At 33.9% G+C, this 72,089-nt stretch overlaps 4 protein-coding genes across 4 annotated transcripts; 2 read left to right on the top strand and 2 right to left on the bottom strand.

The window, feature by feature from the left end:
* Nucleotides 1-25,695: 25,695 nt before the first annotated feature.
* On the bottom strand, nucleotides 25,696-26,266 carry LOC139854601 (uncharacterized). Its single transcript, XM_071843898.1, has 2 exons — nucleotides 26,167-26,266; nucleotides 25,696-26,075 (listed from the first exon to the last, which is right to left on the bottom strand). The coding sequence occupies exons 1-2, from the start codon at nucleotides 26,264-26,266 to the stop codon at nucleotides 25,696-25,698; spliced, it is 480 nt and encodes a 159-aa protein (XP_071699999.1).
* Nucleotides 26,267-36,358: 10,092 nt separating this feature from the next.
* On the top strand, nucleotides 36,359-39,795 carry LOC139853049 (protein PHR1-LIKE 3-like). Its single transcript, XM_071842416.1, has 6 exons — nucleotides 36,359-36,586; nucleotides 37,815-37,891; nucleotides 38,229-38,283; nucleotides 38,559-38,637; nucleotides 38,733-38,802; nucleotides 39,219-39,795. Exons 1-6 carry the CDS (start codon nucleotides 36,388-36,390, stop codon nucleotides 39,573-39,575), a joined length of 837 nt encoding a protein of 278 aa, XP_071698517.1. The 5' UTR covers nucleotides 36,359-36,387; the 3' UTR covers nucleotides 39,576-39,795.
* A 997-nt stretch (nucleotides 39,796-40,792) lies between these two features.
* LOC139854600 (ethylene-responsive transcription factor ERF062-like) lies at nucleotides 40,793-41,641 on the bottom strand. Its single transcript, XM_071843897.1, has one exon. It carries the CDS (start codon nucleotides 41,639-41,641, stop codon nucleotides 40,793-40,795), a length of 849 nt encoding a protein of 282 aa, XP_071699998.1.
* Nucleotides 41,642-44,106: 2,465 nt separating this feature from the next.
* Nucleotides 44,107-45,282, top strand: LOC139854599 (uncharacterized). Its single transcript, XM_071843896.1, has 2 exons — nucleotides 44,107-44,224; nucleotides 44,765-45,282. Exons 1-2 carry the CDS (start codon nucleotides 44,107-44,109, stop codon nucleotides 45,280-45,282), a joined length of 636 nt encoding a protein of 211 aa, XP_071699997.1.
* Nucleotides 45,283-72,089: the final 26,807 nt, after the last annotated feature.

Below are 72,089 nucleotides of genomic sequence, written 5' to 3'. Positions count from 1 at the left end.
CTAAAAACACTGCTGCGTGATAATCCAATCTCATAGTTACTAGCTTGGGTCATCTCGGTTTCTATCACCACCATCTTCTAACACGAAGATCATCTTCTTACACCAGAAGACCAATTGAAGCATGCGACTCTTCAATTATAGGATTCTTCATGAGACTACATCGCCTCACCGATCACTCTAGACATTTCCAATCCGGAACACACATGTCAATAATCACCCTCGTACAGGATTTCACCGTCTATCTATGATTTTCCTTTCCATCAACTAGAAAATCCAACAGACGTCCTCATACACTCTTCATCAAGGCTTTAGTGAGAACGCAGTCACGACCTTGAAATCTACTAACTTTTCAACTTTTCGCTTTCTCTCTGGTACACTGACCTCCTCATAGCTATGAATTTACAAACCCATCTTCTCATCCCAAGCACGCTCCCACTGTACGAGTAAGAAATAAAACCGCGGCTACTCAAGAAGAACTTGGTTTGTACCACCAGTCAGTCACAAATTTCTTTGTCATCGGAGAGTAAAACAAGTACTCGTAGCCATAGTGTTACCCGAAATTATCACACTAAATATTGGAGACAACTTCGTATAATCATCTCCACAACTCCACTAGTAGACTAACTCCCACTAGCTCGATAACTTCCGTCGGTTACCAAACTCACACCAAGTTCCCGACACCCTCAACGATCCTAGAAAGCTCAAGTTCCGGGACTTACAAGATTATCCGCCCCTCTTCCATCACCTAAAGACTTCTAATTGATCACCTTCAAGAAAACCGCTCCTTTTGTTGAAACATCAACTAAACCCGAGCAACCGTCGAACGTGTTCTATCCGACACCCTTCGACAACCAATTACCCTTAGTGACTAGGAACTCTAATCCGCCCGCATATTCCATAAACCCTGGAATATTGACCAAACTCCATTGGTCATCCCGTTTCCAAACCCCGCAAGCACCAAACTTCCTCGATAAATCTCACTATCGACTTTCAACCCGATGCATCTTGTTCGTTACAACAACTGCTCTAAACCGAGAGAAAAAAATCAACCTCATGAGCTTCCATAGAAACCCACATCTCTGAAAACATAGCTTGTATCGCTTGAAGTTTCAAGAGACAGAATCATCTCGCACTCGCGTCTTCAAGTCCAAAAAATTCATCATGAATGTAGCGACCCGAAAAAATCATCATTGACGGCACCGTCTACTTAGGTCCCGTTACGTGGTCATAAGTCTTTAAAATAACGTTTGACCAAAATATGTCGCATTCATTTCAAATGTAAGGATGTTTCAAAGTTTACAAAGTAGTTCAATGACTAAATAAGTCACAACGTTTTAAGTACAAATGAAACCTATGCGACACAATTTAAGTAATGTTAAAAGACGCTCCATGTATGCATGTATACTCGACATCTAAACAAGTATCAAAAAGAGTGCGGAAGCATGTATCACATAGCGTTCAAGGACCTGAGAAAACATATAGAAAACTGTCAACGAAAACGTTGGTGAAATCATAGGTGTAATAGTAACGTTGTTTTTGAACCACAAGATTTAATATTTCCATAAGGTTGATTATCTAAATCGTTTGCATTCCAAAAGTTGTTGCACGTTCGCGAGCACCCAATTATCAAAACTTAACTGTTTTGTACCCTGTTACGTAGTGTTAGAACATACACTATACTCGAAAATATATTTCATCCGCTAACGGTAGCAAACCGTCCGAATGAGGGCTCGTCAAGCCCATGTGATCACATAACATAAGTTCACATTTACACCCTGCAAGTGTAACTAATGATAATTGAATTGAGGCTTTTTGTTCTAACTCACTGTAGAATGTTTGTTTTTGTACTTGTGTTCAAAGCATAAAAGTATGATACGTATATGTTTCTCATCCCATGATTTAAAGGTATAAAAGTTGTTGAAAAGATGGGACTATGATCTCACCTTGAGTGCATTAGTAAATAAGGTACTTCACAAAGTAACGTGTGCAAGAACGAATGCTAGTCTTGACCTAAATAAGTAGGTCGTATCAATAGCGGTAAACACGGTTGGTCAAAGTTGTTCAATTAGTCTTATGGCTCATTACGACTCGATTATATAGCATGTGAATCAAGTTATCAAGTTTCATGTAAGAATCAAGTATACAAGAAGATTAGAATGGTTTAAACAAGTATTGGTTAAGCTTGAACAAAAGTCAACTTTGGTCAAGTCAAAGTCAACGAAAAAGTCAACACGTTCGGGTCGGGTCCCGAACTATTTTTCTAAGTTTCATAATCATATATGAGTATGTTAGAACAAGTTTCATGTTAATCAGAGATGCGTAGCATAGTTAGAATTAAACGAAAATGTGCACTTTTGGACAGCCGGGGCCCGGAGCGCCGCTCAGGGTATCTGTTCAGCAAATCTGGGCAGTTTGAACACTTAGTGCACGAATCCAACTTCAAACAACCATAACTAATGAACCGTAAACAATCAAAACACGTTTCTTATATCGTTGGAAAGGTATTTTGACGAGGAATACAACTAAACACATATCATCAAACAAAAACATCATTTACAATAATCAAATTCTCGTCGAATGATCATTTAACGCTCATCATAAATGCCTCAAGTTCATAAATGCATATTGATGATTCGGGAATTAAAGGCACACATATAATACGCCATTTCGTAGGTAATTATGCATACAATACAACTAAACACTTACAAACAACATTGCAAAGCATCCAATGCATCAAAAGTCACATTTAAGGCTACCAAACCCTAACTAACAATCATAAAATCCTTAATCATGTTAATGAGGCTTTTCCAAGTCAACTTATATACCAAATTGAAGCTAGTGATGCTAGTAACACATTTAATACATGCACTTTCAACATTTAAAAATATATAATCAACCAAAACTCAAGATTAAGCAAATCATCTTTCAAGTTTAAGCTAGTTACATCAAAATAGCAAGAACAAGCAAATAAATCACATAATCATGTTAGAATTGAGCCATAGACACTAATTAACACACTTTTAAGTTTTAAAGATCAAGAACAAGAAATTTAGTGTTTTTAGAAAGTTACCCAAACGAGGTGAGGTTGGTATGGAGTTGAAGAGGAAGTTGCAAGGATTCCAAATATGTAATTTGTTTTGAAGAACGCTTGCTAGATCGGATTTAGATGATGATTGTATGAATTGGGTGTTTGAGAGAAAAAGTGAAAGTATTCGGAATGAGGAGGATGAAATGAATGGAGGAGATGGATGTTTGACCCTTTGACCTAGTCAGGACTTTGGTCCCATGGCAACATTGGTCCCTCAAGTTTAAATACGGGTGCGTGAATTAACCAAACGAATTACCTTAAATACGTAGAGTAAGTGAGAGATGTTATAATTAAATAACGGACTTTAAAATAATTAAACGTAAAGTAAACGGAAAAAGACGGGATGTTACATTACCTACTCCTTAAAAGAAATTTCGTCCCGAAATTTAAGTAGGCGTAGTGGTCGTTGTTTCCTCCTCGAGATCTTGTGTTTCCAACTCTACAAATAAGTGAGGATACTTTCTTTGCATTTGATCTTGTCTTTCCCAAGTAAATTCGGGTCCTCTTTTGGCATTCCAATGAACTTTGACAATTGGGATTTTGCTTTGTTTTAGCGTTTTGACGGAGTGGTCCACAATTTCAACCGGTTCTTCCACAAAATGAAGTTTGTCATCAATAGTAAGCTCTTCGAGAGGGATAACAAGTTCGGGTTCGGCAAAACATTTCTTCAAGTTTGATACATGGAAAGTAGGATGAACGGAGCTCAATTGAGGCGGAAGATCTAATCGGTAAGCAACGGTTCCAATACGTTCCAAGATTTCAAAAGGACCAATGTATTGTGGATTTAGTTTCCCACATTTCCCGAAACGGATTACACCTCTCCAAGGTGCGACTTTTAACATTACACGATCACCCACTTGGAACTCGAGATCCTTACGTCTAATGTCGGTATAGCTCTTTTGACGACTACGGGCCGTTCGGAGCCTATCTCGGATTTGAATGATCTTCTCGGTTGTTTCATGAATGAGTTCGGGTCCGGTGATTTGCTTGTCGCCTACTTCGGCCCAACAAAGAGGTGAACGACATTTTCGGCCATATAACGCTTCGAATGGTGTGGCGTTAATACTCGCGTGATAACTATTATTGTAGGAGAATTCGGCGAGAGGCAAGTGTTTGTCCCAAGCTTTTCCGAAATCGATAACGCAAGCTCGTAGCATGTCTTCCAAGGTTTAAATTGTGCGTTCGCTTTGTCTGTAGGTTTACGGATGGTATGCGGTGCTCATGTCTAATCGTGTTCCCAACGCTTCTTGTAAAGTACGCCAAAATCTAGAAACAAAACGGCCATCTCGGTCGGAAATAATCGATAATGGTACACCGTGATGGGCTACGATCTCTTTAATGTAAAGTTGTGCAAGTTTCTCCATTTTGTCGGCTTCCTTCATGGCAAGGAAGTGTGCGGATTTGGTGAGACGGTCTACAATAACCCAAATAGTATCATAACCGCTCGCCATTCTTGGTAGTTTTATGATAAAATCCATCGTTATTCTTTCCCACTTCCATTGTGAGATTTCATGTTGTTGAAGTAGCCCGGACGGCCTTTGATGTTCGGCTTTGACTTTGGAGCAAGTTAGGCACTTTCCAACATAAGTAGCAACGTCCCTTTTAATGTTCGGCCACCAATATTGTTCCTTGAGGTCGTGGTACATCTTATTGGCACCCGGGTGAATCGAATACCTTGACTTATGGGCTTCGTCTAGAATAAGGCTTCGCAAGTCCCCATAACTAGGCACCCAAATTCTCCCGGCGAAATATCGGAGTCCGGTCTCCTTAACTTCGAATCGTGAGGCGAGGACGTTCAAGCGTTCGAGAGATATGTTTTCATCCTTGAGAGCCTCGTCTTGGGCTACGCGAATTTGGTTATTGATATTGGTGTGGATGGTGATGTTTAAAGCTCGGACACGAAGAGGCACCGCTCTTTCTTTTCGACTTAAGGCATCGGCTACTACATTTGCCTTTAACGGATGGTAATGAAGCTCACAATCGTAATCGTTCAAAGTTTCATCCACCGTCATTGTCTCATGTTTAGTTGCTTTTGATCGAAGATGTGTTGGAGGCTTTTGTGATCGGTGAAAATAGTACTTTTGGTCCCATAAAGATAATGTCTCCACATTTTGAGTGCAAAGACGACGGCTCCGAGTTCGAGATCATGTGTCGTGTAGTTCCATTCATGGATTTTCAATTGTCGGGAAGCATAAGTAATAACCTTCTTTCGTTGCATCAATACACATCCAAAACTATGTTTCGATGCATCGCAAAATACAACAAAATCATCATTGCCCTCGGGGAGAGATAAGATAGGAGCGGTGGTTAAGTTTTTCTTCAAGATTTGAAACGCGGATTCTTGTTCGGTCGACCAAATGAATTTCCTTCCCTTGTGAGTTAACACGGTTAGAGGACGTGCAACCAAAGAGAAATTTTCGATAAATCTATGATAGTACCCGACGAGACCTAAGAATTGACGAATATGAGTAGGAGTAGTAGGGGTTTCCCATTTGCTAATGGCTTCAATTTTTCCGGGGTCGACCTTAATACCTTGATCGCTTACAACGTGACCAAGAAATTGAACCTCCTTCAACCAAAATTCACACTTGGAGAATTTGACATAGAGTCGTTTTTGTCTCAAGAGTTTGAGCACAAGTCGAAGGTGTTGTTCGTGCTCTTCTTCGCTTTTAGAATAGACCAAGATATCATCGATGAATACAATAACGAACTTGTCGAGATACGGTTTGCACATGCGGTTCATAAGATCCATGAACACCGCCGGTGCATTAGTTAGACCAAATGGCATGACAAGGAATTAGTAACTACCATAGCAAGTTTGAAAAGAGGTTTTGGAGACATCTTCCCCCTTAACCCTTAGTTTATGATAACCCGAGCGGAGATCGATTTTTGAATATATAGGAGATCCTTGTAGTTGATCGAAAAGGTCGTCGATGCGAGGAAGAGGATATCGGTTCTTAACCATCAATTTGTTTAGTTCACGATAATCGATGAACATTCGTAGGGACCCATCTTTCTTTTTAACGATTAAAATCGGAGCGCCCCATGGTGAATGGCTAGGTTGGATAAAATCACGGTCAAGTAGTTCTTGAATTTGACTTTGTAATTCTTTCATTTCGGATGGAGCAAGTCTATATGGTGCACGTGCTACGGGTGCAGCTCCCGGAATAAGATCGATTTGGAATTCTACCGGTCGATGAGGTGGGAGACCCGGCAATTCTTCGGGAAATACATCGAAAAATTCACTAACAATTGGCACATCATTGATATGCTTCTCATCGGTCTCGACTTTCTTAACGTGGGCTAGAATTGTGAAACAACCTTTACGAAGGTATTTTTCAACTTTGAGGCACGATATGAGGTTGAGTCCGGTGCAACTCTTATCGCCATAGACAATCAAGGGTTCACCATTCTCGATATGAATTTGAATTGCTTTTAGATCACAAAGAATGTGAGATTTCGTTTTGGCTAACCAATCCATACCAATTATTACATCGAAGCTCCCTAGTTCTATAGGTATCAAGTCAATTTCAAACTCTTTACCCATTAAGTTTAACGTACACCCCCGATAAAAATTGTCGGCACTCAATAGTTTTCCGTTAGCCACTTCAATGGTATAAGTAGTATCTAGTGGGAGTGGTGGAGAGAATGAGTCAAAGTCTTGGATACAAAACTCTTATCGGCACCCGAATCGAATAAACAAGAGGCATAAGAATTGTTGAGAAGAAACGTACCCGTAAATAGTTCATTGTCATCTCGGGCTTCCTCGGTGTTAATGTTGAAAGCTCGGCCGCGTGCATTGGGGTTAGCTTTCTTCTTTGGGCATGCATTTCTATAATGACCCGGTTGGCCACATTCAAAACAAACACCCGGTTTTGGTGCATTGGGCCCCTTTTGAGCGACGGGGGCGGCACTTCTACAATCGTTGGCCACATGACCACTTCTTTGGCACCGGTGGCAAAATGGATTGTCACATTCACCATAGTGATGTTTGTGTCATTTGTTGCAAAAAGGTTTATTTCCGACATAACTTTTCTTACCGTCGGAGGTGAAAGGCTTATTGGCGGGGTTGTTGTTGTAGTTGCTTGATTGGGAGGCTTCCTACTTTCTTTTGTTGCCACCCGATTTATCCTCGGCCTTAGGTGTCGGTACTACGATTTCATCCACCGTTTCTATCAATAGGCAGGCCATCTTTAAAGCTTCTTGTAGGTTAGCGAGTTTGGATGACATTACCCGGTGTTTGATGCTCTTAGGGAGGCCATCCATGTAAAGTTCAACTCTTAGGGACTCGGGAGTCATGAGAGCCGGACACATTAAGGCTAGCTCGGCAAACCGTTGATTATAAGCTTTGAGGTCATTTTTGACCGCTTTTAAAGTCCTTAGCTCGTGTTCGAGCTTGCGGGTCTCTTCACGTGGGAAGTATTCGGTGATCATCTTTTCCCTTAAATCGGCCCAAGAGAGTGCGTGGGCTTCATCGGTACCCACCTATTGCACATAGGTGTTCCACCAAGTGAGAGCGATACCGACGAAAGTGTGGGTGGAATATTTGACCTTGTCTTGGTCCCGGCAACCGCTTATGCTAAAAATGGCTTCCGTTTGCACAAACCATAGAGTAAGAGCAACCGGTCCTCCGGTCCCATCGAAAGTGTAAGGTTTGCACCCCATGAAAGCTTTGTAGGAGCATCCCTCGTTTGAATTACCGGCTCCATTATTGTTGTTGTTGTGGTTGTTGTTATTGTTATTGTTGTTGGAAGAGTGACCGGCCATGGCCGCATCTACGGCGGTGGCTATCATTCGTTGAAAAGCTTGTTCGGGAGTTTCATTGCATGGAACTCGGCGAGGAGGCATTGTTCCTTCAAGACACAAGAATATCGTTGATTATTATTCTCAATAATACTAATCGTGATATGGAATAAAGATAGATAGAAAATTTTCCTTGACTCGCCCTAAATTCTTTATGTTATAATGTCGGAACGTCCACGTGAGTCACCGTAATATAATCCCGGCAATTATATTACCCTAATTCATATGTGCATTCGACATTACCTCATAAAGTCAAGATGGCGTGCCAATCAAATTAAACAACGTGAGATTAAGATGAAATAGAAGTTAGATACGAATAGAAGAGTTCAAGTATAAATGCACAAGTAGTCAAGCAAATCCTATTTCAAGTCTATATGCCGGTTGTAGTCTAGACTCACTAATGTACCCTATGACTCGGGGTTGACACCAATGAACTCTAAATCCCTACAACCAATGCTCTGATACCATCTGTAGCGACCTGACAAAATCGTCATTGACGGCGCCGTCTACTTAGGTCCCGTTACGTGGTCATAAGTCTTTAAAATAACGTTCGACCAAAATATGTCGCATTCATTTCAAATGTAAGGATGTTTCAAAGTTTACAAAGTAGTTCAATGACTAAATAAGTCACAACGTTTTAAGTACAAATGAAACCTATGCTACACAATTTAAGTAATGTTAAAAGACGCTCCATGTATGGATGTATACTCGACATCCAAGCAAGTATCAAAAAGAGTACGGAAGCATGTATCACATAGCGTTCAAGGACCTGAGAAAACATATACAAAACTGTCAACGAAAACGTTGGTGAAATCATAGGTGTAATAGTAACGTTGTTTTTGAACCACAAGATTTAATATTTCCATAAGGTTGATTATCTAAATCGTTTGCATTCCAAAAGTTGCTGCACGTTCGCGAGCACCCATTTATCAAAACTTAACTGTTTTATACCTTGTTACGTAGTGTTAGATCATACACTATACTCGAAAATATATTTCATCCGCTAACGGTAGCGAACCGTCCGAATGAGGGCTCATCATGCCCATGTGATCACATAACATAAGTTCACGTTTACACCCTGCAAGTGTAACTAATGATAATTGAATTGAGGCTTTTTGTTCTAACTCGCTGTGGAATGTTTTTTTCGTACTTGTGTTCAAAGCATAAAAGTATGATACGTATATGTTTCTCATCCCATGATTTAAAAGTATAAAAGTTGTTGAAAAGATGGGACTATGATCTCACCTTGAGTGCACGAGTAAATAAGGTACTTCACAAAGTAACCTGTGCAAGAACGAATGCTAGTCTTGACCTAAATAAGTAGGTCGTATCAATAACGGTAAACACGGTTGGTCAAAGTTGTTCAATTAGTCCTATAGCTCATTACGACTCGATTATATAGCATGTGAATCAAGTTGTCAAGTTTCATGCAAGAATCAAGTATACAAGAAGATTAGAATAGTTTAAACAAGTATTGGTTAAGTTTGAACAAAAGTCAACTTTGGTCAAGTCAAAGTCAACGAAAAAGTCAACACGTTCGGGTCGAGTCCCGAACTGTTTTTCTAAGTTTCATAATCATATATGAGTATGTTAGAACAAGTTTCATGTTAATCGGAGGTGCGAAACATAGTTAGAATTAAACGAAAATGTGCACTTTGGACAGCCGGGGCCCGGAGCGCCGCTCAAGGTCTTGGAGCGCCGCTCAGGGTATCTGTTCAGCAAATCTGGGCAGTTTGAACACTTAATGCACGAATCCAACTTCAAACAACCATAACTAATGAACCGTAAACATTCAAAACACGTATCTTATATCATTGGAAAGGTATTTTGACAAGGAATACAATTAAACACATTTCATCAAACAAAAACATCATTTACAATAATCGAATTCTCGTCGAATGATCATTTAACGCTCATCATAAATGCTTCAAGTTCATAAATGCATATTGATGATTCGGGAATTAAATGCACACATATAATACGCCATTTCATAGGTAATTATGCATACAATACAACTAAACACTTACAAACAACATTGCAAAGCATTCAATGCATCAAAAGTCACATTTAAGGCTACCAAACCCTAACTAACAATCATAAAATCCTTAATCATGTTAATGAGGCTTTTCCAAGTCAACTTACATACCAAATTGAAGCTAGTGATGCTAGTAACACATTTAATACATGCACTTTCAACATCTAACAACATATGATCAACCAAAACTCAAGATTAAGCAAGTCATCTTTCAAGTTTAAGCTAGTTACATCAAAATAGCAAGAACAAGCAAATAAATCACATAATCATATTAGACTTGAGCCATAGACACTAATTAACACACTTTTAAGTTTTAAAGATCATGAACAAGAAATTTAGTATTTTTAGAAAGTTACCCAAACGAGGTGAGGTTGGTATGGAGTCGAAGAGGAAGTTGCAAGGATTCCAAATATGTAATTTGTTTTGAAGAACGCTTGCTAGATCGGATTTAGATGATGATTGTATGAATTGGGTGTTTGAGAGCAAAAGTGAAAGTATTAGGAATGAGGAGGATGAAATGAATGGAGGAGATGGATGTTTGACCCTTTGACCTAGTCATGACTTTGGTCCCATGGCAACATTGTTCCCTCAAGTTTAAATACGGGTGCGTGAATTAACCAAACGAATTACTTTAAATACGTAGAGTAAGCGAGAGATGTTATAATTAAATAACGGACTTTAAAATAATTAAACGTAAAGTAAACGGAAAAAGACGGGATGTTACAATGAAAAATGCCCAGATTCAAAAAATCGTATCTCAAAATCCAACGGTCCGATCGGCCTCAAAATTTTACAGCAATCAGATCTATACATCTTTCACTTACAGTAAAAATTTAAAGCGATCCAATGGTTAACGAACCTGCTATGAATTTTCTTCTGCAGCTGCGCATGAATATCCGAATTTTGCTTAATCGTTCCTTCGTACGGGATAACGAGGAACAAGAACCCGACGCATCACCCAGATCTTTCAGAAAAATCTCCCCGTGTATCTTCTGCAACAAAACCCTATCGAACCGACCCCTTAAACTCCGTAACCGTTCGCGAGTAAATCACCATCATAATGCAACCGCACACACCGTTACATCATAACCCGCCAGGATCAGACCAACCCTGGTGTGATAACCTTTCATGGATACATAGACATACCCTAAGTTTACCGCGATCAACTGAGTCTCTAGATCTCGAGACAAGTTGCAAACACACAACCCTGTCATTTGATTTAACCTTGATGAAAAAATCGAGTCATCAACCATATCGAACACCTTGCTTTTCAAATCGTGATCGTGCCCGTACTCAAACCTTGAGCTCTGATACCACTTGTTAGGATTTAGGACCCAAACAAGAACATGTGATTGTGGTATCGTGAATCACAAACAACCCACGAACGACAAACGAATAAGCAATATGATAAATAAACGACACAGGATTTAACGTGGTTATATCCCAACTCCAAAACACAGAGAATGGTTTAGTCCACGGGCGCAAACCAGAGATTTTTCACTATTAATTTCGTGCACATATGTCAGGGTTACAATAGGGCGTTTATATTGGCATATCTAAACAAGGAAACAACTTAAAGAGCAAGAAAACACGTTTTTCCTCGTCAGGCTCCCAGATAGGCTTAAGCCGCGCTGCGGCTAAAGAAGCCGCACCGTGGCTTAAGGCACGATTTCGACCCCGACAGCTTTCCAAGTGTTAAGCTGCGCCGCGGCTTGAGTGAAATGTCCCGTTCTTATTGATTAAAAACGTACCATATTAATTGATTTCGTTGCGAGGTTTTGACCTCTATATGAGACGTTTTTCAAAGACTGCATTCATTTTAAAACAAACCATAACCTTTATTTCATCAATAAAGGTTTAAAAAGCTTTACGTAGATTATCAAATAATGATAATCTAAAATATCCTGTTTACACACGACCATTACATAATGGTTTACAATACAAATATGTTACAACAAAATAAGTTTCTTGAATGCAGTTTTTACACAATATCATACAAGCATGGACTCCAAATCTCGTCCTTATTTAAGTATGCGACAGCGGAAGCTCTTAATAATCACCTCAGAATAAACATGCTTAAAACGTCAACAAAAATGTTGGTGAGTTATAGGTTTAACCTATATATATCAAATCATAATAATAGACCACAAGATTTCATATTTCAATACACATCCCATACATAGAGATAAAAATCATTCATATGGTGAACACCTGGTAACCGACATTAACAAGATGCATATATAAGAATATCCCCATCATTCCGGGACACCCTTCGGATATGATATAAATTTCGAAGTACTAAAGCATCCTGTACTTTGGATGGGGCTTGTTGGACCCGATAGATCTATCTTTAGGATTCGCGTCAATTAGGGTGTCTGTTCCCTAATTCTTAGATTACCAGACTTAATAAAAAGGGGCATATTCGATTTCGATAATTCAACCATAGAATGTAGTTTCACGTACTTGTGTCTATTTTGTAAATCATTTATAAAACCTGCATGTATTCTCATCCCAAAAATATTAGATTTTAAAAGTGGGACTATAACTCACTTTCACAGATTTTTACTTCGTCGGGAAGTAAGACTTGGCCACTGGTTGATTCACGAACCTATAACAATATATACATATATATCAAAGTATGTTCAAAATATATTTACAACACTTTTAATATATTTTGATGTTTTAAGTTTATTAAGTCAGCTGTCCTCGTTAGTAACCTACAACTAGTTGTCCACAGTTAGATGTACAGAAATAAATTGATAAATATTATCTTGAATCAATCCACGACCCAGTGTATACGTATCTCAGTATTGATCACAACTCAAACTATATATATTTTGGAATCAACCTCAACCCTGTATAGCTAACTCCAACATTCACATATAGAGTGTCTATGGTTGTTCCGAAATATATATAGATGTGTCGACATGATAGGTCGAAACATTGTATACGTGTCTATGGTATCTCAAGATTATATAATATACAATACAAGTTGATTAAGTTATGGTTGGAATAGATTTGTTACCAATTTTCACGTAGCTAAAATGAAAAAAATTATCCAATCTTGTTTTACCCATAACTTCTTCATTTTAAATCCGTTTTGAGTGAATCAAATTGCTATGGTTTCATATTAAACTCTATTTTATGAATCTAAACAGAAAAAGTATAGGTTTATAGTCGGAAAAATAAGTTACAAGTCGTTTTTGTAAAGGTAGTCATTTCAGTCGAAAGAACGACGTCTAGATGACCATTTTAGAAAACATACTTCCACTTTGAGTTTAACCATAATTTTTGGATATAGTTTCATGTTCATAATAAAAATCATTTTCTCAGAATAACAACTTTTAAATCAAATTTTATCATAGTTTTTAATTAACTAACCCAAAACAGCCCGCGGTGTTACTACGACGGCGTAAATCCGGTTTTACGGTGTTTTTCGTGTTTCCAGGTTTTAAATCATTAAGTTAGCATATCATATAGATATAGAACATGTGTTTAGTTGATTTTAAAAGTCAAGTTAGAAGGATTAACTTTTGTTTGCGAACAAGTTTAGAATTAACTAAACTATGTTCTAGTGATTACAAGTTTAAACCTTCGAATAAGATAGCTTTATATGTATGAATCGAATGATGTTATGAACATCATTAATACCTTAAGTTCCTTGGATAAACCTACTGGAAAAGAGAAAAATGGATCTAGCTTCAACAGATCCTTGGATGGCTCGAAGTTCTTGAAGCAGAATCATGACACGAAAACAAGTTCAAGTAAGATCATCACTTGAAATAAGATTGTTATAGTTATAGAAATTGAACCAAAGTTTGAATATGATTATTACCTTGTATTAGAATGATAACCTACTATAAGAAACAAAGATTTCTTGAGGTTGGATGATCACCTTACAAGATTGGAAGTGAGCTAGCAAACTTGAAAGTATTCTTGATTTTATGTAACTAGAACTTGTAGAATATATGAAGAACACTTAGAACTTGAAGATAGAACTTGAGAGAGATCAATTAGATGAAGAAAATTGAAGAATTAAAGTGTTTGTAGGTGTTTTTGGTCGTTGGTGTATGGATTAGATATAAAGGATATGTAATTTTGTTTTCATGTAAATAAGTCATGAATGATTACTCATATTTTTGTAATTTTATGAGATATTTCATGCTAGTTGCCAAATGATGGTTCCCACATGTGTTAGGTGACTCACATGGGCTGCTAATAGATGATCATTGGAGTGTATATACCAATAGTACATACATCTAAAAGCTGTGTATTGTACGAGTACGAATAAGGGTGCATACGAGTAGAATTGTTGATGAAACTGAACGAGGATGTAATTGTAAGCATTTTTGTTAAGTAGAAGTATTTTGATAAGTGTATTGAAGTCTTTCAAAAGTGTATAAATACATATTAAAACACTACATGTATATACATTTTAACTGAGTCGTTAAGTCATCGTTAGTCGTTACATGTAAGTGTTGTTTTGAAACCTTTAGGTTAACGATCTTGTTAAATGTTGTTAACCCAATGTTTATAATATCAAATGAGATTTTAAATTATTATATTATCATGATATTATCATGTATGAATATCTCTTAATATGATATATATACATTAAATGTCTTTACAACGATAATCGTTACATATATGTCTCGTTTAAAAATAATTAAGTTAGTAGTCTTGTTTTTACATATGTAGTTCATTGTTAATATACTTAATGATATGTTTACTTATCATAGTATCATGTTAACTATATATATATCCATATATATGTCATCATATAGTGTTTACAAGTTTTAACGTTCGTGAATCACCGGTCAACTTGGGTGGTCAATTGTCTATATGAAACATATTTCAATTAATCAAGTCTTAACAAGTTTGATTGTTTAACATGTTGGAAATATTTAATCATGTAAATATCAATCTCAATTAATATATATAAACATGGAAAAGTTCGGGTCACTACAGTACCTACCCGTTAAATAAATTTCGTCCCGAAATTTTAAGCTGTTGAAGGTGTTGACGAATCTTCTGGAAATAGGTGTGGGTATTTCTTCTTCATCTGATCTTCACACTCCCAGGTGAACTCAGGTCCTCTACGAGCATTCCATCGAACCTTAACAATTGGTATCTTATTTTGCTTAAGTCTTTTAACCTCACGATCCATTATTTCGACGGGTTCTTCAATGAATTGAAGTTTTTCGTTGATTTGGATTTCATCTAACGGAATAGTGAGATCTTCTTTAGCAAAACATTTCTTCAAATTCGAGACGTGGAAAGTGTTATGTACAGCCGCGAGTTGTTGAGGTAACTCAAGTCGGTAAGCTACTGGTCCGACACGATCAATAATCTTGAATGGTCCAATATACCTTGGATTTAATTTCCCTCGTTTACCAAATCGAACAACGCCTTTCCAAGGTGCAACTTTAAGCATGACCATCTCTCCAATTTCAAATTCTATATCTTTTCTTTTAATGTCAGCGTAGCTCTTTTATCGACTTTGGGCGGTTTTCAACCGTTGTTGAATTTGGATGATCTTCTCGGTAGTTTCTTGTATAATCTCCGGACCCGTAATCTGTCTATCCATCACTTCACTCCAACAAATCGGAGACCTGCACTTTCTACCATAAAGTGCTTCAAACGGCGCCATCTCAATGCTTGAATGGTAGCTGTTGTTGTAGGAAAATTCGGCTAACGGTAGATGTCGATCCCAACTGTTTCCGAAATCAATAACACATGCTCGTAGCATGTCTTCAAGCGTTTGTATCGTCCTTTCGCTCTGCCCATCAGTTTGTGGATGATAGGCAGTACTCATGTCTAGACGAGTTCCTAATGCTTGCTGTAATGTCTGCCAGAATCTTGAAATAAATCTGCCATCCCTATCAGAGATAATAGAGATTGGTATTCCATGTTTGGAGACGACTTCCTTCAAATACAGTCGTGCTAACTTCTCCATCTTGTCATCTTCTCTTATTGGCAGGAAGTGTGCTGATTTGGTGAGATGATCAACTATTACCCAAATAGTATCAAAACCACTTGCAGTCCTTGGCAATTTAGTGATGAAATCCATGGTAATGTTTTCCCATTTCCATTCCGGGATTTCGGGTTGTTGAAGTAGACCTGATGGTTTCTGATGCTCAGCTTTGACCTTAGAACACGTCAAACATTCTCCTACGTATTTAGCAACATCGGCTTTCATACCCGGCCACCAAAAATGTTTCTTGAGATCCTTGTACATCTTCTCCGTTCCAGGATGTATTGAGTATCTGGTTTTATGAGCTTCTCTAAGTACCATTTCTCTCATATCTCCAAATTTTGGTACCCAAATCCTTTCAGCCCTATACCGGGTTCCGTCTTCCCGAATATTAAGATGCTTCTCCGATCCTTTGGGTATTTCATCCTTTAAATTTCCCTCTTTTAAAACTCCTTGTTGCGCCTCCTTTATTTGAGTAGTAAGGTTATTATGAATCATTATATTCATAGATTTTACTCGAATGGGTTCTCTGTCCTTCCTGCTCAAGGCATCGGCTACCACATTTGCCTTCCCCGGGTGGTAACGTATCTCAAAGTCGTAATCATTCAACAATTCAATCCACCTACGCTGCCTCATATTCAGTTGTTTCTGATTAAATATGTGTTGAAGACTTTTGTGGTCGGTATATATAATGCTTTTGACCCCATATAAGTAGTGCCTCCAAGTCTTTAATGCAAAAACAACCGCGCCTAATTCCAAATCATGCGTCGTATAATTTTGCTCGTGAATCTTCAATTGTCTAGAGGCATAAGCAATCACCTTCGTTCGTTGCATTAATACACAACCGAGACCTTGCTTTGATGCGTCACAATAAATCACAAAATCATCATTCCCTTCAGGCAATGACAATATAGGTGCCGTAGTTAGCTTTTTCTTCAATAACTGAAACGCTTTCTCTTGTTCATCCTTCCATTCAAATTTCTTCCCTTTATGCGTTAATGCAGTCAAGGGTTTTGCTATTCTGGAAAAGTCTTGGATGAATCTTCTGTAGTAACCAGCTAGTCCTAAAAACTGGCGTATGTGTTTCGGAGTTTTCGGGGTCTCCCACTTTTCAACAGTTTCTATCTTTGCCGGATCCACCTTAATACCTTCTTTGTTCACTATGTGACCGAGGAATTGAACTTCTTCCAACCAAAATGCACACTTTGAAAACTTAGCGTACAATTCTTCCTTCCTCAATACTTCTAACACCTTTCTCAAATGTTCACCATGTTCTTGGTCATTCTTTGAGTAAATAAGTATGTCATCAATGAAAACAATGACAAACTTGTCAAGGTATGGTCCACACACTCGGTTCATAAGGTCCATGAACACAGCTGGTGCATTAGTTAAACCAAACGGCATGACCATAAACTCGTAATGACCGTAACGTGTTCTGAAAGCAGTCTTTGGAATATCATCTTCCTTCACCCGCATTTGATGATACCCGGAACGTAAGTCAATCTTTGAATAAATAGACGAGCCTTGTAGTTGATCAAATAAGTCGTCGATTCTCGGTAGTGGGTAGCGGTTCTTGATGGTAAGTTTGTTCAACTCTCGGTAGTCGATACACAACCTGAATGTACCATCTTTCTTCTTGAAAAACAAAACAAGAGCTCCCCACGGTGATGTGCTTGGTCGAATGAAACCACGCTCTAAAAGTTCTTGTAATTGGCTTTGCAGTTCTTTCATCTCGCTGGGTGCGAGTCTGTAAGGAGCATGAGCTATTGGTGCAGCTCCTGGTACAAGATCTATTTGAAATTCAATGGATCGATGTGGGGGTAATCCCGGTAATTCTTTCGGAAATACATCGGGAAATTCTTTTGCAATGGGAACATCATTGATGCTCTTTTCTTCAGTTTGTACTTTCTCGACGTGTGCTAGAACAGCATAGCAACCTTTTCTTATTAGTTTTTGTGCCTTCAAATTACTAATAAGATGTACCTTCGTGTTTCCCTTTTCTCCGTACACCATTAAGGGTTTTCCTTTTTCTCGTATAATGCGAATTGCATTTTTGTAACAGACGATCTCTGCTTTCACTTCTTTCAACCAATCCATACCGATTATCACATCAAAACTCCCTAACTCTACTGGTATCAAATCAATCTTAAATGTTTCGCTAACCAGTTTAATTTCTCGATTCCGACATATATTATCTGCTGAAATTAATTTACCATTTGCTAATTCGAGTAAAAATTTACTATCCAAAGGCGTCAATGGACAACTTAATTTAGCACAAAAATCTCTACTCATATAACTTCTATCCGCACCCGAATCAAATAAAACGTAAGCAGATTTATTGTCAATAAGAAACGTACCCGTAACAAGCTCCGGGTCTTCCTGTGCCTCTGCCGCATTAATATTGAAAACTCTTCCGCGGCCTTGTCCATTCGTGTTCTCTTGATTCGGGCAATTTCTAATAATGTGGCCCAGTTTTCCACATTTATAACAAACTACATTGGCATAACTTGCTCCGACACTACTTGCTCCGCCATTACTTGTTCCGACACCATTTGTTCCTTTCGTTCTATTAACCCCTGGTCCATAGACCTCACACTTCGCCGCGCTATGACCATTTCTTTTACACTTGTTGCAAAATTTGGTGCAGAACCCCGAGTGATACTTTTCACACCTTTGGCATAGCTGCTTCTGATTGTTGTTGTTGTTGCGGTTATTATTGTTGTTGGGATGATTGTTGTAGTTGCTGTTGTTGTTGTTGTTGTTATTGTTGTTGGGCCGTTTGTTGTAGTTGCGATTGATGTTGCGATTGTTGGGATAATTGTTGCGATTATTGTTGTAATTGCTGTTGTTATTGTATTGGTGATTCTTATCACCGTTTTCCTCCCACTTTCTTTTGACTTGCTTCACATTGGCCTCTTCAGCAGTCTGTTCTTTAATTCTTTCTTTAATCTGGTTCACTAGTTTGTGAGTCATTCTACATGCCTGTTGTATAGAGGCGGGCTCGTGTGAACTTATATCTTCTTGGATTCTTTCCGGTAATCCTTTCACAAAAGCGTCGATCTTTTCTTCCTCATCTTCGAATGCTCCCGGACACAATAGACACAATTCTGTGAATCGTCTTTCGTACGTGGTAATATCAAATCCTTGGGTTCGTAACCCTCTAAGTTCTGTCTTGAGCTTATTGACCTCGGTTCTGGGACGGTACTTCTCGTTCATCAAGTGCTTGAATGCTGACCACGGTAGTGCGTACGCATCGTCTTGTCCCACTTACTCTAGATAGGTATTCCACCATGTTAACGCAGAACCTGTGAAGGTATGCGTAGCGTACTTCACTTTGTCCTCTTCAGTACAGTTACTTATGGCAAACACCGATTCGACCTTCTCGGTCCACCGTTTCAATCCGATCGGTCCTTCGGTTCCATCAAATTCCAAAGGTTTGCAGGCAGTGAATTCTTTGTAGGTGCATCCTACACGATTTCCTGTACTGCTAGATCCAACGTTATTGTTGGTATGTAGCGCAGCCTGTACTGCGGCTATGTTTGAAGCTAGAAAAGTACGGAATTCCTCTTCATTCATATTCACGGTGTGTCGAGTATTCGGTGCCATTTCCTTCAAAATAGTCAAATGGAACAAGTTAATCATACAGAATATTAAGAGTAGTTAATAGTATTTCGTAGCATAATATGAACTCATTTATAAAAGCTTTTTCTTCATATTAGCGTTTTATAAGTTTAAATTCGGGTAGTACCTACCCGTTAAGTTCATACTTAGTAGCTAATATACAATTCAACTACTACAATTCTATATGAAAAACTGATTATAATAATATTTCGCGTTCAAACTTTTACACAATATTTTACAAACTTACAATACCGCTTATTTTACATATAGCATGAAATATAGCACACAATAAATTTGATACAAGATGGTTGTGAAGATAATTCTAGCTAGTACACAAGTCGTTCAGCAAAGGCAATAAAGACACGTAATTCATACGTCCAGAAACAAGTCATGCATTCTGGTTTTACTAGGATTACTTCCCATCCTTGGTCTTGTGGAACATAACCGTTATGGCCGTTGATAAAACAGCGTGTTGTAACGTCGTCAAAGGGACGAGGGTTACGTAATGTCCAACAGTCCCGTAACAATCTAAAAACCTCATTTCTTACCCCAATTACCGACTCCGTCACTTGTGGGAACGTTTTGTTTAATAGTTGTAGCCCGATGTTCTTGTTCTCACTTTGGTGAGAAGCGAACATTACTAATCCGTAAGCATAACATGCTTCTTTATGTTGCATGTTAGCCGCTTTTTCTAAATCACGAAGTCCTATATTCGGATATACTGAGTCAAAATAATTTCTTAACCCGTTGCGTAAAATAGCATTTGGGTTCCCCGCAATATATGCGTCAAAGTAAACACATCGTAACTTATGGATTTCCCAATGTGATATCCCCCATCTTTCGAACGAAAGCCTTTTATAAACCAAGGCATTCTTGGAACGTTCTTCGAATGTCTTACAAACTGATCTCGCCTTAAATAGTTGTGCCGAAGAATTCTGACCGACTCTAGACAAGATTTCATCAATCATGTCTCCGGGTAGGTCTCTTAAAATATTGGGATGTCTATCCATTTTGTGTTTTTATACTGTAAAATAGACAAGAGTTAGATTCATAAAAAAAAATACTTATTAATACAAGCAATTTTTACATATATCATAAAGCATAAGCACACTATATTACATATATTACACCACACGAATACAACTATCTTATTTCGACTCGCTTGTTTCTTCTTCTTCGGTTTTGGATCGTTTTGCCAAGTTTCTAGGGATATATGATGTTCTCCTAATACGAGCCGTCGTTGTCCACATTGGTTTAGAAAAACCTGGTGGTTTAGAGGTTCCCGGGTCATTGTTACAACTTAAGGACTTCGGGGGTTGACGATACATATAAAGTTCATCGGGGTTGGAATTAGATTTCTCTATTTTTATGCCCTTTCCCTTATTATTTTCTTTTGCCTTTTTAAATTCAGTTGGGGTAATTTCTATAACATCATCGGAATTCTCGTCGGAATCCGATTCATCGGAGAATTGGTAATCCTCCCAATATTTTGCTTCCTTGGCGGAAACACCATTGACCATAATTAACCTTGGTCGGTTGGTTGAGGATTTTCTTTTACTTAACCGTTTTATTATTTCCCCCACCGGTTCTATTTCTTCATCCAGTTCCGATTCTTCTTCCGGTTCCGATTCTTCTTCCGGTTCCGACTCTTCTTCCGGTTCCTCTTCGGGAACTTGTGAATCAGTCCACGAATCATTCCAATTTACATTTGACTCTTTTTTATTATTAGGTGAGTCAATGGGACTTGTTCTAGAGGTAGACATATATCACATAATATCAAACGCGTTAAGAGATTAATATATCACATAATATTCACATGTTAAAAATATATAGTTTCCAACAAAATTTGTTAAGCAATCATTTTTCAAGTAAACACGGTCGAAGTCCAGACTCACTAATGCATCCTAACAAACTCGATAAGACACACTAATGCAAAATTCTGGTTCTCTAAGACCAACGCTCGGATACCAACTGAAATGTCCCGTTCTTATTGATTAAAAACGTTCCATATTAATTGATTTCGTTGCGAGGTTTTGACCTCTATATGAGACGTTTTTCAAAGACTGCATTCATTTTAAAACAAACCATAACCTTTATTTCATCAATAAAGGTTTAAAAAGCTTTACGTAGATTATCAAATAATGATAATCTAAAATATCCTGTTTACACACGACCATTGCATAATGGTTTACAATACAAATATATTACAACAAAATAAGTTTCTTGAATGCAGTTTTTACACAATATCATACAAGCATGGACTCCAAATCTCGTCCTTATTTAAGTATGCGACAGCGGAAGCTCTTAATAATCACCTGAGAATAAACATGCTTAAAACGTCAACAAAAATGTTGGTGAGTTATAGGTTTAACCTATATATATCAAATCATAATAATAGACCACAAGATTTCATATTTCAATACACATCCCATACATAGAGATAAAAATCATTCATATGGTGAACACCTGGTAACCGACATTAACAAGATGCATATATAAGAATATCCCCATCATTCCGGGACACCCTTCGGATATGATATAAATTTCGAAGTACTAAAGCATCCTGTACTTTGGATGGGGCTTGTTGGACCCGATAGATCTATCTTTAGGATTCGCGTCAATTAGGGTGTCTGTTCCCTAATTCTTATATTACCAGACTTAATAAAAAGGGGCATATTCGATTTCGATAATTCAACCATAGAATGTAGTTTCACGTACTTGTGTCTATTTTGTAAATCATTTATAAAACCTGCATGTATTCTCATCCCAAAAATATTAGATTTTAAAAGTGGGACTATAACTCACTTTCACAGATTTTTACTTCGTCTGGAAGTAAGACTTGGCCACTGGTTGATTCACGAACCTATAACAATATATACATATATATCAAAGTATGTTCAAAATATATTTACAACACTTTTAATATATTTTGATGTTTTAAGTTTATTAAGTCAGCTGTCCTCGTTAGTAACCTACAACTAGTTGTCCACAGTTAGATGTACGGAAATAAATTGATAAATATTATCTTGAATCAATCCACGACCCAGTGTATACGTATCTCAGTATTGATCACAACTCAAACTATATATATTTTGGAATCAACCTCAACCCTGTATAGCTAACTCCAACATTCACATATAGAGTGTCTATGGTTGTTCCGAAATATATATAGATGTGTCGACATGATAGGTCGAAACATTGTATACGTGTCTATGGTATCTCAAGATTATATAATATACAATACAAGTTGATTAAGTTATGGTTGGAATAGATTTGTTACCAATTTTCACGTAGCTAAAATGAAAAAAATTATCCAATCTTGTTTTACCCATAACTTCTTCATTTTAAATCCGTTTTGAGTGAATCAAATTGCTATGGTTTCATATTAAACTCTATTTTATGAATCTAAACAGAAAAAGTATTGGTTTATAGTCGTAAAAATAAGTTACAAGTCGTTTTTGTAAAGGTAGTCATTTCAGTCGAAAGAACGACGTCTAGATGACCATTTTAGAAAACATACTTCCACTTTGAGTTTAACCATAATTTTTGGATATAGTTTCATGTTCATAATAAAAAATCATTTTCTCAGAATAACAACTTTTAAATCAAATTTTATCATAGTTTTTAATTAACTAACCCAAAACAGCCCGCGGTGTTACTACGACGGCGTAAATCCGGTTTTACGGTGTTTTTCGTGTTTCCAGGTTTTAAATCATTAAGTTAGCATATAATATAGATATAGAACATGTGTTTAGTTGATTTTAAATGTCAAGTTAGAAGGATTAACTTTTGTTTGCGAACAAGTTTAGAATTAACTAAACTATGTTCTAGTGATTACAAGTTTAAACCTTCGAATAAGATAGCTTTATATGTATGAATCGAATGATGTTATGAACATCATTACTACCTTAAGTTCCTTGGATAAACCTACTGGAAAAGAGAAAAATGGATCTAGCTTCAACAGATCCTTGGATGGCTCGAAGTTCTTGAAGCAGAATCATGACACGAAAACAAGTTCAAGTAAGATCATCACTTGAAATAAGATTGTTATAGTTATAGAAATTGAACCAAAGTCTGAATATGATTATTACCTTGTATTAGAATGATAACCTACTGTAAGAAACAAAGATTTCTTGAGGTTGGATGATCACCTTACAAGATTGGAAGTGAGATAGCAAACTTGAAAGTATTCTTGATTTTATGTAACTAGAACTTGTAGAATATATGAAGAACACTTAGAACTTGAAGATAGAACTTGAGAGAGATCAATTAGATGAAGAAAATTGAAGAATGAAAGTGTTTGTAGGTGTTTTTGGTCGTTGGTGTATGGATTAGATATAAAGGATATGTAATTTTGTTTTCATGTAAATAAGTCATGAATGATTACTCATATTTTTGTAATTTTATGAGATATTTCATGCTAGTTGCCAAATGATGGTTCCCACATGTGTTAGGTGACTCACATGGGCTGCTAAGAGATGATCATTGGAGTGTATATACCAATAGTACATACATCTAAAAGTTGTGTATTGTACGAGTACGAATACGGGTGCATACGAGTAGAATTGTTGATGAAACTGAACGAGGATGTAATTGTAAGCATTTTTGTTAAGTAGAAGTATTTTGATAAGTGTATTGAAGTCTTTCAAAAGTGTATAAATACATATTAAAACACTAAATGTATATACATTTTAACTGAGTCGTTAAGTCATCGTTAGTCGTTGCATGTAAGTGTTGTTTTGAAACCTTTAGGTTAACGATCTTGTTAAATGTTGTTAACCCAATGTTTATAATATCAAATGAGATTTTAAATTATTATATTATCATGATATTATCATGTATGAATATCTCTTAATATGATATATATATACATTAAATGTCTTTACAACGATAATCGTTACATATATGTCTCGTTTAAAAATAATTAAGTTAGTAGTCTTGTTTTTACATATGTAGTTCATTGTTAATATACTTAATGATATGTTTACTTATCATAGTATCATGTTAACTATATATATATCCATATATATGTCATCATATAGTTTTTACAAGTTTTAACGTTCGTGAATCACCGGTCAACTTGGGTGGTCAATTGTCTATATGAAACATATTTCAATTAATCAAGTCTTAACAAGTTTGATTGCTTAACATGTTGGAAATATTTAATCATGTAAATATCAATCTCAATTAATATATATAAACATGGAAAAGTTCGGGTCACTACATTGAGGAGCCGCGCCGTGGCTTAAAGCTGCTGCGAAATTCTTCTTCTTTTTTGATATCCTTCACACATCCAACAATTTTTCCAATGGATCCAAGAATTACAGCAAGGGATATTATTATCCGTCCAAATATAAAAAGACCTCTATAAGCTTGCAGCAAACTCACACGTGAAAAATAGATGGTTCGGAGTTTCTAATCGAGTAGTACAAACAACATAACAATCCGAAGGAATAACCACACCACACATCGACAAATTAACACAAATCGAAAGTCTATCCATTAATAAACGCTATAAAAAAATATTCACCTTACGAGGGACGAAGTTGACCCAATTCGTACTTTCTGCAAGTGAAGGAAGATTGACATGGTCGATGTGTTTACGAAAAGAGTTAACAGTGAAGCAACCATCCGTAGATAAATAAGACGTCCAAGAATCATCGGCGGTAGTTAAATTAATAATACCAATATCATCGATCATCCGCTGGAGCATATCTAAATTACGAGCTCCTATATAATCACGACTCCAATTCCATTGCCATCTTCCGTCAATCCACCTTTCAGTTAAGAGGCAATCCTTATTTTGATCGAGATGATACATCCGGTTGAATCTAAGCATTATGGGACCACCCGAGTTTCAACTATCTTTCCAAAAAGGGGTTGTATTTCCACTCCCAAATTCTTTTTGAATAAAATGAAATGGAACAGTTTTGTTGCTATCCAAAGAAATAAATGAGGAAACAATATGAGGCCAAAAACCACTACCCTTATATTTTGAATAAACAAGAACAGAATCGTATCCATGAACTGATTTTACAACTTGGATCCATAAATCTTTTAGCTTAATCAAGAACCGCCAACGCCATTTATAAAGGAGACTTAAGTTGAATGCTTTAATACTACCTACTTCAAGACCCCTTTTGTGAAAGAAGCTAATACATTTGGCCATTTAATCTAATGAATCTTTCGATCCGCCCCATTACTTCCCCAAAAAAATGAAGAACGAAGTTTTTCAACATTGTTTATAACTTTCTCCGGACACATGAATAAAGATAAGAAATAAATTCCGACACTCCTAAGAACCGACTTTATTAAAGTAAGCCTTCCACCACTTGAAATTAGCATGATTTCCCAATTTGCAAGTCTTTTTTTAAAACGAGCAACCCATTCGTTCCAATTAGCAATTTGAGACATATTTAAACCAATTGGAATTCCCAAATAATTGAAAGGGAATGCAGCAGCAACACAACCATTTTCACCTGCTATACGTTCGATTTCACTTGAATCCACATTTACGCCATAAATGCTTGATTTGGTACAATTTATCTTCAAACCTGATGAAATGTAAAATTTATGAAAAATAGACATTAAAGTAAACAAGTTAGTATCACTCCAATCGGCTAAAATTATCATGTCATCGGCAACACAAAAGGCGTGATAGCTTGATGTTAGCATCGCCGACTTCTACTCCTTTAAAATTGCCAGAAGCGGTAGATTGTTTCAACAATAAATTCAACCATTCCATGACTATGATGAACAAAAACGGACTCATTGGGTCGCCTTTTCAAAGGCCTCTTTTTAAAGAAAATTCAAACGTTGGACTACCATTTACCAAAACAGAAGTTCTAGATGATAACAAACACATACGAATCCAAGATCTCCATTTTTGATCTGAAGCCGAAAAGATCAAGTAGGTGATCTACGAAATCCCAACGAACTGTATCATATGCTTTCTCGAAGTCCACCTTGAAAATCATAAGTTGTTTATTCGTTCGTTTATACCAAGAAATGACTTCACTCAAAATCAAAGGACCGTCTAAAATCTGTCTATCGACAATGAAAGTCGATTGTTTTTTACTCACCACCTTATCAATAACCGATGCCAAACGATTAGACAATAACTTTGTGACGGTCTTATAAATGATGCCGATGAGAGAAATAGGTCTAAATTCGCTTATGAGATTAGGATTTTTGACCTTAGGAATAAGGGTAAAAAACGAACTATTACCCCCTCTTGGGAATGCATAATGAGAAAATATATATTTAACCTCTTCACAAAGATCTACTTTTAGAAGATCCCAATAATGTTTAATGAAATCGAAGCTAAAACCATCGGGCCCTAAAGATTTATCATTACCACAATCCCAAATAGCTCTCCTAATTTCATCATCATTGATCTCGCTTTCAATTGAGTTAGCTTCCGTCACACTTAAAATATAATCAGGGATCAAATGGGGAAAAGAATGAAAACTTTCATGACCATCGAATTTCGATTTATAATATTCAAAGAAAGCTTTTTTAACAATTGAAGGATCACACACCCATTTACCATCAATAAGGATACCTTGGATAGCTTGTCAAACCTTTTTTTTTCTTAAGGATTTAGTGGAAGAATTTTGAGTTTTCATCTTCGTCCAAAACCCATTTAATACGAGATTTTTGGATACAATCCATCTCCTCAACAAAATGAATTGATTCCAACTCCTTAAGAAAATTTAATCTATCTGAACCGTCATCAACAGTAGCATTACCAGACTCCATTCTAGTTTCAATGGCATTGATTTTTTGTAATGCACTTTGTTTAAAATGAGATTCATCTTCACGCTTCTCTTTGATCCAAACCTTAAGTTTAGATTTCAACCTTATGAGTTTAGAATGAAAAGATAATCCACTGTCCATTTGGTTCCATTCAAATTCAACAAAAGCATTAAACCCATTTCTAAAAGTCCATGAGTTGAAGTAATTAAAAGGAGTATGATCGTAATCAACAAACTCTCGATGAAGAAAAATAGGTAAATGATCCGATCATCTACGACTTAAGGGTTTTATCTTCATGTTAAATCAGGTAAGTAAAATAGAATCTTGATTGTTTCAATCATCTAACTTATTCTGGTTTGTGTAGGTTTAGCTGAGTAGATTGTTGCTGTCTATTTTTGGACTTGCTTTGAAAGATCTATTGAAGTTAAGGACTGCAGTTGCTGTTTTAAAAGTGATTAGCTAAAGAGTTCAAGTTTAGAAGTTGAGGGTTTAAAATGTAAATTATATCCCTCAAAACATTTGGTAGCCGACTTATGTGGTCTGGAGGTTAAAAGGTTGATTTTAAGGTTCTGGAATCATAACACACATTCTATCAAGATTGATTTCGAAGTTCTCTCAAGTTTTCTCTCATAATTTTTTTGTATTCCTAGATTCAATATCAAATTGATCTAGTTGATCTTGTATTTCATCTATTCTTTCGATTTATTGTTCATCAATTGTGAACAATTTTGTTTGTGTAATTGTGGATCTGATTATTATTGGAAGCTGTGGTTGATTGTGGTGCTTGATCTGTATATTTTCACATGGTATCAGAGCGGTTGATGCTTGAATCAATTGTGTTCTTCATCAAACACGTTCGATTCTGGTGATTTAGGGTTTGTATCGTGATAGGGTTCTTGGATCTAAAAATTTGGGCATCGTCTCAAATTAGGGTTTCATCAACTAATTGTCCTTTGAAGAAGTGATAATTCTATCATCCGCTGCTTATCTTCATCTCAATCATCTGTTATTATCATATTCAAAGGGGAGTCTCGCTTTTATTCGTGTTTTTCATTATTAATTGTTCTTTATTATTTGTTCTTGATATTTCTTATGTTATCTGTTCTTATTGTCTGCATCTGTTCTTGATAGTTGTTTGTGGCATCTGTTATCTGCTATTTGATATTAATTGTGATTTCTGTTTCTTCTTTCTATATCTGTTATATTGCTAATCTGTATTTGTTGCATATATTCCTTATTCATGGCTGGAACTGTTAGTGATGATGTTTTGATTAGTAAACTTGATTTTGGAGATCCACTGTATTTACATCCATCTAATATTAGTAGCACACCTATTATTACTTTGAAGTTAACTGGCACTGAAAATTACAGAGTGTGGTCTTGTGCCATGACTCTAGCTTTGCAAACTAAAAATAAAATGGGTTTTGTTAATGGAAAAGTTAAAAAAGATAAAACAAATGCTATTTTGGGGAATCAATGGGATAGATGTAATTCAGTGGTTCTTTCTTGGATTCTGGGTACCATCTCAGAAGAATTATATCTTGGACAAGTTTATTCTACTATTGCTTCTGAAGTTTGGACTGAATTGAAAGAGACTTATGATAAGGTTGATGGTTATGTTGTGTTCAATTTGCATAAAAAGATTAATTCATTAACTCAAAATGGCACATCTTTGTCTGAATATTATCACACACTTAATTCTTTATGGAAACAATTTGATGCTATGGTTCACATACCTGATAATACTACTGAATTTAAAGAACATATGGAAATGATTAAGCTAATACAATTTTTAATGGGTCTGGATGAATCGTATTCTCAAATAAGGAGCATAATATTAACAACTGAACCTCTTCCTACTATTAAAACTGCTTATGCTACTCTGTCAAGAGAAGAGTCTCATAAAAATGCTTCAAGTAATACTATTAAAAGGAATCAGGCTTCTGCCTTTGTCACTAAAACTTTGTCAAACCAAACTTATAACCCTTCCAATAACACCAGGTTAACAAGAGGACCTAATCCTAATCTAAGTGCACAAAATTTAATAAAATTGGTCACACAATTGATAGGTGTTATGAGGTTGTTGGATATCCTCCTAGTTTTAGAGGCAAAATGGCTAATAATAAGTCTAATGATAATCCTACTAGTTCCTCCTGGACTAGTACTAATAAAAGTTACACTAACAATTCTGCTTCTACTTCTTCTGATTGTTCTGCTCAAGGTTCTCAACCTTTCTCTGAAGAACAAATGGCTGTTCTCTTATCTCTCTTGAATCCAAAGCAAAATACCAGTGAACCAAAATCAAACATGGCAGGTACTGGTTATTTTAAGTCTAACATGACTTGTTCTAATATCTTCAAAGATAATCCAAGTTGGATTATTGATTCTGGTGCCAATCAACATTACATCACCAATGCTAAATATCTGACAAATATTGTAGATATTTCTGATCTTAATCTTGTTGTTGAACATCCAAATGGTTCAATGGCAAAGATTCTTAAGGTTGGTGACTGCCAAGTGACACCCAATGTCACTTTGTTTGATGTTCTGGTTGTACCAGAATACTTTGTCAATCTCATGTCTGTTTATAAGTTTGTTAGAGACAGTAAAAAGTTTGTTAGCTTTGATGAAAATGTGTGTTACATTCAGGACTTGCCCCACAAAGGCATGATGGGAAGGATCTTGGAGACTGGTAGTATGCAAGGTGGTCTGTATGTTCTGAATGATTCTTCAAATCTGGGTAATAATACTAGTTGTTCTAGTACCAGTATATGCTATGTGTCTAAATTTATTTGGCATAGCAGACTTGGTCACCTAGCTGATCTTGTGTTGCAAATTCTTAAAGGTTCTTTAGGTTTTGGTGATGGCAGTATTTTGCCATGTGACATATGCCATAAGGCTAAACAGTCTAGAGAACCTTTTCCTCTAAGTGATCATGTTTCTCATGACATTGGTCATCTTATTCATCTTGACATCTGGGGTCCTTATAAAGTTACCAGTATAGATGGTTATAGATATTTTCTTACCATTGTGGATGACTTTAGCAGGGCTGTTTGGGTTTATCTTCTTTGTCACAAAAGTGAAGCTACTGAGAATATAATTAGCTTTATGCACATGTTTAAAACTCAATTTGGAAAACAGATTAAGGTTTTAAGAAGTGATAATGGCACAGAGTTTGTTAATAATAACTTAACCAACTTTTGTTTAAAAACTGGAATTTTACATCAGACTTCTTGTACTTATACACCACAATAGAATGGTGTGGTGGAAAGAAAACACAGACATTTGTTAAATGTTTCTAGATCACTTTTGTTTCAAGGGGGTGTACCACTCAACATGTGGAGTGAATGTGTTCTCACTGCTACATATCTTATCAATAGAACTCCTTCTTCTGTTCTAAAAGGAAAATCTCCATATGAAGTTATATATGGAAATTCTCCTTCTCTTAGTCATTTAAGGGTTTTTGGTTGTCTCTGTTTTTCAAAAATTCTAAATGAACATGATAAATTTGCTTCAAGAGCCAACAAATGTGTTTTGTTGGCTATTCCAATTCTCAAAAAGGTTATAAATTATATAATTTGGAGTCAAAAACCTTTATTTTCTCAAGGGATGTAAAATTTTATGAAAATATATTTCCTTTTAAGATGAAGTCTAAAGATCAAGGTTTTAATAATAATGATACTGATCTTCTTTCTTTCTTTGATTTAGATAATTCTCAAGCTGGGTAATCTTCTCAAGATCCCAATGATGATTCTAATTTTAAAAATCAAAGTCTGAATAATGAAGGTAGATTGGACTCTACTTCTGGCAGTATTAGTGAGTTAACTACTAGTAGAACTAGACCAAATGATCATATTCAAAATGATTATTCTAGTGATGGACATGGTCCTAGTAGTACTCCTAAATCTACCAGAGTAGTTGATACATCTGCAACATCATCTGATGATGATTATATCATTCCTTCTTTTCAAGAGGATGATTCTAATTCTGAGGGAAATGTGGTTCATGAACCACCTGTTGATAACTTGAGAAGATCCACTAGAGAGTCTGTTTTACCCAGAAAATTTAATGATTATGTTATGTCTAGTAAGGCTAAGTATGGTATTGAGAATTTTGCTAATTGTGCTAAACTTGACAGAAGAAATTTTTATTCACATCATCTTTAAATAAACAAGTTGAACCAACAAATTATTTTGAGGCATCTAAAGATCCCAATTGGGTTGAAGCTTTGAACACTGAAATGGAGGCTTTATATAGAAACAATACATGGGTTTTAACTGATCTCCCTCCTAACAGAAAACCTATTGGTAGTAAGTGGATTTATAAAATAAAGTATAAATCTACTGGTGAGATTGAAAGGTTTAAAGCAAGACTTGTTGCTAAGGGTTATAGTCAAACTGAAGGTGTTGACTACTATGAGACTTTTTCTCCTGTTGTCAAAATGGTTACAATTAGAAGTGTCATCACCCTTGCTGTTAATAAAGGTTGGGAATTATCTCAACTTGATATTAACAATGCCTTTCTCTATGGTGAACTTGATGAAGAAGTTTACATGTATTTACCCCAGGGTTACTTTAATAAGGGTGAAACAAAAGTGTGCAAATTAAATAAATCTTTATATGGGTTAAAGCAGGCTCCTAGAAAGTGGAATGAAAAATTATGTAATAATTTATTTGAAAATGGATTTGTTCAAAGTAAATGTGACTATTCAATGTTTATAAAGGATAAACATGATATCTTTGTTGTTTTACTTGTCTATGTTGATGACATAGTAATAACAGGTAATAATAAGGCTGAAATTGATTCCGTTAAACATTTTCTTAAGTCAAAGTTTTTAATCAAAGATCTTGGTTTATTGAAATATTTTCTTGGAATTGAAGTTGTTCAAACCAATGATGCTATCTATCTTTCTCAGAGAAAATAATGCATGGAATTAATAAATGAGTTTGGTCTTTTAGCTTCTAAACCTTTATCTACTCCTATTGAATTAAATGTTTCTTCATATAAAGGAAAAGATAATGAGAAAGTTATAAGTAATATCACTGTTTATCAAAAGCTTATTGGAAAACTCATTTATATTACTATTACCAAACCTGATATTAGTTATGCTGTGCATATTCTCAGTCAATTTATGCATGCTCCTAAACCTTCACACTTAAATTTGGCATTTAGGGTTCTGAGGTATTTAAAAGGTTGTCCTGGAAAAGGTCTGTCTTTCAGTAAAAGTAATTCTTTAACTTTGAGTGCTTATGTTGATTCTGATTGGGGTAAAAACTTAATCAATAGAAGGTCTATTACTGGTTTTTGTATATTTTTAGGAAATTGTTTAATTTCCTGGAAAAGTAAAAAATAACCAACTGTTTCTGAATCCTCTGCAGAAGCAGAGTATAGAGCCATGGTTGCCTGCACCTGTGAAATTATTTGGATTATTAATCTTTTGACTGAACTTAAGCTTAATAAGATTTGACCTGTTTTAATGCATTGTGATAATAATCCTGCTATTCAAATCTCTGCTAATCCTGTTCATCATGAGAGAACAAAACATTTTGATATTGATTAGCATATTGTAAGGTAAAAAGCTAACAGTGGTGTTCTTAATATTGTCAAAGTTGCTTCAGTTTTAAACATTGCAGATTTGTTTAATAAGGGTTTGACATCTTGTCAACATAAAGAGTTCTGTGATAATCTTCAACTCGAGGATGCTTTCACAAGTCAAGATTCTGGGGGCATGTTAAATCAGGTAAGTAAAATAGAATCTTGATTGTTTTAATCATCTAACTTATTCTGGTTTGTGTAGGTTTAGCTGAGTAGATTGCTGCTGTCTATTTTTGGACTTGCTTTGAAAGATCTATTGAAGTTAAGGACTGCAGTTGCTGTTTTAAAAGTGGTTAGCTAAAGAGTTTAAGTTTAGAAGTTGAGGGTTTAAAATGTAAATTATATCCCTCAAAACATTTGGTAGCCGACTTATGTGGTCTGGAGGTTAAAAGGTTGATTTTAGGGTTCTGGAATCATAACACACATTCTATCAAGATTGATTTTGAAGTTCTCTCAAGTTTTCTCTCATAATTTTTTTGTATTCCTATATTCAATATCAAATTGATCTAGTTGATCTTGTATTTCATCTATTCTTTTGATTTATTGTTCATCGATTGTGAACAATTTTGTTTGTGTAATTGTGGATCTAATTATTATTGGAAGCTGTGGTTGATTGTGGTGCTTGATCTGTATATTTTCACACTTCAAATTAAGAACAACATCAACAACATTTTGATTAACAAGAATACGATCTAATCGAGACATCTTGATGACAAACTTGTTCATCCAAGTGAAATTTCTCCCACATAAAGGAAGATCAATTAACAAAGCGTTTCGATGAAACTATTAAAAACAGCCGCATCATGATGGTTAAATTCCGAACCAAACCTTTCTCCTTCGTGACGAATCGAATTAAAATCGCCAAACAAAATATAACATCCTGGATTAGAAGACATAAACTTATTCAATCTTTTCCAAACATTAGACTTATCACTCGTATTTTGGGGAGCATACACATTAACCATAAAGCACTCAATCCCTAAAGTGGTCCATTTCCCTTTCACAATTATGTAATTAGCATGACACCACAAATCAATTTTTTCGAAACTATTTGGATCCCATATGGAGATTAAGCCACCAGAAAAACCTCTAGAAAGAGAAATTGCATACTCAAAAGAGTAATTACCCCAAAGAGTCTTGAGATGATGAAATTCGAGTTTTGACATCTTTGTTTCTTGAATTCCACAAACTGAATATTATTAAACAAACACAATTCTTCGATCCATACAAGTTTTCTGGTAGTTCCGCTTCAGATAATGCAATTAGATCGTTATATTTATTTTAACGACTTTTTTGCTCCGTTGGTCCTTCAATTATACACGAAATTGCAATCCGAGTCCCTCAAGTTTTTTTTTTGAATTTTCGAGTCCTTAAAATTGCAAAATTTTGCAATCCGAGTCCCTACGTCTAACTTCCGTCTAAATTGGCCGTTAACCTTTGACATGTGCCATGCATGTGAGGGTAAAATCGTCTTTCTACTCTTTCCTTTGACTTTTTTGCTTCGTTGGTCCTTTGTTTATACACAAAATTGCAATCCGAGTCCCTCAACTTTTTACTTCGAATTAAAGATAAAAAAAAGGTAACTAGGCGTATTTTTTTCACTCTATTTTTCCTTTTATAAAATAAATTTAAATTTTAAAAATAAATCTATATCTCCATTTCCATTTCAGTCTGTCTGTAATTACAGGTGCTTTGTTGTCTTTTCTCTTTCTCTCTTTCTGTTAATTGCAGTTAAACAGGAAGAAGGAAGGTAGATAGAGAAAAGCTTTAAAGCTCCTTTCACCGGAACCCTAATTTTTCTCAGTTACGACCACCGTCTATCTCTCGTCCCTAATTACACCAAATTTATACAACGACGTTCGATTTCCGGTAAGATTTTTATAAATTCATCATCCAATTGCTTTAATTTTATGTTTGATTGATCAATGTTGATGTTAATTTTGCTCAATTTCAGATCTGAATCGATAAATTATTATGTCGATTCTATCAAAAGTGGATTCGATTCAGATTCGTGAGGTGTGGAATGATAATCTAGAAGAAGAATTCGAATTAATTCGAGGTATTGTTGATGAATTTCCGTATATAGCAATGGATACTGAATTTCCAGGCTGTTGGCAATTTTAAAAATAGTAATGATTATCATTACCAGACATTAAAAGATAACGTCGATATGTTGAAATTGATACAATTAGGGTTAACGTTTTTCGACGAACGGGGTAATTTGCCTAAATTAGATGATAAGGATTGTATATGGCAATTCAATTAAAGATAAAAAAGAGAAAAATTCGAAGTAAAAAGTTGAGGGACTCGGATTGCAATTTTGTGTATAAACGAAGGACCAACGAAGCAAAAAAGTCAAAGAAAAGAGTAAAAAGATGATTTTACCCTCACATGCATGGCACATGTCAAAGGTTAACGGCCAATTTAGACGGAAGTTAGACGGAGGAACTCGGATTGCAAAATTTTGCAATTTTAAGAACTCGAAAATCCAAAAAAAAAAACTTGAGGGACTCAGGTTGCAGTTTCGTGTATAATTGAAGGAACAACGGAGCAAAAAAGTCTATTTTAACAGAATACATAGTACCTATTACGTTGTAACTCAATTGATCTTTAAATGACTTTAATTTAATTTTTTTGCATTTCGCAAAAGAAAAGTTGAATTTTATTTTATTTTGTTACATTATTTTTATTTATATCTTTGTAACATTTGTATATATTTATATTTATTTATTTATATCTTTATTATATTTATATTTATATTTAAACGTTCTTATAAAAATTAAGGCATGTATATTTTGTTTCTTGAATTGAAATAAACACTCACATTATAGAAATACCTTCCACTAATAAACTAATTGTACTATTTTTTTCACAAAATATTTCTCAAAGACATTTTGGTGCTGCTTTTTTTCGAAAGTTTTTTTTCTAAAGATCTGCGGATCATGTCTTCAAAGAAGTAACGTAAAATTCCGTATACTTAATAGTGAAGACTGTTTGTTTTTATATCCGTAAAATAATTTATACAACACTTAGAATCATATTTCTAGTCTAAGTCTACGAGTTTGCAGACATTATAAGACATTATTTATTTATATTCTCAAAAAATAAACATTCTGCAGTCAAAACGTCTGCAAATGCGAAAACATAAAATAAATAAATAAAGTAAATTTTTATATTTTGATATTTTAATTTAATTTATATATATTAATGTATTTATATTTATTTATTTATTATTCTATTATAGGGGTAGGGAGAGTGATAGGACTCCTCATACCATGTTCTCCATGAGACCACGAATAGTCTTCTTCACTAAAATAACTAAAAAAAACAAAAAATAAAAAATAAGAGTAAACAAATGTGACAGACCAAGACAACTGAAGAAGACGACATCTCTGTCTTTCCCTGTAAATTTCACACATTTTTCATCTTTTGTATCTATATCTATAATTATTATAAAACCCATTAACAAAAATCAAACCTTTTTTTAAATTTATTTAGTGGTAGTGGTGCAAAATGTATTCTGGGATTCATCATCACTCCATTTCATTAGAAGGAAGTGAGTATTCGGGTCAGTTAGGAGGAGATGGTTCTACTAACTTTGTGGGTGATCCGTGTTTGGTTTTGACCACGGATCCGAAGCCCCGGCTCCGATGGACGGCGGAGCTCCATGAAAGATTTGTTGATGCCGTTACTCAACTTGGTGGACCTGACAGTAATTAATTACTCCTTTTTTTTTTTTTTTTTTTTTTTTTTTTTTGCAGAAGTACTTATAATCATTAATTGCTCCTAATGTTTTTAAATTGAGACCTACTTGCTACAGTAGTTTTTTATTTTATTTTTTTTACATTTTTTATGTGTGTAATTTTCTTGCTATGAGTTATAATCATGAAGCAATATTAAATTAATTGGGAAGGTTTGATGCTTGATGGCTTCTAAAGTTTTTAAGTTGGTGCCAACATGCTAATTTTTATTTATTTAAATTTATTATTGTGTGATTTCTTGATGTGAAGTATAATCATGTAGTTGCATTTCTAGGGTTTGTTTGGTGTTTAATGGCCCCTAAAGTTTTTTTGTTTTTTGTTTTTTTTTTTGTTTTTTTTTTTGTTTTTTTTTTTTTTTATACTTGATAATAATTTAAAATTTGATGGTGAACTTAGAATCCTTATTCAGTTATTCATACAAAAAAGTACTCCGTATTATGTAACTTTATTTTTTTGTTAACATGTGATTTATAGGGAACAAAATTAGTTAAATTTAGATTTTTTTGTTGAGGTGATTTTACATGTGATTTTTAGAGTTAATCTTCCGAGCCTTTCGATTTTTTTTTTTTTAATAATTGTTGAAATATCTCAAGAGTTGTATTTTTATAGTTTGTCTTGGGGAAGTGATAAATTAGAACAACTTCTGTTTGATTCTTATCTGGTTAATGCAGTGCGGTCATTATCGTGGACGAATTCTTAAAATTTTATGCAGTTTGTCACTGTATGAGGAGAAAGATTCTTTTATTCTTTTAGTATCAATTGTTTGTATTAAGATGGTGTTTGGATGTACATAATTTTGATTTGAATTCAAACTGATTGTAGTTAAAAACAGTTGTGTTAAACATATATATCCAAGCACTCCATAATAAGTTTTTGAAATTGCGGTTTCACTGTGCTTCTTGCTAACTAGTGATGATTTGAATACACCCTTCACTACATATTTTCTTGTTAACGCTATTTTAGTTTGGTACTATAATTGCAATTTCGTATTTGATGATATTATTGGGAGGCGCAATTATATATCGTGTCTGAGAATGTATATAGATATACTAGTATTTATAATTAAATGTAATATTGTACTAAATTGAATCTAGATGTAAATATCATGTAGCCAATGAATCCTTACGTTGCAGCAACCATAAATAACTGATATTAACGAAATTTCTTATGCTATTCCAGAAGCAACTCCAAAGACGATTATGAGGACAATGGGGGTAAAAGGTCTCACCCTTTATCATTTGAAGTCGCATCTACAGGTATGTAGTTTTCACAATTTTCATCTAATGTTTAATCTAATTTAAAGTTGTTAGTAAAACTAGAGTTTGTTCAAATATTGATTGGTTTGGGTAACATGGCGACAAAACTTACAAAACGATGATGTGCTTAAGAATCTATATTATGGTTTTCGGAAGTTTGATGTTTTGGGAACATTTTTTGTATTCCAGTTGCTAAATTAGATATGAATTAAAATTTCGGATTGCTATTTTATTTCATTTTGACGGTGTTTATTTCATGAAAAGATCCTTTTTTACCTTATGAGCCTAATATGAATAAATTTCGTTTGTAACTCATATATTGCGTATGCTCTTGTAGAAATATCGTCTGGGAAAGCAATCTTGCAAAGAGTTTACAGAGAATTCTAAAGATGGTAATGAACTCACCAAATGTTTACCATTTGCAAACTTCTCCAATGGACCAAATTTTTAAATATGATTATGATATGTTAAATTATTGTTTTTATGTTTATTTGGAGGTTCGATGTTTTAGAAATACTTTGGGTGATCTTTGACCTGTTTCCAGATCAACTTTTTTGAATGGGTTTATATTGCCACCTCTACCTGTTTTGCATTGACGATTTGTAAACTTGTTCTTTTAGTTACAATCTTTTATTTTTATTCACTTTGTACATGCTTGGTTTTGTAGCATCTTGCATTGCTGAGAGCCAGGACACAGGCTCATCCACAACATCATCGACAAGAATGATGCCACAAGATTCAAACGAGTACGTTTTATTCTAGGTTTTCAAACGTCTGCCTGCGCTTGTACGATTGCATGTACTCGCCCTTTTAAATTTTTTTTTTTTTTTTTAAAACACAGTGGCTTCCAGGTTACAGAAGCTTTGAGAGTGCAAATGGAAGTCCAACGTCGATTGCATGAGCAGCTAGAGGTTGGTTCGTTAATGTGACTTTTTCAGTTTATTGATATGGCAGTGTTGCCGAAAACGGAATCACTCGGCAAGTACCCCGTTTTTGCAACTTGATCAAACTGGTCAAACTTAGTCAAATTTGGTCAAAAAGGTCAAATCTCGGGATTACTCGGTTTACCGGTCAAAACTTGGCTAAAACTCGGGATTACTCGTCAAAATCGGTCAAGGTCAAACTTGGTCAACATCCGAGTATTTTCTGAGTTACCGAGTACTCTCGGAGTAGCGAATTTTGCAACCTTGTAATTTGGTAGCTATTTCAACCCATTTACTCATAGGCAGGTTTGTTTTGGTTGTGTCAATCTTAAATGGGTCTTTATCTCAAGATTTTGTGTTATCCACTTAAAAAAGATGTCGTCTTACACCCTGACAATTTTCAGGTTCAACGTCGGCTCCAGCTTCGAATAGAATCGCAAGGCAAGTATCTTCAATCAATTTTGGAAAAAGCGTGTAAAGCCTTAAACGATCAAGCAGTTGCAACCGCCGGGCTAGAGGCCGCCAGAGATGAGCTGTCAGAGCTTGCAATCAAGGTAGCCAATGATTGTCCGCCATCTGTCATTCCTTCATTTCCAGACGTTGCAGCTTATGTTGATAACGGAAACAGCTGTTTGACATCAAACGAGAGCCCAGTTTCACCTGCGGGATTAAGTTCACAAGGGATGTTTAAGAAGAGACAACGGGCTATGTTTAGTAACGGTCAATCAAGCCATACAGATGATGTCTGGATATCTCGATGACAGATTACCATCTCAGAAATGGATTCTTCTGGTTGATTTTTTGAATTTCGTGTTAGGTTATGTTTTGGTTCGATGGTCGATTTGTGATCATTGAACGCTTTCTCAACCAATTGTAACTTTATTGTTGTGAATTGTGAATTGCAGAACAACAAACAAGTTATCTTTTATTCAAATTTAAGGTGTTAGTTGGTATGAACATTTCAATAAAATGTACAGTAATGTGTAGAAGTAAATTGAAACTTTTTTTTTTTTTTTTAAATGTTATTGGTTGAGGCAATTGTTAGTATTTGCCTGTTAATGAGCCTTCCATCTTCAATCTTCAAGTTATAAAGAAAAGGGAACCCATTTTTGAGGTGTTTTGTACATAATTTTCATAGAAAGTTTGAAAGACAGAAAATGTGTTCAAATTTTTTATTTTTTGAAAAAAAAAAAAAAAAAAAATTATCTTTCAAAATGGTAATTCAGTTACCACTCTCACTTATATCACTTATAAACCCATGGCACCAGTTTTAGAAGTTTCTATTATATGTTTTGAATTTTCAATTATTACAATTGTATCTTATGACCTCTTATCACTTATAAATCCTTGAAACCAGTGTTGGTGATGTGTGGACTTATATGAGAACCATGTCAGAAAAATAAGATTAATCAGTAATAGAGGTAGTAGCCGACCTTATATGCAGTTGTTGATGATGGACATGGGTTTGCACCAACAATTAACTATCATTTTCTTTATTAACATATTGGTTGGTGATTATTAAAGGTTACAAGTTTGACCTAGTTTGTTATCGGGTCAAATCACATTATTTCTTATTTAAAATGAGTAATTGTGCTAAACTACACAATCATCATCTAATAGGAAAATGGGTCGAACGTTGCCCAAATTGCTTTTATCATTGACAGGACCTTTTAAAACAACTTATTACAAAAGCTACATTGATAATGAAATAATACAAATTTCGCAATATATTTGACACTGATTACATATACTAAAAAAAAAGCTGTTGCAGCTCAAAACAACATTCGATACCATAATCGAAGCTTACTTGTCCTTGATAAAAATAAATGGTGATGGAAAGCTAAACAAGAAGGACATGATGAAGGCTACTTTGCAACTTAAATAAAAGTATAGTCAAATATACTCATCCATTCATATATACATACATTAATATATGCTTTCAACTATAAAGATAAAAAACATCAATTAAAAATATAAATCATGATTTAGTCACAAGAAGAGCATCCCAAATTATGTCCATATCCAAAGATGGCATTCTACTAAGCTGAATCCCATCCCCATCCGGTATCACCACCGCCTTCACTTCAGATCCACCGCCTATTGTCGAGTTTTCGGATAAACCGGGACCCAACAACGATGGTGCCAATACATCAGCTGCTTTTGTGCTTAACTCCTTTTTAGAGATGGCTTGCAACTTTGCTTGTAATAAAGCTGCAGTGTTCCCATTTATAGAACTAGTTTTGAGTTTGTTCTTTAAATTTGGAAAGTTTAAATGTGCACTATCTCCTCTTAGTATATAAGCAGCTGTATCGTAAGCAAATGCGGCTTCTTCGGCTGTATCAAATGTACCAAGCCATACACGTGTTCTGTTTCTTGGTAACCTAATCTCGGCTACCCATTTTCCCCAATGCCTTTGTCTTACTCCTCTATATAGCTTCCTTGGCGAACAAATACTATTTTGAAATGTCATATTTAGAACTCGTCGACCGCGGTATTTCATTGGTTGAGCTCTGTCAGAACTCAACCAGTAATGATTACCGATGACATTTGTTGGGTTTTGACCGATCTTCAGCCAATCTGCCAGTAGCGGCAGATTGGCTGCCAATTTGGGTTCATTCAGAGTATTACTGAACGAACACAAAGACGGTTCAGAAGGCTGTGTCCAGAACTGCTCTTTCAAAAAATTGCGGTCAGTGCTACTGACATGACCATGACCCACAAGCTTGTCTTGATCAATTGAAACGTTGGAGTCGAAACAAGATTGTGACTCTGTTCCCAGTTGACAAAGATAAGAAGAAAATTCAGGAAGAAGTTCATGATTGTCCATGAGAATTTGAAATAATGGGAGGTTCAAATGGTGCAAAAATGAGAGGACTTAAAGGTTTATATATAAGTTGATTACCAAAAGTTAGCAAACCAACTACTATAGCTGGGAGGTTCTGATTAACTATATTTATATGACCTAAACAACATTGATGCATCTGTTATTTATTTATTTTTAATTTATTTATTCGTAACTAAAAATAGAAATTTGAATATAATAGATCCAAAGGTTTAAAAGATAAACAATAACGTTAAACTAAACACTTAATTAATCACCGATAAACAATTGAAAACTATTAAAACTGCATCTACGAATAGCATGATCGATAGCTCGGCAGAAAATAAAACGATAGCTAGAATTTGAAGGCGTAAACTTATGACAATTTGATGAAAACCGGTCATAGTGATTATATATGTTTTATTTCATAATGAGTATATATAATTTGTCTGAAAAACAATTAGTATGGATTGTTTAAAGATATAGTGTGTCTATATATTGTACGGAGTAATTGATTAATTAATACTTTAATTACAAGAATAATAATAAGGGTTGTTTATATTGTTGAGATGAAAGACAAGGAAAAAAGTATTTTGTTTCAAAAAATTTAATCATTTTAAACACATTGTATTACAGAGTGGACACGTATATTAATTAATTTGACAAACCCTTTTTAAGGTTAGCTTTCGTTTTCACAGGGTAGCATATATATTATATTTTGTGATTGCGACTTCATTAACTATTGCATAATATATATATATATATATATATATATATATATATATATATATATATATATATATATATATATATATATATATATATATATATATACCCCTGAGAACTCACTAAGAGTGAGAATATAAGAACCCTAAATCGAACAAAAAAATTTGGCAGGCTAACAATTTGTGGTTAGTCGAACAAAAAGTTTAGATGCATGAAAATCACATGTTCTACAATTCTGTTTGGTTCTACAAAATTTGGTTCAGTTCTACAAAATTGTAGAACGAAAATTAATTCGAATTTTGGCATTTTTGTTCGGCCGCTTGAAATATTTTTTGATTCTACAAAATTTTGGTTCGGTTCTACAAAATTGTAGAACTAAAATTGGTTCGTATTACTTCTTTTTTGTTCGAATTACTTCTGTTCCGTTCGAATTGTCCCAATTTTTGCTCGAATTTGTGAGTTCTCAGAGTTCTCAATGCAAAATTGGTTCTCATTTCTTCTATGGGGAGCCAATGTGTTCGTTCAAAGGATGGTTTGCTTGCTTACCCAAAAAAAAATGGTTCTCATTTGATCCCTCTACTATATATATATATATATATATATATATATATATATATATATATATATATATATATATATATATATATATATATATAGTAGAGGGATAGAAGATTTAACATTATGTAGAAAAGATTTAATCACCTTTACTATCATATGTCACTCGCATACATGTTAGGAGCAAACTTTTCTAAGACGTATATATCAAAGTTATACAATTATTAAATACTCCGTATAACAATTAGGTGTAGTAAATTTTTTAGGACGCGTATATATCAAAGTTACACTCGTATTAATTTTAACAATTAGGTGTAGTAAATTGTTTCCCTCTTTCTCATCTTTTTCTCCATACATTATATATCTACATAAAACAAATATTTTACTAAAGTTTTGCAAGTCATTGCTCATGATATCAATTAATTAATAAATAAATGTAAAAAAGCGAATATAAATGAAAATTGTGTAGAGTAATATTCATTTTAAATTCTTAATTTTGTTTGAGATCTTATAATTACATTTGATTGGATCTTACAATCACATGTGATTGTAATGACAATCACATGTGATGGTCTCGCGTTTTTAATCATTTTTTAATCCTAGCCATTGATTATATTAATTCAAATGCTGAGATTTAGCCCCTGATTTTCAAGCAAAATTAAGGATGCAAATGAATGTTTTATATCAAGAACATTATAGTTAAAGACACGTTCACATCTATAATAGATGTATTTGGCACGCCATTCAAAGTTGTGGTAGCACAAAGGCTTCGGGGCCTGACGGTTTCAACATCAAATTCTACAAAAAATATTTCTGGCTCATAAAAGAGGACTTAAAGATGGCCTTAGATTGGTTTTGAGATATCTCGAGGGTGTAATGCTTCGTTTATTACACTAATTCCTAATAAATCTAACCGGGTGGCACTTAGCGAATATAGGCCCATCACCCTCATTGGAAGCTATCATAAGATTCTAACTAAAATATTATCGATTCGTCTTGAGAAAGTGATTCACAAGGTTATCGGTATTGAACAAAGTGGCTTTTTGAAAGGAAGATATATTCTTGATAGCGTGCTCATCGCAATTGAAATTATTGATGAACTTAAAAATCGAAAAAAGAAGGGTTATATTTTTAAAGTAGATTTCGAGAAGGCATTTGATTGTATCGACTGAAATTTTCTGTTAGAAACAATGAGGTGCATGGGCTTCGGGGACAAATGGATTAAATGGATTAAGGCTTGTTTATGTTCTGCTTCTATATCGGCTCTTGTAAATGGTTCACCAACAAACGAATTTAACCCGTCGAGAGGTGTACGTTGAGGGGATCCTATCTCTCCCTTTCTTTTTATAATCGCAGCAGAGGGCTTGAATATTTTAATCAAACATGCACTAGCATAAGGTAAGATCAAAGGAATTGATGTTGGCAACGATAAAGTTTCGATTTCACACTTGCAATCTGCCGATGACACCATATTGTTCGGAGAATGGAGTTGGAAAAACATATCCAATACCATGAAATTGCTTAAGTGTTTTGAAGAGCTATCTGGGTTAAAAATTAATTTCCACAAAAGCAACATATTTGGTGTAGGTATCTCACAAAGGGAGCTTGAACATACGACTCTCAAATGTGGTTGCAAAGAAAACATGTTTTCATTCACTTATTCGGGTTTACCCATTGGGCCTAGGTCAAAGAAAACATGTTTTTGGCAACCGATTATTGATAAAATAAAGAAAAGACTCTCAGATTAGAAGGCGAAATCACTCTCGTTCGAAGGAAGACTAACTCTTATCAAATCGGTATTCACTAGCATTCCTTTGTACTACTTTTCTTTATATCGAGCTCCTGCAGGTATTATCAAAACAATCGAAGCTCTTCGTCATTCATTTTTTTTGGGAGGTTTCGGATCGGGTAAAAAACTATATTTGATTAAATGGAACCAAGCGATTTTACCTTATGATTGTGGTGGATTAAATATTGGCTCTTTAATTGCTAAAAACCTCGTATTACTTGGAAAATGGGCATGGCGCTTTAAAACGGAAACATACGCTCTTTGGGTTAAGGTTATTACTAGCTTATATGGTCGGGAAGGGGGTATCTCCTTGTCTAATCGCAGGCACAACAGCTGCAACTCCACGTGGAATATCATTGTCAGAACAACAGTAGAAATTGACGGCCTAGGTGTGAATTTTTCTAACTATTTTGCACGTTCTGTGGGGAATGGTGATTCAATTCAATTCCGGAATGATATATGGTGCGGAGATATTCGATTAAAAGACAAGTTCAAAAGACTATACTTATTGGCAGAAGCAAAAGATATCACGGTTAAGGAGATTTTCAATAATTCTGATGGTGACCGATTCAAGTGATACTGGTCGAGGCCTTTGAGAGGCCGCGCACTTGGTGACCTTGATGAATTATCTAATTTGTTGGATAATATCTCCTTAACTGATCGAAGAGATACTTGGACATGGTCACTTGATTCAAGTGGTGTTTTTATCACCAAAAAGCTTACTAATATTATTGACCTACAACTTTTTTCACCTACTTCACAATCGATCAACACATTGCGTATGCCCCTAGGGGTGTTCATCGGTTCGGTTTATTCGGTTCGGTGTATTAGGTTTAGAATTTTTTTTGGGCAAAACTGAAAACCGAACCGAATCGAAAACCGAATTTAAAGTTAAAATCGAACCGAAAATCGAATTCAAATTCAGGAGGTGGATAGATAATACAACCATGAAAGTTACATCCCCTGGGATAGATGGGGAAACGGTACGATGGATACGGTTACAAACGGATACAAATGGGAGCCGCCTCGTTGTACCGTGTGCAAATTGTTTGGGCATAGAGATATATAATGCCCGTAGTGTGTAGTGACCCGAACTTTTCCATGTTTATATATATATTAAATGAAATTATTATTTACATGATTAAGTGTTTCCAACATGTTAAGCAATCAAACTTGTTAAGACTTGATTAATTGAAATAGGTTTCATATAGACAATTGACCACCCAAGTTGACCGGTGATTCACGAACGTTAAAAGTTGTAAAAACTATATGATGACATATATATGGTTATATATATATATATATATATAGTTAACATGATATTATGATAAGTAAACATATCATTAGGTATATTAATAATGAACTACATATGTAAAAACAAGACTACTAACTTAATGATTTTGAAACGAGACATATATGTAACAATTATCGTTGTAACGACATTTAATGTATATATATCATATTAAGAGATATTCGTATATCATAATATCATGATAATATAATAATTTAAAATCTCATTTGATATTATAAACATTGGGTTAACAACATTTAACAAGATCGTTAACCTAAAGGTTTCAAAACAACACTTACATGTAACGACTAACGATGACTTAACGACTCAGTTAAAATGTATATACATGTAGTGTTTTAATATGTATTCATACACTTTTGAAAGATTTCAAGACACTTATCAAAATACTTCTACTTAACAAAAATGCTTACAATTACATCCTCGTTTAGTTTCATCAACAATTCTACTCGTATGCACCCGTATTCGTACTCGTACAATACACAGCTTTTAGATGCATGTACTATTGGTATATACACTCCAATGATCAGCTATTAGCAGCCCATGTGAGTCACCTAACACATGTGGGAACCATCATTTGACAACTAGCATGAAATATCTCATAAAATTACAAAAATATGAGTAATCATTCATGACTTATTTACATGAAAATAAAATTACATATCCTTTATATCTAATCCATACACCAACGACCAAAAACACCTACAAACACTTTCATTCTTCAATTTTCTTCATCTAATTAATCTCTCTCAAGTTCTATCTTCAAGTTCTAAGTGTTCTTCATAAATTCTACAAGTTCTAGTTTCATAAAATCAAGAATACTTCCAAGTTTGCTAGCTTACTTCCAATCTTATAGAGTGATCATCCAACCTCAAGAAATCTTTATTATTTACAGTAAGATATATTTCTAATACAAGGTAATACTCATATTCAAACTTTGATTCAATTTCTATAACTATAACAATCTTATTTCGAGTGGAAATCTTACTTGAACTTGTTTTCGTGTCATGATTCTGCTTCAAGAACTTTCAAGCCATCCAAGGATCCTTTGAAGCTAGATCCATTTTTCTCATTTCTAGTAGCTTTATACAGAAAACTTGAGGTAGTAATGATGTTCATAACTGAAGGTTTTCCGTATGCCCGAGAGACATATTAATTTAATGTGGCTAATATGTTATGATCCAAGTCGGGTCATACCCAATAACAAGCTTACCGACACCCTAAACGTATTCAAGCTTAACGATTAAATCATTATGTAAATACGCGACACTTGGATTTTAGAAAAATCGGTTTTCTAAAATGTTATCACTTGAGATAAATTATTTGGATAATTTATATATAATTGTTTATAAGTTTTAAATGATTATATTGTGTTATATTTTATAAAAGGTTTATAAAATATGAAAGTAACATAAAATATATACATGTTTTATATATATATATATATCAAGTTTATATATATGTAAAGACATTATTATATATAATATATGGTGGCAGATTTTGGGTCTCCAAGACTCATATGCATGCCATGTTATTGTTACTTTTAAGAACATAAAAAGTCCATATAAGCATGGGGAACTCTTGGACCAAAGCAAGACTTATTCTCTTAAGTGTAACTAGTGTTTCAAAGCTTAAAAAAAAACTGATTTCAGCATCCTGCTGCTGTCCAAAACCGTGAGGTTTTATACATCAAAGGAGGTTCCAAGTTTGTTTTTCAAGCTCACATTAAGTGTCTAATTAAATCCTAACTAAAGGCTAGGGTGTTGGTCATAAGTTTGGGGTATAATCTCTTGAGGTTTCATTGCTTTGAAGCTCCATTTTTGCATCATCTTCATCCACATTCTGCTGTCCATTTTCAGCCCTCAATCTATATTGAGGAGGTAAATTCTTATTCCCTCTTTTAGTTTGTAAGTATATTTTCAAGGCTTGATAACACATAATGGAATTCACTTAAAAGGGTTTAACATATACACTTGTTTATAAATAACATAATGCTTCCGCTTGTCTTAATATTCATGAAATCGGTTTTGTGATTATATACACATATGAATTTGTTGTTATGTTGAATTCCATCAATGGTATCTAGAGCCGAAGTCTTGAAATATACTTCGAGATGGTTTTTTGAACTCACCATAACTTTGCATTTTATGTATATGCATGAAAATAGAATGCAAATATTATTGGTTTTGGGTGGGTTAATCTATGTGCCGAATTGTTTGGGGCTCCAAATATGGTTTTGGTTTGCCATTTGGTTCATATTTTGTTCATATGTTGTTGTTCACAATCATAGCTAAGACCTTGTGATTGAATGCATGTGTGTTTGAATGATTTGTATTATTCATTTGGTATGTAATAATTAATTCATTCATTTGGTTGTAATATTCATTCATTTGGTTATGTAATTTATTTTATATTTGGTATGTAAAATAGATTAGGTTGTAATTTCATTTTTAGACAAAATGTATTAGGATATATTTTTTGTAAAAATGAAGATACAAGATGAAGACTTGGAAGATGCATTTGGATGCAATATTAAGTGGGAGATTTTGAAATCTCCTACTTAGTGTTATAACCCTTAACCGGTGACATTTGTTTTCGGCTAAACAAATGTCTACCAAATCGGATTGATTGTGAACACATTTGTTTGCATGCGTGGTTGTTTTATTTCTTTATGATTGTGGATTGTGTATGTTACTACAACAAGTTATCACACAAGTTAACAACAAGCACACCTACAATTTAATTGGTTAAAATTATTAACGACATGCAAAACGTCAATTTAAATGGTTAAATTAAAAAAGGCTAAAAGGACATTAATAAACGGTTATTAAGAACATGATAAGGATCATATATATAAAATGGTTTATATCAAGTAATTGGCTAAAATTACTAGACTTGAAAATGGATTTCAAATAAACCATACACTAAATGCATGTTGGTGTATGGCATATATGTTTTCTTAAACTAGAATAAAGAAAGCCGAAAATCCCTTTAAAACTAAAACAAGGCAAACAAGTTTAAACGCTATCCTTTTGTGGGACACTTAAACATAGTAGGGAACTCATAACGGGATAAAGGTCACCTAACCGTTATGAGCTAACTAATATGGTTAAGGTAAAATTCGCATGCTTGTGGGATAAAGGTCACCTAACCACTTGTATGTTAATTTTACATGTTTTCACAAGTAGGACGACTTGATTTGGGAATCATGAACTTAGGGTCACCGAAGCATGAGGAACAAATAGGCGTTGATGGGATAAATATGCCATGCAAAAGGATTGCATGATCCCATAATTTAGAAGTTGCAAAAGGATTGCAATTGTCATATAATGACTACCTAGCTAAATCAAATGACGGGATAAAGGTCACCTAACCGAAATTTGGTTTACCGTTGGATTCTAAAATTTAATATATATCAATTGGATTTAAAGGGTATTGTTTGTTAAATTTAAAATCGATACTTAAATGAACTTTGTTAAATTTTGTAGATGGCCGCCAATAACAACAACATGCAAAACGCACCCATTAACTTGAACAACCTATCGTTAAGGTCTCTCCTCGAGAAAGACAAACTCAACCATACGAACTTTATGGATTGGTTCCGCAATCTTAGGATTGTCCTCAAACTTGAGGATAAGGCGTATGTGTTGGAAGGCCCCATTCCCGATCAACCCGACGAGGATGATACGGAAGGCATGGCTTATTGGGATAAGTATTGCGCCGATTCGGTGCAAGTCGCCTGCCTAATGCTTGGGACTATGATACCCGAACTCCAAAAGGATTTCGAGCATCATACTGCATACGACATGATCACGCAATTGAAGGAGATGTTCCTTCAACAAGCACGTGTCGAGCGCTTCGAGACCGTTCGAGCGCTTCATGCATGTCGTATGGACGACTCCCAATCCGTTTCATCTTATGTCCTTAAGATGAAAAGCCTCATTGATCGCGCAAACCGTCTTAATCTCAACATATCTAATGAGCTAGCCACGGATCTTATCCTAAACTCCTTGTCAAAGAGGTTTGACCAATTTGTAATTAATTACAATATGAATGGGATGGACAAGACCATTGGCGAACTTCATGGCATGCTTAGGACGGCAGAAACTAGCATGGGTAAGAGGGCTTCACCCGTGCTAATGATCAATGATGGTGGGTCCAAAGGTAATAACACCTCTAAGCCAAAGGCGGCTAAGAGGAAAGGACCCGCCCATCAAGGCAAGGGAAAGGGGAGGATGGTTACCCCAACCAAAAACAAGAAGCAAAAAGTTGCCGGACAAGCAAACCCCAAGGAAGAACCGTGCTTCGGTTGCGGTGAAATGGGTCACTGGAAACGCAACTGCCCAGTCTACCTTAAGGAGTTGAAGGAGAAGAGGGATGCGGGGCAAACCTCAGGTAATATATATATGGTATATATAGAGCTTAGTATTACTTCTTCTAATACATGGGTATTAGACACTGGATGTGGAACTCACATTTGCAATTCTTTGCAGGGGTTCAAAAGAAGTAGCAAGCAAGCGGGAACATCAAGTCTCTTTATGGGTAATGGAGCCAAAGTGCAAGTGAAGGCTCAAGGAGACTTTGTATTAAAGCTTCCAAGTGGTTTGGAACTTATTTTGAACAATGTTTTGTATGCACCGGATTTATGTCGAAACATTATTTCAGTTTCCCGTTTAAAACAATGTGGTTTTTATCTTAATTTTGTTAATGATGATATCCACGTTTATTTAGATAATGTATTCTATTTTAAGGCTTTACCTTCAAATGGAATTTATGAATTGGTTCATAATGATACATCATCTAGTAGCTCAATATACCATACTAGCACCAAGAAACTCAAAAGGGATTTGAGTGATTCCTACTTATGGCATTGTCACCTTGGTCTCATAAACAAGAATCGAATGCGTACACTTCAAAAGAATGGACTTTTGAAATCAAATGAGATGGACTCGTTTGATGTATGTGAATCTTGTTTACAAGGCAAAATGACTAAATCACCTTTCAAAGGGACCTATGAAAGGGCTAAAGATTTATTGGGATTAATACATTCGGATGTATGTGGACCCTTTAAACCCATGACTAGGAATGGTGAAAGATACTTTGTTACTTTCATTGATGACTTTAGTCATTTCGGATATGTCTACTTATTAAGATACAAGGACGAAACCTTTGAAGCATTCAAAGAATATCAAAATGAAGTACAAAATCAACTCAACAAGACAATAAAGGTACTTCGTACCAATAGAGGAGGTGAATACCTAAGTGATGCCTTCCAAGATCATCTTAGGAGTTGTGGGATTATCTCACAACTTACTCCACCAGGAACACCCCAACTTAATGGGGTTTCCGAAAGGAGGAACCGAACCCTAATGGATATGGTTCGATCTATGATGGCTAGAAGCACGTTACCTCTATCATTTTAGGGTTATTGTCTATGCTCCGCGGCTCGTATTTTAAATATGGCCCCAACCAAGAAAGTGGAACGAACTCCTCATGAGATGTGGTTTGGAAAACCTCCATCTCTATCATACTTAAAGGTATGGGGATGTGAAGCTTATCCTAAGCGTTATGTCCCTAATAAGTTGAATGCTCGATCCACGAAGTGTATCTTCATAGGATATCCCAAGGATGATATGGGATACTATTTCTATGATCCAACCGAGCAAAATGTATTTGTTGCTCGAAAGGCTGAATTCCTTGAAACTAAATTCCTATTGGAAGGAAATAGTGAAAGGAAGATAGATCTTGAAGAGGTTCAAGATCAAGTAGATGATACACAATTGGTTAACACTAGCACTCAACATGAAAATGTTGAGAATAATCAAATGCATGATCAAAGTATACAAGACGTTCGCAGATCTGGTAGGATTAGTAATCCTCCTGAGAGATATGGGTTTCTCATGGATAGTTGCTATGTGGTTGATTTGGACGAACCAACAAACTACCAAGATGCTTTATCAAGGATTGATAAAGATAAATGGCAGGAAGCCATGAACGCAGAGATGCAATCCATGTATGACAACCAAGTTTGGGAACTAATTGTACAACCTGCTAACTCCAAGTTAGTTGATTGTAAATGGATTTTCAAGATGAAAACCGACATGCATGGAAACTTAAATACATATAAAGCTAGACTTGTAGCAAAAGGTTTCACTCAAACTCAAGGGGTTGACTATGATGAAACCTTTTCGCCTGTGGCAATGCTAAAGTCTATTAGGATATTATTTGCCATTGCTGCTCATTATGATTATGAAATATGGCAAATGGATGTCAAGACCGCTTTCCTAAATGGATATCTTGAGGAAGATGTCTATATGGTTCAGCCTGAAGGTTTTGTCGATCCGAAACATCCTAACAAAGTATGTAAGTTAAAGAAGTCAATCTACGGATTGAAACAAGCATCTAGAATGTGGAATCATCATTTTAATGAGGAAGCCAAGAAGTTTGGCTTCATTAAAAATGGTGATGAAGCTTGTGTATACAAGAAAGCTAGTGGGAGCACTATCATGTTACTTGTATTATATGTGGATGATATATTGTTATTTGGAAACGATATTCCGACAATGCAAGGTGTTAAGACTTGGCTAAAAAGCTACTTCTCCATTAAGGATCTTGAAGAAGCACAATACATTTTGGGGATTAGGATCTACAGGGATAGATCCAAGAAATTGATAGGTTTGAATCAAAGTGCATACATTGAAAAGATCTTGAAAAGGTTCAAGATGGAAAACTCTAAGAAAGGTTTGGTACCTATTCAAAGAGGAACACTCCTTAGTTCATCTCAGTGCCCCACCACGAAAGATGAACAAGAGAAAATGAAGAAAGTCCCATATGCGTCTGCCATTGGGTCAATCATGTATGCAATGATATGCACTAGACCGGATGTGTCATGCGCTCTTAGCCTGACAAGAAGATACCAGAATAACCCAGGAACCAGTCATTGGATTGCTGTTAAAAGTATATTGAAATACCTTAGGAGGACTAAGGATATGTTTCTAATATATGGGTCTGGTGAGGAGGAACTCGCTGTAAGAGCTTACGTGGACGCGAGTTTCCAAACTGATCGTGATGATTCTCGATCACAATCCGGTTATGTCTTCACATTAAATGGAGGTGCGGTCTCTTGGAAGAGTTCAAAACAGGATGTTGTTGCATTATCCACTACAGAGTCGGAGTACATTGCCACCTCATTGGCAGCTCAGGAAGCTGCATGGATGAAGAAATTCATCGACGACTTAGGAGTAGTCCCTTCCATTCAGGACCCTCTTGAGATCTTTTGTGACAACGAGGGTGCGATTGCTCAAATCAAGGAACCTCGTGCTCACCAAAAGACCCGTCACATTGAGCGGAGATTCAACTACATAAGGGATGAAGTTGAAAAGGGAAAGATATGTATTCGCAAAGTTCACACAGATCTTAATATAGCGGATCCTCTCACGAAGCTCTTACATGGATCAAAACATGCAGGACATGTTTGTGCATTAGGGCTTCGATATTCTAGTGATTGGTCATGATCTGTTTTAAGTATTGTAATGGAATGAAATTGTTCAAACTCATTAATATAATTATGGTATAAATTTATTTTGAGTTATGTTCCTATTTTGCATATATTATCCATGAATAAGTAATTATTCTAAATTCTGTAGTCGATCACATTTGTGGGAACAAGTGTGAGGTTTAGACTATTATGAACTTGGATTGGTATACATTCACGGGATGAATGTGGGGCAAGGTTGCAACCAAGGTTCATAGATATTTGTGGGACACAAATATTGGAAGACCCGCCCTCAAGACTTACTAAATGGAGCCTTTGTGGTTGATCACATGTAATTTTGAGTAAAGGCGAATATCATTGTATCCTCTGACCTGAGATACATATTGGGTTCGGATATTTACCAAGTATCGTGCCTTGATTCTTTCCTTCGCTATTCTGAAATATGGTAGTTCACAAGGAAGAGCTCAGGCATAATGCAAGGTACATATTTAGGACGTATGTAGTCAAGATGGAATTTGTCCCTCTTATTCGTTGAGAGTCAGATGTCTAAGGCCTGATAAAGTTAAATCTAAAAGAGAGTGGTCATTCTGTGTCTCTTGGGTTTAACATGACATCTAGGACGAAAGGACATGATGAAAAGATTCACCTATTCATATTCGAGATGGGAACTCGAAAAGAATGATGTTATTGAATGGCACAAAGTCATAACATATTGGGGGTGATGGACGGTCGTTAGGTGGTATCCATCACTTGCATTAATTTCTTATGTTTCTCGTGCAAGTGGGAGATTGAAGGTTTTTCGTATGCCCGAGAGACATATTAATTTAATGTGGCTAATATGTTATGATCCAAGTCGGGTCATACCCAATAACAAGCTTACCGACACCCTAAACGTATTCAAGCTTAACGATTAAATCATTAAGTAAATACGCGACACTTGGATTTTAGAAAAATCGGTTTTCTAAAATGTTATCACTTGAGATAAATTATTTGGATAATTTATATATAATTGTTTATAAGTTTTAAATGATTATATTGTGTTATATTTTATAAAAGGTTTATAAAATATGAAAGTAACATAAAATATATGCATGTTTTATATATATATATCAAGTTTATATATATGTAAAGACATTATTATATATAATATATGGTGGCAGATTTTGGGTCTCCATGACTCATATGCATGCCATGTTATTGTTACTTTTAAGAACATAAAAAGTCCATATAAGCATGGGGAACTCTTGGACCAAAGCAAGACTTATTCTCTCAAGTGTAACTAGTGTTTCAAAGCTTAAAAAAAAACTGATTTCAGCATCCTGCTGCTGTCCAAAACCATGAGGTTTTATACATCAAAGGAGGTTCCAAGTTTGTTTTTCAAGCTCACATTAAGTGTCTAATTAAATCCTAACTAAAGGCTAGGGTGTTGGTCATAAGTTTGGGGTATAATCTCTCGAGGTTTCATTGCTTTGAAGCTCCATTTTCGCATCATCTTCATCCACATTCTGCTGTCCATTTTCAGCCCTCAATCTATATTGAGGAGGTAAATTCTTATTCCCTCTTTTAGTTTGTAAGTATATTTTCAAGGCTTGATAACACATAATGGAATTCACTTAAAAGGGTTTAACATATACACTTGTTTATAAATAACATAATGCTTCCGCTTGTCTTAATATTCATGAAATCGGTTTTGTGATTATATACACATATGAATTTGTTGTTATGTTGAATTCCATCAATAACATCATTCTATTCATACATATAAAGCTATCTTATTCGAAGGTTTAAACTTGTAATCACTAGAACATAGTTTAGTTAATTCTAAACTTGTTCGCAAACAAAAGTTAATCCTTCTAACTTGACTTTTAAAATCAACTAAACACATGTTCTATATCTATATGATATGCTAACTTAATGATTTAAAACCTAGAAACACGAAGAACACTGTAAAACCGGACATACGCCGTCGTAGTAACACCGCGGGCTGTTTTGGGTTAGTTAATTAAAAACTATGATAAAATTTGATTTAAAAGTTGTTCTTCTGGGAAAATGATTTTTCTTATGAACATGAAACTATATCCAAAAATCATGGTTAAACTCAAAGTGGAAGTATGTTTTCTAAAATGGTCATCTAGACGTCGTTCTTTCGACTGAAATGACTACCTTTACAAAAACGACTTGTAACTTATATTTCTGACTATAAACCTATACTTTTTCTGTTTAGATTCATAAAATAGAGTTCAATATGAAACCATAGCAATTTTATTCACTCAAAACGGATTTAAAATGAAGAAGTTATGGGTAAAACAAGATTGGATAATTTTTCTTGTTGTAGCAACGTGAAAATTGGTAACAAATCTATATTAATCATATCCTAGCTAACTTATATTATATTATACATGTATTCTAATAAATTATGTAATCTTGGGATACCATAGACACGTATGCAAATGTTTTGACATATCATATCGACCCATGTGTATATATTATTTGGAACAACCATAGACACTCTATATGCAGTAATGTGGGAGTTAGCTATACAGGGTTGAGGTTGATTCCAAAAATATATATACTTTGAGTTGTGATCTAGCCTGAGACGTGTATACACTGGGTCGTGGATTGATTCAAGATAATATGTATCAATTTTTTTTCTGTACATCTAACTTTGGACAACTAGTTCTAGGTTACTAACGAGGACAGCTGACTTAATGAACTTAAAACATCAAAATGTATTAAAAGTGTTGTAAATATATTTTGAACATACTTTGATATATATGTACATATTTATTATAGGTTCGTGAATCGACCAGTGGCCAAGTCTTACTTCTCGACGAAGTAAAAATCTGTGAAAGTGAGTTATAGTCCCACTTTTAAAATCTAATATTTTTGGGATGAGAATACATGCAGGTTTTATAAATGATTTACAAAATAGACACAAGTACGTGAAACTACATACTATGGTTGAATTATCAAAATCGAATATGCCCCTTTTTATTAAGTCTGGTAATCTAAGAATTAGGGAACAGACACCCTAATTGACGCGAATCCTAAAGATAGATCTATTGGGCCTAACAAACCCCATCCAAAGTACCGGATGCTTTAGTACTTCGAAATTTATATCATATCCGAAGGGTGTCCCGGAATGATGGGGATATTCTTATATATGCATCTTGTTAATGTCGGTTACCAGGTGTTCACCATATGAATGATTTTTATCTCTATGTATGGGATGTATATTGAAATATGAAATCTTGTGGTCTATTGTTACGATTTGATATATATAGGTTAAACCTATAACTCACCAACATTTTTTGTTGACGTTTTAAGCATGTTTATTCTCAGGTGATTATTAAGAGCTTCCGCTGTCGCATACTTAAATAAGGACAAGATTTGGAGTCCATGCCTGTATGATATTGTGTAAAAAAAACTGCATTCAAGAAACTTATTTCGTTGTAACATATTTGTATTGTAAACCATTATGTAATAGTCGTGTGTAAACATGATATTTTAGATTATCATTATTTGATAATCTACGTAAAGCTTTTTAAACTTTTATTGATGAAATAAAGGTTATGGTTTGTTTTAAAATGAATGCAGTCTTTGAAAAACATCTCATATAGAGGTCAAAACCTCGCAACGAAATCAATTAATATGGAACGTTTTTAATCAATAAGAACGGGACATTTCATAGTGCGTTGTGGTTCCAACGGTTAAAACCGTTACTAATATTGTCGATAAATGCAGCTTCAGGAATGTCAAGTCAAAAAAAGGATTGAACGATGGAGTTAACCATGCAAATAAAATGGTTGATGGGTTTAACGTTAGCAAAGGAAAACAGAAAAGGTTTTATAGGCCAGCGGGGAAGAAAAATATTGGTACTAATCCAAATCCAACAGGGCCGTCCCGTCAATTCTAATTTTTCAAATGTTACTGTATGTATTTAAGTTTAATATTTCTCATTTAATAAAGTTATATCTTTTGAGAGAAGGAATTGTTTTTTAAAATGGTTAGACTAGAGACGTTTATGGATGTCAACAACCTTCTCTAAATTGCAATGCAAAAGAATGCCCCAAACACATCTCAAAAGCCATTTAACCAATATGCAACTAGATAATGACATCAAATATAATATAATATATGATATAATATAATATATAAACTAGCTTAAGACCCGCAAAATTTACGGGTTTTGATAATAAAAATTAGAGGTATAATATTATTTATGAGTACATTAATGAAACTGATAAAAAATTTGTATAAGAAACAAATCAAGTCAAAGCATGAAATTGAACAAAAACGTAGATATAATTAAGTATTATAAATCGACTGAGTATAACAAAGTTTAGACTTTTAATAAAAAATATATTGATAACTCCACGTCGGATATTTATTGTAGTCCGAATTTGATAATAGATCATTATCATTTAATTCATCAACTTGCTCCCACGTAGCATTACGAATGTCCCCACCTCATCATTGAATTAGGACATACACTCCTACTCTGTTGTTACGTTTGAGCTTTAATCATCTTCCTGATCAAAATTTTAAGTGGATCTTATGTAATAGCAACTTGATCGTGAAGATGTGGTGGATTTCCCATTGAAAGATTAGCAGCACCTTTATACAACTTCAGCTGAAAATCATGAAACACTAGTACACCGCCGCAGCCCTATCTTTTTGATTACACAAAATGGTCTATCATGCTATACTTGGGTATTGTTGTTGTTGTTGTTGTTGTTGTTGTTGTTGTTGTTGTTGTTGTTGTTGTTGTTGTTGTTGTTGTTGTTGTTGTTGTTGTGTATATAGTTTCATTTAGAAAGTTAATTCCTATTCACCCGAAAACCAACCTTGCCCCGAGTCCTCAACCTTGTGAATCCATCCAGAAGAATGCTTATTCCATATTTCATTTTTGGGTATTCGAACTAAACCTGACACGATATTAGTTCAGAGTTCAGACATACTTGCAGGATTTATATTTTCATTCAAGCATTTGAGCAAACACTTAGGTGCAAACAAAATTTATCATTCAATCAGTACATCATATTCATCATACAAACACAAATACAAATCTTAGTTAAAACAAATACAGGAAATCATAATCTTATTAAGATTTTCAACACCTCAATAATTGTATTCCTTCCAAAAAAACATAAACAATTTAAGATTTCAATACCATTTCAAGTAAGCAATTTGTTTCTGTGTAAATGACATAACCGTAGACTAAAAATCAACCACGTTAATTCCGTTTCATGGTGAATTTAAAAGCAACCTGAAACCCAAACGATTTTAAGTTTGGATTAATCAAAAAAGATATTGGAAAGAACGAACACGCGATCTCTTGTTAGATGTTACTGTGAACATAACTAAAAAAGATATGACATACTTACATACCTTCACTTGTAATAGTTCCTGCAAATATAATATATGAGGAATAATGATCTCTTGTTAGTTCTTACTTACATTCAGTAAAAGGACCCGTCCTAATCCATCCGGACGAATACATTACATTTGGTTACATCGCGAGGTACTTGACATCTATATGATACATTTTACAAACATTGCATTTGTTTTTAAAATACAAACTTTCATTACTTCGAAAGTTGACGGCATGCATACCATTTCCTAATATATCCAACTATAATTGACTTAACAATAATCTTGATGAACTCAACGACTCGAATGAAACGTCTTTTGAAATATGCCATGAATGACTCTAAGTAATATTTCTAGAATGAGCAAATGCACTGCGGAAGATTTCTTTCGTACCTGAGAATAAACATGCTTTAAAGTGTCAACCAAAATATTGGTGAGTTCATTAGTTTAACATAAATAATCATTTCCATCATTTTAATAGACCACAATATTTTCATTTCCAGTTCTCATAAATATACGTCCCATGCATAGAGACAAAAATAATCATTCATATGGTGAACACCTGGTAACCGACATTAACAAGATGCATATAAGAATATCCCCTATCATTCCGGGAAATCCTTCGGACATGATAAAAACAACATCGAAGTACTAAAGCATCCGGTACTTTGGATGGGGTTCATTAGGCCCAATAGATCTATCTTTAGGATTCGCGTCAATTAGTAGATCAGTTTACTAATTCTTAGGTTACCAAGCAAAAGGGGCATATTCGGCTTCGATCATTCACCCATATAATGTAGTTTCGATTACTTGTGTCTATTTCGTAAAACATTTATAAAAATTTCGCATGTATTCTCAACCCAAAAATATAAAGGGTAAAAAGGCAAATGAAACTCACTATACTGTATTCTGTGGTAAGAATACATATGATGATTCTGAACAATGCAGGGTTGGCCTCAGATTCACGAACCTATATCATTTGTATATTCATTAATACATATAATCGTAATTAATCAATTTCATATATTATAATTTTATATATTATTTATTTAATTTGCATATATATTTGAAAATGATTATTATTTACATAGTTATATATATACATTAAAAATATCTAATTTGTTTTCTATGAATATGTATATAGATTTGACAATATAGTATATTCATACTAATAGGTATTGTTACTTAATAGTATATTTTCATGTACTTAATAATATAGCAATTAAAAGTTCTATTTGGTTATAATGTTAATATTAATAATAACATTACTTATAATAATAATAATTATAATAAGAATCATAGTAATGATAATAGTGATAATAATAATAATACTTGTAATAATATTGATTTTACTGTTAATGATAGTCATGATAATGATTTTAGTACTTACATAAAAATATACGTGATAATAATATTTCTTATGTCAATATTAACACTCCTATTATTTATAAAAAATAATAATATTAATACTAATATTTACGAAAATAATAATAATTTATATTACTTTCATAATAATAATAATAATAATAATAATAATAATAATAATAATAATAATAATAATAATAATAATAATAATAATAATAATAATAATAATAATAATACTCCTAATTGATTATAATTCTTATATTAGAAATAACAATAATGATAATACTTTTAGTTTGATTAATGATAACGATACTTCTAAAAATGTTGATTTTAATAATAACGATAATATTAGTACTGTTAATAATATCAATGATGATAATAAAAATGATAATAATTCTTAACAATACTAGTAGTAGTAATAATAACTAATAATAATATGTGTTAATTAATAATACCAATAATTATAATACTACTAATAATAATAACAATGAATTTATTGATAATACAATTGATAATGATTATAACAATAATTTTAATAATAATAATACTAATAATGAAAATGATAATAATAATACTAATAAAAGAATGAACTACCTTCAAAGGAAAATAGGCCAAAAATATAATGCCTCAACTGAGACTCAAAACCGCGACCTCTCGCTTCCCGACACTAACCCTTAACCATCTGAACTAGCGTGTTTTTCTATTATTAACACCAATTCATAAATACTTAACTCGTTTATCTGTTTTTCTCAATTTCTTTCTTCTTCTCAAAAACCAAAATCTACCACAGACCATCACAATCGAAATCAGGAATCAATTTTCAGGTTTAGGTGTAATAATGAAAGGGAAACGTTCAAACATTGTGGAATTAAGTTTACAGAAAATAATTTAAAAAAAAAAATTATATATCTGCAGGTTCGCTGTTGAAGACGAAGAACTTTTCAAAACTCTAACACCAAATTCGAATTATAGGACGTTTCAGAAAAGATTTACAACACAAAATAGTTTCTAAATGTTTTTTATAATCTTCCTGACTCATTAATTTTAACAGAAACATCACAAATATCCCGAATTTGATTTGAAAAACAAAGTTTGACTTTTTATTTTGTAAACATTGACTTCGAAATTCGACTTCAATTTAAGGAATTAAAAGTTGATATTTTACAGCTAGTTTGCTCAAAGGATCCCTAACAATATCGCGTTTATGGATTTTGAAATATAACACGAAATCAGGGTTTTGATTAAAAGTGTTCTAACAGAGGTGTCGAAGAAGAAAAGAAGAAAAATATAAAATTTTTGTTTTTAATTCCTATGATACGCAGGTACAATCAGTATATAACAAAATGAGGATGTTAATTCAACCATTTGAGCAGTAATGTAGTTGTTGGGTTGTGCTGGAAGTCGACAGCTAATCACGAGCAACAAAAAAAATTAATTGAACTAAGAAACAGATTATTAAAGTGTGTGTATATCTGTATTTATCTATATCTATTTTATTTCTTGTATTTGTATATCCTATATGTTTATATAATTATATTTATATATCTATCTTAAATACAATAATAATAATAATACAAATACTAGTAATAATAATTATATTAATACTAATAACTAATGACAATAATATAAGATGATTACAATAATATTAGTATTGATGATGCTAGTAATGATTTTCTTTAGTTATAAAGGTAATTTTAATATCTATTATTAATACAAATAATAATTAAGATATAACAAGTTATATGTTTTTATGTATATATCTATATCCGTATATCGAATTTATATTTGTATATTAATTATATAAAGTAAAATATAAACATTAATATTTAATATTAATTTTATTAATATTAAAGAAGCTAATAATAATAATAATATTAGAATTAACAATGATATTAATATTAACAACAATACTTGTACATCTCAAGCTTCATATATTATATATATTAATATTAACTTTTATAATGAAAATTAGGTTAATAGTATAATTTTTACATTTTTATCGTACACCTAATAATACATATGTACAGAAATCATATGTTATAATTATAGATTAATAACAACTTAATTATTTATTTATTTATTTTTTTATCCTATTCTACATATTTACTTCAAATGATTAGATAGTTTTAAATTAATTACATATATTTATATTTTCATTTATATATTTATTCACATATTTATTTACACAAAATTGTTCGTGAATCGTCGGGAAACAGTCGAAGGTCGATTGAATATATGAACATCGTTTCAAAAATTTTGAGACTCAACATTACAGACTTTGCTTATTGTGTCGAAATCATATAAAGTTTAACTTTAAATTTGGTCGGAATTTGCCGGGTCGTCACAGTACCTACCAGTTAAAGAAATTTTGTCCCGAAATTTGAGTGAGGTGGTCATGGTTAACATTAGAAAATGTTTTCATGACGAATATGAGTTGATAAATAGAGTTTTATCATCATTGAATAATAGGGATAAAACAATTCGATTATTCAAAGAGTACGAGTAAAGCTATCACAAAAGAATGAAATGAATAAATGCAGGTTTGTCCTAACTGGTGACGTAGTCACAGCTGATTTCCTGAATTTAAGGGATTTAGAGAAAATCTTTGAAATCTGAATAAGATCTGATTTTCTCGGAATTAAGGAAATCAGGATCTCTCTAATTAAATGCAGAAATCTGCCTTGATTTCTTAATCGATTATTTCACTATAAATTAACTTCTTCCGTTCCATTATTTTTACCACTCCTATACTCAATTCTCCAAATTCAAAAGATTGTGAAAATGCTTAATCCAGTTCTGATTCTTGTCCTTATCCTTACTATCGCAACAATCATTCTCCTTTTCCAAAGAATCTGTTTTCTTCTACATCGCCCTTGGGGTGATACTATTCTTAATTATACCGTGTCTTTATATTGCTATTCCTATTAATATCCACGGTTTGTAACTTTCATGTTGTTATTGGGCTTTATATTTTCTCTTATATATTGGAGCTCTTTGCCTTTTTATTATCTTCTCGACCTCTAGTAAAGCGAGCAACGGTCCAGAATTCGTAAGTACGGAGTTTTCAAATGAAATTAATGTTCTAAACGAGAAAGAACGTAATAGCATGATTTGATTTGTCAAATTACCAGAATCACTGAGAATAGAACTATCAAGAATATATTTTCTTGATATGTTCAGAAGTTAATCAGAATGAAAGAGTATGTAACATGACACATGATGACGTTATAATCTGTGAATCACCATGTTCCATTTAGAAACTCAGCATGACTTACTATAATATAATGACGTTGATCAAGTGTCATTATATTATACTAACTCATGCATCAGTTCCCAACATTACTTCAATAACATTCATATTTTAAGCTCAAAAGTTTACAGAATATAGAAACTACCAGTTTCTATATCATGTAACACTGATAGCACTAAGAGATTAATGATTTCAGATAAGAATAGTTATGAAAATATCTTCAGAAATATGGAGGATATTTATAATGAAAAAATACGATGATATCTTAGAATTTCTAATATCAAACGATGATGAAGAAGATTTTTGTCCGCAAAAGTTTGGAGTCAGAAGCAAGGTATTCGCTAAAGATTTCATCAAAAATAGAATCATCAGGATTCTTAATGTACAAGTTTAGTCCTTGTGATTTGTTCAGAGTCTCCTTCATGGTTTGCTCAATTCGTTTTTCAGTATCAAAATTTTTGAGCTTTTTCAACACTCCATTCTTTATCTTCAAACTTTTGACTGTTAAGGCAGTTTTCAGTTTTTGCTGCTTCATTCAGCTTTTTCGAAAGTCAGATAATTGATTCGTAGACTGGTTGCTTTTCAGAATTTCAGAATTGTAGTACATAATTCTAGGAGATAAATGTTAAGTGTATACATATAACTGTTGATGTAGAAATGCTGCGAGATTCGAAATACTGATTGCTGATTCTCGGTAATTGATAGGGCAATCATCGTCACAAATACAGATGAGTACATGATAGGGTTTTAATGAACAGATATAATGGTTCTTTGTAGAGACTTAAGCTAATGAGTAATGAAGTTGTTGGCAAGTTTACTGCTAATGTGATGGGATGTAAACGATTCCCCGGTAACGATGATGAAAGGGCAAACTTTTATATCAAGAGTATAATAAGGCTAATTCGGATGAAAGTTGAAGTTGATTTGCTGGAGCTGTGACAAAATTGACTGATTTGGAGAGGGATTGTAACGTTATTTTCGGTAATAACAACGCCAGGAGAGCTAACACAGATACGTGTTAAACGTTTCCTCAGGTTCCAAGTGTTTTCAGGTGCATAACTATATGCATCTGTGATGACCCGGAAATTTCTGACCAAATTTAAACTTAATCTTTAACGTTTTCGACAACATAAGCAAAGTCTATGAAGTGTAATCTCAAAATTTTGAACTATTCAATTACCCTTCGATTGTTCTCAACGATTCGCGAACAATTATATGTAAATAGATACATATACTATAACTTGAAAAGGAACAAAGTGTTAAGTAAATGATACTGTGCATTAAACTTATTGATTTGAATATCTAGTTGATATATTTAACTTCGGAGTTAAAAGATTATGCCAAACGATTGAATTAAAAGATATTTATTGAGTCCCTTAAGGATTATAATATTATTACGAGTCTCTGTTGTGAGGTCCACGCTGATTTAGGAAATCATTCATTTTTAACGATATTCAGAATAGATGATAAAGTGCTTGATGACGAAAGTTAGATAAAAGTTAGTGGAAAACTAAACTGCATAATATTCAATTGATTGTGTTACAAATGTGTGAAAACGTTTTCCGATATTATAGAATTGATTGTTAATATGTGTTTGTTTAAATAACGCAATTTAGACGATACAAAAATAAGGAATATTAACTGATGGAATTAGATATATGAATAACTTGCGATGTATATTTAAAACGTGTTTATAAATATTAATTTGGTTACAAAACGTTTTGATTTAAAACAATATTATTAAATATACTTCGTTAGATAACGAACCATTGATTTATAGAAGTAAATGAGCAAACCACTCGAAAGTTTAAGATATACTTTGAGTGGTATAGTTTATTGATAATTTAAGTCTAATTATTGACAAAGGTACGTGTCACGAAACGTAAAGAGCGAATTTTCTCAGCGTACGAAGGGACATTCGAAAAATCGGAACCGGGACATAAGTCGAGTGATGACGTACGACTTATCGGAACAAAAATTACAAATCAACTATGCACGAGAATAAAATATAATATATAATTAATTAATTTAAATTATATATTATATATATTATAAAAATATGTCGACGAGCTAGTTGCCAAAATTATGTGAGCTGGAAAAATGGGCCATGCGATCGCATGGCCAATGGCCTTCAGAACCATGCGATCGCATGGGGTCTGGGGACAGGCCACACCTATAAAAGCTCGATCATTTCTGCTTCTGTTTTGATTCAATTACTCCGTAAGTATTTATTTATTTTATTTATATTATTATTATTATTATTATTATTATTATTATTATTATTATTATTATTATTATTATTATTATTATTAAGATTAATATTATTATTAATCTTATTATTATTAGTAGTATTAATATTATACAAAAAATACTACGACGAGGTCTTGAGCGTGTCACTTTCAAAATGGGTTTTCAAGCGGGATAGAGCTAAGGAAATTATGGGTAATGTTCGGGGGTATATTTATGAATCAAACCTAGTGTTTATCATCTCCGTTACGTCTACGTACTTTCCTACAATATTGAATCTCAATATTGATACGTAAGCACTCATATTTTATCTTTTATATATTAATTGTGTATCCATGTCTAGTGCTCGAGTATATATATTTATACACGCGTGTATGCTAAATTTCATCGTTAAATAGTTTATAATAGATCACGAATTAAATACATATATTAGTGGTAAAAGGTATATGATATACATGTTTTTGGAAAGCTGGTGAAAAATCAATAACTTTTCATTTAGATATCGAATAGTTTCGATGAACGGATTAAAAGATATGATCAACTGAATTATAATTGACGTTAATTAGAATTGCTTTTGAATCTGCAATTAATATTTAAACAACTTGTTTGTAAGATTGATAAATTGGATTTTTGAATATTACCAACAGAGTAAATGAATCCTTATATACGGTACGTCTCGTTTTGTTAAACTATTGTCAAAATTGACTTTTTGAAACGACTTTGGATGACTTTTGTATGTCGATCTCGAGCATTAGGATTGTGATACACTATGACCTGGCCTAGCTTGATAAACATTTATTGACCAACATATGTTCTCTAGGTTGAGATCTACGGTTATTTGGTAATCCGAGTTTCGGTCACATTTTGGTGAACGACTTTATATGCTGCTAAGGTGAGTTTCACTTGCTCCCCTTTTAATTGCTTTTGCAATCTATATTTTTGGACTGAGAATACATGCACTTTATTTTAAACGCAATGGATACAAGTACATACTAAATTCTACACTGAGTTTGAACCAAAAATTCCTTAGCTTTGGTAACTAGTAACTGCCTGTTATAAGAACTGATGGGCGCAAGTAGTAGTATATGGATCCATAGGGCTTGATATCCCCGTCCGAGCTAGAGCACTAGCCTTTTAACGGACGTATGCTATTTGAGAAACGTACACGTTGGTTTGCGTGTATTATTAAGATGATTATACAAAGGGTATAAATTATATATACGTTAAGTTTAGTTACCAGGGTGCTTAATTTCGTAGAATATTTTGATAAACGTTTCTGGATGAAACAACTGAAATCTTGTGATCCACCTTTATATACGGATTATACGAAACACTAAAACTATGAACTCACCAACTTTTGTGTTGACACTTGTTAGCATGTTTATTCTCAGGTTCCCTACAAGTCTTCTGCTATTTGCTTATATGTTAGACAAGCTATGTGCATGGAGTCTTACATGGCATATTTATCAAGAAAACGTTGCATTCACCAAATCGTCACCATGTATCTTATTTTAACTGCATTGTCAACAGATATACTATTGTAAACTATTATTTACGATGATTGTCTATATGTAGAAATCATCAGATGTCGAAAACCTTTGATTTAAATATTCATTTATGGTGTGCCTTTTCAAAAGAATGCAATGTTTACAAAACGTATCATATAGAGGTCAAATACCTCGCAATGAAATCGATGAATGATGTGTTCGTCCATATGGATTTGGAGCGATCGTCACAGTTGGTATCAAAGCGTTGGTCCTAGTGAACCAGGTCTTGCATGAGTGTATCTAACTGATAGTTGTTAGGATGCATTAGTAAGTCTGGACTTCGACCGTGTCTGCATGTTAAAAGTTTTGCTTATCATTTCTTGTCGGAAATTACATGCTTATCATTCTTAAGTCTAGACTTGTTTTCCTGCATTTATTGCATAAATAGTGTATAGACAAAAATTCATATCTTAGCGTATCTGTTACTGTAAACTTTTCCTGACATCTTCCGAAAATTTCTTCTTGATTTATGGAATTTGGTATTATATATACATATGTAAATTATGCATTGAAGAATACCAAACTAAATTCTATAATCTAATTCATATCAAAAATCATCTCCCTAAATATACAAGATGGATCCTGTATCTAGTTCAAATTCCTTAAACTCCAACAGCTATTCCGATATGGATATTCACCTGAATTTCGAAGACAGTGTAACTGGAATGGATCAACCAATCAGACATCACCTATTCTGGATGAATTGGGGATGGGTTCGTAGCCTACTTAATTATTGGAGACAAGAAGAAGGTGATCCCATCCATCCACCACATTGCCCTCTTGGCAAAGAACCTGAAGCACTTACCGGCAAACCTGTTCGAGACACCATTTTCTCTCTCATTTCCAGAGTATCTCGTCACGATAATATACTATCTCAAATTCTAGATCTTATTCATCCACTCGTCCGAACCGCCAATCATCCCGGTGTAGTAGAAGAAGTCAACGAGCTTCGTGCTCGGGTAGTGGTTTGGAGAATATGGTGCAAAGGTTACAAGCATTAGCAGCATCACCGGCATCAACAGTACCACCGACAACAATACCAACAGTACCATTACCACCACCAACAACATCCGCATTGCAAATCTCAACTTCACAATCTGTTCCACGAGCGTCAACGTCATACGTACCGTAGTTACCAAGAAATACCAGCAACAATAACCAATGAAGTATTAACTCATTTTCCCTGAAGAAATTTTATGTATATTTAATATATATGAATTTTGAAATCAAAATAAATCTTTTCGTACTAAGCTATTACGTGTGAATCTTAACTGGTAGGTACTACTCGGTTAGTTCATGTTACTAATATGCAATGATGTACATCCTTCCTTAACAACTTGGTTAACTACAATCTCTGTTTCAACCCAATGAATTCCATTTCATAATAAACCAAGTGTATTAATCAATTACATAATTGATTTTACATTTTCAATTTCGATATGCTCGAAACTTTCCAGAAAACATCATCTATGCCTTGTAAGATTCACAAAAATTCCACGAGCACCAACATCCTTCACCGAGGAATATCAATAAGAATAAATAATGAAGTATTGATTTCATTAGTGAAAAACTCCGGAAAGATTATGTAATCTTTAATGTTTTAGAGATTAATCATTTCTAAGTCAAGCCGAAAATCAAATGAGCTTAATATTATATTAACTCATTAAATCCGTATTACATCTGAAGAAATATACATACATATATTTTCATAAAGACTGTAATGAAAATTCTTTTGTACAAAATATTAATTGTGAAATCTTTAACGGGTAGGTAATTCCCGGGAAATATATAAGTTCACAATTAATATGTTATACTGTACATTCTTCAACTTTGATTCAAAAATTATTAACTATGCTCACAGCGATATGCAATCGTTTTCATACAAATTCAATTACATATTCTAATATTGACGGATCAGAATCCAAGTCAAGATTTAACAAGTGATATCATTCTTAGATCTCTACATCTTTGAAAGCTATACTTTGACTTCAAAACTGTGAAAGATCCTTTAGCATTGTTAATCTTGCAATTCCTTTTCAAAGTATTCAGTTTTATCACACTTCCAACTAGTCAACTTCGACTTTTCAGATTAGCCTTATTATAACCTTGACATATACGTTCTTGTTACTGGGGAACCTTTCATGTTCCACCACATTAGCAGTAAATTTACCAACAACTTTATTAATCCATGACCTTTCGAAAAATCCTTATACTCATTAAAACCCTATCATGTACTCATCCACATCTTGTAACAATAATTGCCATATCAACCACCGGGAATTAGCAATCAGTATTTTGAATCTCGCAGCATTTTCTACGACAACAGTTATATATAGATAATATCTATCTTCTAGACTTACATACTTCGAATGTGAAGTTTCTGAAAAACACCCCAAACTACGAAACTAGTTCTCTGAATTTTGGAAAAATGCTGATGAAGCAGCAAAAACTGTAAACGACCTTAACAGTCAAAAGTTTGATGATAAAGAATAGTATGGTGGTAAAGCTGAGAAAAAGAGAAGGTTTGGAACTAGAAAACGGATTGAGCAGACCATGAAGGAGGCTGTGAACAAATCATAAAAATGAAATCTACCTTCAAAGAATACAAATGATTCAGTGTCTGCTGAAATCCTTAGCAAATACCTTGCTCCTTACTCTAAAACATTTGCGGACAATATTCTTCATCATCATCTTATCTTTCTATGATATCATCGTATCTTCCATTATAAATATCCTCCATATTTCTGAAGATATTTTTTTATAACCATTCTTATCTGAAATCATTCATCTCTTCACGCTATCTGTGTTACATCATAAAAGAAACTATTTTAGTTTCTAAAATCTGAAAAATAGATGTTTTGAAGTAATGTTGGAAATTGAAGCATGAGTTAGTATAATATAATGACACTTGATCAACGTGATTATATTACAGTAAGTCATGCTGAGTTTCTAATGGAACGTGATAAAGGTTCACAGATCACACCCTCATCATGAACCATGTTACATAACTCTTTCATTCTATTTAATCTCTAAATATATCAAGAAAATACTTTTCTTGATGATTCGGTTTTTTTCGAATATTCTGGTAATTTGACAAATCAAGATCATGTCATTACAATTTCTTTCTTAGAACATTAACTATGTTCATCCAAAACTCCATACCTATGAATTCTGGACCATTATTCGCTTGACTTAAAGTCGGGAAGAGAAAACGAAAGCATGAAGCTCCGAAATATAATATAAAATATAAAGCCCGCTAACAACCCCGATATTACAAACCATGTATATCAATACGTATTACAACGTAAAGACACGGGAGAATTAATAACACTATAACCCCAAGATAATAGTAAAAGTAAATAAAATCCTCCGGTGGTAAATGAAAGAGAAGAATGACATATAAGAAAGTTAGGAGTATATCAAGAATCAGAACTGGATGAAGCATTTCACAATCTTTTGGAAGTATGAAATGAGGAAGAAGATGTAGGAGTGGTGAAAATAATAAAACGGAAGTGGTCAAATTATAGCGAAATATCGGACACAGCAATCGAGGCATATTACGCATTTAATCAAAGAAAATCCTAATTTCTGCAAATTTTGAAGAATCAAATCTTATTTAGATAATGAAGATTTTTCTATTTCTTAGATACCGGAAATCAATCGTTACTACGTCAAAAGTTGAAACGAATCTCTATTCTCCATTTCACTCTATTATGATAACTTCCCTCATACGCTTCGAGTAATTTGATTGTTTTATCCATATTATTCAACGGTGATAAAAATTCTATTTATCAACTCATATTTGTCATGAAAACATTTTTATTGTTAGCCATGATGACCTCACTTAAATTTCGGGACGAAATTTCTTTAACGGGGAGGTACTGTGATGACCCGGAAATTTCTGACCAAATTTAAACTTAATATTTAACGTTTCCGACAAGATAAGCAAAGTCTATGAAGTTGAATCTCAAAATTTTGAACTATTCAATTACCCTTCGATTGTTCTCAACGATTCGCGGACAATTATATGTAAATAGATACATATACTATAACTTGAAAAGTAACAAAATGTTAAGTAAATGATACTGTGCATTAAACTTATTGATTTAAATATCTAGTTGATATATTTAACTACGAAGTTAAAAGATTATGCCAAACGATTGAATTAAAAGATATTTATTGAGTCCCTTAAGGATTATAATATTATTACGAGTCTCTGTTGTGAGGTCCACGCTGATTTAGGAAATCATTCATTTTAACGATATTCGGAATAAATGATAAAGTGTTTGATGACGAAAGTTAGATAAAAGTTAGTGGAAAACTAAACTGCATAATATTCAATTGATTGTGTTACAAGAATTGATTGTTAATATGTGTTTGTTTAAATAACGTAATTTAGACGATAAAAAATAAGGAATATTAACTGATGAAATTAGATATATGAATAACTTTCGACGTATATTTAAAACGTGTTTATAAATATTAATATGGTTACAAAACGTTTTGATTTAAAACAATATTATTAAATATACTTCATTAGATAACGAACCATTGATTTATAGAAGTAAATGACCAAACCACTCGAAAGTTTAAGATATACTTTGGGTGGTATAGTTTATTGATAATTTAAGTCTAATTATTGACAAAGTTACGTGTCACGAAACGTAAAGAGTGAATTTTCTCAGCGTATTAAGGGACATTCGAAAAATCAGAACCGGGACATAAGTCGAGTGACAACGTACGACTTATCGGAACAAAAATTACAAATCAACTATGCACGAGAATAAAATATAATATA

Source organism: Rutidosis leptorrhynchoides, chromosome 6 (assembly GCF_046630445.1).
Source record: "Rutidosis leptorrhynchoides isolate AG116_Rl617_1_P2 chromosome 6, CSIRO_AGI_Rlap_v1, whole genome shotgun sequence".
Taxonomy (NCBI): domain Eukaryota; kingdom Viridiplantae; phylum Streptophyta; class Magnoliopsida; order Asterales; family Asteraceae; genus Rutidosis; species Rutidosis leptorrhynchoides.
This window is presented reverse-complemented; position numbering and strand designations above follow the sequence as displayed.

Coding starts and splice junctions, on each gene's coding strand:
- LOC139854601 (XM_071843898.1), bottom strand. CDS start 26,266: ATGGAATGGTTGAATTTATTGTTGAAACAATCTACCGCTTCTGGCAAT. Junction 26,076..26,166: donor CAAGCTATCACGCCTTTTGT/GTTGCCGATGAC, acceptor ACATTTCATCAG/GTTTGAAGATAAATTGTACC.
- LOC139853049 (XM_071842416.1), top strand. CDS start 36,388: ATGTATTCTGGGATTCATCATCACTCCATTTCATTAGAAGGAAGTGAG. Junction 36,587..37,814: donor TCAACTTGGTGGACCTGACA/GTAATTAATTAC, acceptor ATGCTATTCCAG/AAGCAACTCCAAAGACGATT. Junction 38,803..39,218: donor GATTGCATGAGCAGCTAGAG/GTTGGTTCGTTA, acceptor GACAATTTTCAG/GTTCAACGTCGGCTCCAGCT.
- LOC139854600 (XM_071843897.1), bottom strand. CDS start 41,641: ATGGACAATCATGAACTTCTTCCTGAATTTTCTTCTTATCTTTGTCAA.
- LOC139854599 (XM_071843896.1), top strand. CDS start 44,107: ATGAGGTGCATGGGCTTCGGGGACAAATGGATTAAATGGATTAAGGCT. Junction 44,225..44,764: donor CGAATTTAACCCGTCGAGAG/GTGTACGTTGAG, acceptor GAGCTCCTGCAG/GTATTATCAAAACAATCGAA.